The sequence below is a fragment of the Nicotiana tomentosiformis genome, unplaced genomic scaffold, assembly GCF_000390325.3.
Source record: "Nicotiana tomentosiformis unplaced genomic scaffold, ASM39032v3 Un00003, whole genome shotgun sequence".
Taxonomy (NCBI): domain Eukaryota; kingdom Viridiplantae; phylum Streptophyta; class Magnoliopsida; order Solanales; family Solanaceae; genus Nicotiana; species Nicotiana tomentosiformis.
Window position 1 is genome coordinate 436,885 of NW_027174562.1, and position 72,089 is coordinate 508,973.

The window sequence follows — 72,089 nt, forward strand, 5'->3', positions numbered from 1 at the left end:
TGAAATAAGGAGAAAGGTGCATTATTTTGTAAAAGTAATAACCACTTGAATTGAAAAAGAAAAGGAAAAAAGAAAAGTATTTCTATTGTTGTTAAAAATATTCCTTGATAGTGGTAATTTTTGATGTATTGGTGCTTAAAGAAGTTGGGAGTTGATGTATATTGATGTGAAGCTGGAGTTATGGTTGACATATGTGTGGGGTTTTACACGGTTAACTGTATGTATTAAAGTGCTTAGGGAGGTGTAGTCACTCTTATATCCAAGTGTATCCTACCTATCCCGCAGCCTACATTAGAACCAAATAATGTCCTACTTGATCCTTGACTGAGTGAGCTCAATTAGTAGAGTAGTACACTACGGGCAAGCCTATGGTACGTCTTTTGTGGAATATGAATGTTGTTTCTCAGAGTGAGTGAATTCTTTCTATCTTCAGTTCAGAATTGTTCTTAATTTTATTGTGCATGGAACTAGTCTCTATTTTTGTGTGAGGGAACTTGATTCACGAAGGAAAGGTAATGTCATTGACCTATGTTCTAAAGTAAGTGAGCGGGTTGTGAAAAATATGTGGTGCTTTTGAGTCAAATATCGACATGAGGATGTTACGGTATTGTGCTTAATCTGTTTTAAATATTATTGGTGTGATGAGTTAGGAGAGTTGTTTAAAAAGGTCGTGTCTTTAAAAAGTGTAGTTTGATTTCTTGATGGTAGGCTATAATCTCATGTTTTGGTCACTTATTACAATCCAATTTACCCGCACTTTAATTGAGTTTGAGCGTTAATTTCTAGTATTTTGCTATAATTGTATGTTTTATGCTTTGTAGGTGTGTTTTCGAGCTATGAAGATGTTACAGAATGAATTTGGATCTTTGAAGTCTGATTAAAAATTCAAGGGAATAAACCGGGATCGCGTACGGGAGCCGAGAACCATGTTGAGATAGCTAAAAAGCAAGAAAAGTTCGTACTCAGAGAAAGTCCCACAGCCGTGGCGCGTGGGGCTCCGCGGCAGGCCTATTCTCTGTTGTCTGTCAGAAATAAACTCTCTGAACTTAGGCGCGCTTGTGCAAATTTTCCAGAGTTATTTTCCTATTTCACGCGGGTGTTTTTGTCTGGGCACGACCCTACTTACTATAAATACATGTAAAAACGTTATTTTATGGACTTTTGACACATCTTAGACCTAAGTAAGCCAAGGAGGAGGTGGAGAAGCAAAAGCTCAAGGATTTCATCATTCAATCCTCACTCAAGACAAGGGTTTGGATCGTTTTATGTTTTCCTTTAACTTAAACATTGTTATGATGAATTACTCCATATCCATGGACTAGTTCTCTTTAGGGTTTGATGGATTTGGTGTATTGATACTTGTTTATGAGTAATTAACTATAGTTTTATGTATTGAATCGTTTGGATGTTTTAATTATTTCATCTATATTCACTTGTTCATATAATCGAGAGAGGCATAACATGTGATATTGATGCATTATACTTTGTTGGTTGAAGTCAGTAATTCTTCTTAGTAATTGGAAGAGGCTAGTTGAATTGTTGATTAAACTTAGTTAGGAGGATAATCGAGAGTGTTTCTCCTAGAGACCAATCCATTATGAATTCTTGCATATCTTCACATGCTTAAAATTGGTTCATCTTGTAAGGTTGAGACTTAATCGAAAGAGGCATTTTTGCTAATCAATTGAACTAATAACCAAGTGAGTTCAAGAGACTCACTTGAACATTAGAATTGAATTATCTAGAGTTAAATACCAAAAATTTCTCTTGCATCTATCCTATCAACCCTATCTTCTGCCAATTGATATCTTCCTTTGCTTAATACTTGCGCTGATTGTCATTAGTCAATAGTTTAGAATCTTTGTTAATTTAAGTTTAAATCACATAAACATTAGTTGTTGATCATCTTGGATATCAATTTAGCTACGAACTATGATAATACTATTTAAATCCAATCCATGTGGATACGATATTATAAATTACTATATTCGACTAGCGAGCAAATTTTAGTGTGTGCTTTGCGCTCGTCAAAGTGTGGGTTGTTGATTGTAGGTTATAATTATGTGTTTTAGTCTCTTATTGCACTATAATTCATTGTACTTTACTTGTGTCGAGCTTTAATTGGTAGTGTTTTGCAGTTATTGTGTGTTTCAGGCCTTGTAGGGGTGATTCCGAGTTATGTAGATATTGTGCAGCTAATTCGAGCTATTTGGAGCTTTGAAGTCTGAGTAAAATCCCAAGGGAATAAGTCAAGATCGTGTTCGGGGGTAAAGGATCACGTCTGGACATCACAAATCAAGTAAAAAGCAACACTATGAGGAATTTTCACTGTTGCGGTGTGTGGGGCAGCGCGTGCTGTGCCATAGCAGTGTGTTTTGGAAGCTTGATGAAAATTACATGCTCCCTGATAAGTTCCACTAATGCACCGCATGGCACGGCGCCCCATGCGGAACGCTTGTGCAATTTTACAGAGTTTGTTTTCTATCTCGGCTTGGAAAGGGTGATTTCGTCTGGGTCCAACCCTACTTGGTATGAATACATGAAAAAATGTTATTTTCTGATCTTTTGACATACTTTAGACCTAAGGACCCTAATGAGGAGTTGAATAACACCAGTACATGGATTTCATCATTCCTTCCTCACTCAAGACCCGAGTTTGGATCAAATTTATTTTTTCCTATACTATAATTATATGTGCGATGAATTTCTCCATATCTGTGGGGTAGTTCCCCCTAGGGTTTGATGGATTTGGTGTATTTATGATTGTTTGTGCATTATAACTCTAGTTTTATATAGTGAAACATTTTGGAAGATTTAATATTTTCATCTATATTCACTAATTAATATAATCGAGAGAGGCATAACTTGTGATATCTTTGCATTATATTCTTGGTTCAGTTCATAGATTATTCTAAGTAATCGAAAGAGGCTAGTTGAATCACTGACTAAACCTAGTTAGGAGAATAATCAAATGAGGTTTTCCTAAAGATCAATCCACTACACATTCTTGCATATCTTCACGTGCTTAAATTGATTCATCTCGTGAGGTTAAGACTTAATCGAGAGAGCAGTTTTTGATGAACGTTTGAACTAATAATTGAGTGAATTTGAGAGACTCACTTGAACATTAGAAGTGAAATATCTAGAATTAGATCCCGAATAATTATCTTGCACCTATCCTGTCAAAACCATATCTTCTCCTACTGATAACCTTATTTGCTTATCCCTTGTCTTGATAATCACTAGTCAATAACTTTAGATTTTTAGTTACTTTAAGTTATTAATCCTATAAATCTCAATTGTTGATTCTCCTAGATAGAAATCAAACTAGAATTTATGAGAATACTATTTAAATCAAATCTATGTGGATACGATATTATATTATACTATATTTGATTAGCGAGCATAATTTAAGTGTGTGCTTTGCGCTCGTCAAATTTTGGCGCCATTGCCGGGGATTGGCAATCAATATCTGCTTCCACAGTCTAATCAGTTTAGTATGGATGATCTATCGAAGGGTTTTATTATCAAGACAAATGAGAGGCTTGAACTCATAGATCATCTATATGGGAGCATGGAACAGCTATCAAAGAACCGGGCATAGATATTCGGAACCTAGAAAGTTAGGTTGGGCAGCTAGCTACTCTATTGTCTAAGAGGATTCAAGAAACTCTCCATAATGATATGGAAAGAATTCACAAAGAAATATTGAATGCTGTAACTTTGGGAAGTGGGCAAGGGTTGAAAGATCTCACCCAATCAAAAATGATGTGAGATTTGAAAAAGAAAACGGACAGCAGCTGAAAAGTGATTTTGATAAGAAGAAGAAAGACCAGATGAAATCTGAGAAAAATAAGAAGGAAGAAACCTCGAGAAGGGAGGACATGAGGAGAGCGAACATATGCCTGCTCTGCCTTTCCCTAAAAAATAAAGTAAAGGAAAGCTTGACAAACAGTTTTAGAGATTTCTGAATGTGCTGAAATAGGTTCATGTGATCTTACAATTCAAAGAAGTGGTCTCACAGATGCCCGCTTATGCCAAATCCATGAAAGATATCCTTACGAAAAAGTGCAATATAGAGGAGACTTCATTGGTCTCGCTTACAGAGCATTGCAGCGCGATATTTCAAAATAAACTCCCACAAAAGTGTGCACATCCAGGGAGTTTTACTATACCTTGATCTTTAGGAACTATCAATTTTGATAAATGCTTGTGCTATTCTGGTGTCTCAATTAATTTAATGCCTCTATCTATCTACATGAAACTTGAGAAGAAGATTGGAGAGATAAGGTCTGCACCTATATCTTTACAGATGGCAGACCAAACGACAATAATACCCTAGGGGATAGTGAAAAATGAGTTAGTTCGGGTGGATAAGTTCGTATTTCGTGTGGATTTTATAGTGGTAAATATGGAGGAAAGCAAGGAGGTCCCCCTTATTATAGGAAGACCAAGTGCCGAAGGGTAGGTTTATTTCTTACCTTAAGGCCACGAACATGATTAACAAGGGGTGTATCTATCACTTGGTCCGGGTTACGGACACCGATACTGAGGCACCTGCACTCCAGTCTATGCCTGCTGTGAATGAATTTCTAGAGGTCTTTCCTGATGAACTCCCTGGTATTCCGCCAGATAGGGAGATTGATTTTGGGATTGATGTGATGCCAGGAATGCAACCTATATCTATTTCGCCCTACAGGATGGAACCAACAGAATTGAAGAACTAAAGGAGCAATTGAAGGATTTGTTAGAAAAGGGTTTCATCCCACCGAGTGTCTCACCATGGGGTGCACCGGTCCTATTTGTGAGAAATAAAGATGGATGATTTTTTTGATCAGTTATAGGGTGCTAGGTACTTCTCCAAAATTGATTTACGGTCCGGGTATCACCAATTGAAGGTCAGGGAGCAAGATATTCCGAAAACAGCTTTCAAAACCTGGTATGGGCACTTTGAATTTTTGGTAATGTCTTTTGGGATAACAAATGCCCCAGCAGCTTTCATGGATCTTATGAATCGGGTTTTCAAGCCTTTCCTCGACTCCTTTGTGATAGTGTTCATTGACGATATTCCTGTGTATTCACGTGGTCGAGAGGACCATGCAGAATTATCTCAGGGTAGTTTTGCAGACTCTTCATCAGCACCAATTGTATGCGAAGTTTTCAAAGTGTGAATTTTGGCTCGAATCTATCACATTCTTGGGTCATGTTGTCTATAGAGAAGGAATTATGGTTGATCCTCAAAAGATTGCAAAAGTAAAGAATTGGCCAAGACCTACAACGCCAACCGAGATTCAAAGTTTCTTGGGCTTAGCAGGGTATTACAGGAAGTTTATGTAGGGGTTCTCTACTCTTGCCTCTCCTTTGACTAAATTGACTCAGAAAGCGGTTAAGTTCCAATGGTCCGGTGCTTGTGAAAGGAGCTTCCAGGAGTTGAAATCAAGATTGACGGCACCGGTGTTGATCCTGCCAGAGGGTACAGAAGGGTTTGTGGTATATTGTGATGCTTCAAGGATCCGTCTTGGGTGTGTATTAATGCAACACAACAAGGTTATAGCTTATACTTCTAGGTAACTCAAGAATCATGAAAAGAACTATCCAACTTATGACTTAGAACTTGCGGCGGTGGTTTTTGCATTGAAGATTTAGCGCCATTATTTATATGGGGTCCATGTGGATGTATTCACGAATCACAAGAGTCTCCAATATATTTTCAAGAAAAAGGAGATGAATCTGACGCAAAGAAGATGGCTTGAGTTACTCAAGGATTACGACATCGGTATTCTGTATCACCCGGGGAAAGCCAATGTTGTGGATGATGCTCTTAGCTAGAAATCTATGTGTAGTTTGGCTCACTTAGAGGCTTGTCAAAGGCCGTTGGCCAAGGAGGTTCATCAGCTAGCCAGTTTGGGAGTTCGTCTTGCGGACTCTAGTTAAGGAACGGTAATTGTGCAAAATAGGGCTGAATCATCGCTTGTTGTGGAAGTCAAAGAGAAGCAATACAACGATCCATTATTGGTACATCTGAAGGAGGGGATTCATAAACATAAGACTATGGCTTTTGCGCTTGGCATGGATGATGGTACACTAAGGTACCAAGGGCGACTATGTGTTCTGAATATAGATGGTCTCCGGGAAAGAATTATGACCGAGGCTAACACTTCTAGGTATTTCATGCACCCAGGTTCTACAAAGATGTATCACGATCTCAAGGAAGTCTATTGGTTGAATGACATGAAAAGGAATGTGGCGGACTTTGTGGCAAGGTGTCCAAATTGTCAGCAAGTGAAGGCCGAACATCAACGGCCTGTTGGGTTGGCACAAAACAAAGAAATCCTAATGTGGAAATGGGAAATGATTAATATGGACTTTGTGGTAGGGTTACCGCGCACTCCATGCAAGTTTGACTCAATTTGGGTAATCGTGGACCGAATCACGAAATTTGCACACTTCTTGCAAGTTAAATCTACCGACACAGTGGAACAATATACTCAGTTGTATATCAAGGAAATAGTCAGGCTGCATGGCACTCTAGTTTCTATCATCTCCAATTGAGGGGCTCAGTTCACGGTAGAGTTTTGGAAGACATTTCAGCAAGGTTTGGGTACTCAGGTAAATATTAGTATGTCTTTGAATCCACAGACCGACGGTCAAGTAGAGCGGACTATTCAGAAACTTGAGGACATGTTGCATGCTTGTGTTCTTGACTTCAAGGGTAGTTGGGATAATCATTTGCCACTCATAGAGTTTTCTTAAAACAACAACTTTCATGCAAGTATTCGATGGCACCATTTGAGGCATTGTATGGTAGGAGATGTAGATCTCCCATTGGGTGGTTCGAGATTGGGGAAGCTGAGTTGATAGGGCCAAACCTTATGCATCAGGCTATGGAGAAGGTTAAGATCATAAAGGAGCAGTGGAAAACTGCTTAGAGTTGTCAAAAATCTTATTCGGATGTTCGTCGCAGAGACTTAGAGTTCAAATAAGATAATTGGGTATTACTGAAGGTTTCCTCCATGAAAGGTATAATACGGTTCAAAAAGTAAAGTAAATTGAGTTCGAGGTATGTCGTACCGTACAGAATCATTTAGAGGATCGGTTAGCGTACAAGATTGAGCTACCACCTAATATGTCATTAGTGCACCCGGTATTCCATGTGTCCATGTTGAAGAAGGTAGTTGGAGATCCATCCGCTATTGTGCCGATTGAGACCATTGATGTTAATGAAGAATTTTCATATGAAGAAATTCTAGTTGCTATTCTTGATAAACAAGTACGAAAGCTGAGAAATAAAGAAATTGCCTCCGTGAAAGTGTTATGGAAAAACCATCAGGTTGAAAAGGCCACTTAGGAGGTCGAGGAAGACATGAAGAAGAAGTATCCTTACTTGTTTGAATAGTTATGTAATCCTTTTTATGAACTTGCCGAACTTGTCGCCTGTGAATTTTGTATCACTTGTTCAGTTAATGTAAAGGTGTTCCTTTTGATTATATGAGGACACAGTTAGTATTGTTTTGAGTTATGTTACATCGTTCGATTGTGTACATGTTTTTAGGATGTGATTCTAGGGCTCTTTGACAAGTGGATAGGCCAAATACTTGACAACGTGTTGTTTTATCTTTGCATAAAGCATGCTCCACATCATATTCCGCTCGTGCGTAATTAATACCATAGTGGCGCTTGATGAGTGTCCGCGCTCTTCCTAAATCACCCTTTTAATTTTGGGAAGTCTTATTTGCGGTAAATCTAGTCGATCAGCAGTGCAATCGACGGTTCCGTGCCTTCCCCTCTCAAGTTGTCCACTTAAGGGTACCGGTCTAGACTCTTTTAGAAACCCCCAGTCTAATATTAAATGTGCATGCATCATGTCTAAACCTAGTATGGGTTAGAATGCTGTCCACACAATAACTCTCTATGGCAAGCCTTGTCCAAAGCCCGCTGGGATTTCCTTAAATCCCAATGGGTACAATCATGATATGTGCATTATTTGGAGAAAACGTGCCGATATGCTAATCATTAATGTGTAAATAGTCAAATCCGGATGGGGAAAGGGCAAACTTTATTTGTTTAGTAGAAATGAGGCACGAAGTCCCCAGGTTAATTGAGGCTGCCACCATGTTCTGGGATGAGAAGAGGGTCGTCTTCCATTTTGGTGATATAGAAATGACTCCCCTTCTAGAGGAAATAGGAGGCTTCCCTGGGCTCCTATGGGATAGACCTGGCTTGTTGGTACCGGAAAACCGTACTTCTCGAGGTTTCCTAAAAATGATGGGTTTCAGGAAAGATGATGAGTTAGTCTATCTGAAGAAATCTTACATACCATTCGACTTCCATTACGAGCATTATGGTTACAGCAAGTCATATCGTCTTTACCATGATGAATTTGCAATATCTTCTTTGTGTTGGACTCACCGCCGCGTTTTTGTATTCATTGTCTATTTTCTGGGGATGATAATATTCCCTATACAAGGATAAAGGATCCACACTCGCCTAGTTATGGTCACTAAGACCCTAGTGGAAGGAATTGAGGGGCAAACATACACTATTGTCCTAATGATCGTGGTTGACATGTATCGAGCCTTCGACCGTTGCAGAAAGAGATATAGGCATTTCGAGGGTCGCAATTTGTTGCTGCAAATATGGTTGTTGGAACACCTTCAAAGAGGACAATACCGTCAAGAATTTACGCGACGATCATGGAATGACCACATAGCTTATCACCATCCGAAGAGAATAACTTTTATCCCAGACAGGTTTGCACAACCGGGAAACACTGTGAGTTGAGTACATTTCTTTAGCAGTTTGACTGATGACAAGGTACATTGGATGTTCGAGTGGTTCCCTAATAGTGAATTCATCATCAATTTGAGAGATGTTCCTCATCTAGTGCTAATCGGATTAAGGGGAATATATCCTTATGCTCCTATTAGAGTCATGCGGCAAGCTGGGAGAAAACAGGTTATACCACGAGTTTCCAAAATGGTTCATTACAAAGAAGACTTCCAAGGGAATGTCCTTCCATTCAAGTTCGAGGCACAACACATGTGGCATTAAAAGATTATTGTGGAGAAAGATACCATCGAGCTAGACAAGTATCATGCCGGCCATGTGTACTTCTACCCATCACGGTTGGTCGATGACATAGCAGGAGACGTCAAGCCAGGGGTTGATTTGAGAAATAGGGTCACAGACGACGCTGCTGAAGTACAAGTCAAATACAGGAGGTTGCGCAAAAGGGTCTTTGAATCTGAGGCCAGGCATTTGGAATAACATAAAGTGGACATGGAAGCAATCAATGAATGGAGGGGAATCGCTACTAAATAAACAGAAAGGTTGGAGTATTTGGAGCAGGGTTTGATGGAACTTAAGGGAAAGATGAGGAAAAGGGTCTCGGATTGTCAGAACACAGAGGACAATGAAAGAGGACATCTAGCAAGGGCATATCTGCTGTTGGACATGTGCGACCTGGGGAATCAGATTGACGGGGCTAAGAAGGCCAAGCTTGGAGAAGGTCCCTCTACGACCGAGTAGATTAGGAATGATGGTTTCTAGATTCGTTTTTGAATTTGATTGTAATAAGGTAAATGCCACTAGTGACTCTTTATAATTATTGTCGTTTTAGTAGAGATTTGGTCTATTTATCATATCAATGAAATGACGCAGTTATCAGCATTGAGTTTTCTCCAAAGCAATATGTCTCTAGGCCTACCTCAGGCATGATGAGGTCCCCAAATTAGGACAATAATTTATAATTCCGCAATACGTGTTAAAATATCATAAATATCCTTTTATTACTCCTTACTAACTTGTTTACCTTTTTTTTTTACTTCTTTTATTTGTTTATTCCCATCCCCTAAGGTTGGTTCATGCATACTGGCATCATCAACATATCATACCAGATCTAGAGGTCCTCCACCTCCTCCAAGTGATCCTAAGAACAAACTAAAAGCTAAGATGGACGATATGAGTGGTATCAGGAAAGACAAAGCTACACACGCCGAGAATGTCGAAACTTCGGATGGTCGGAGTACTCCGGTGAAGAATGACTTGGTTTTATGGTTAGAATAGAAGATATTGGAGTTAGAAGTGGAACTTGAGTAGGTCCGTAACTTGGCAAACCTTTCCCTTAACTTGAATGTTCCCGATATCAACCAACAAAATGCCCAAAAACCAGCACCTCCTCAAAACACACAAAACCAGCACCTACAAAATCCTCCTGCACCTCATCAATATGCCACACCTCCCCAAAATCCTAATCCTTCACCAGTGCCAACCCCTCCACAACATCACCCTCATCCAACCCAGTATCCACAAACTACCACCTACCACACTCCTCAAAATGCACCACAACCTACACCTGATCCCCAAAACTCAACCAATGATCACCATTATGCCCAAATCCCTTGAGTCCACCAAAGTATCCCCATATACGTGGAAACCTTACCCCACATTTCACAACAAACCCTATATACACCGGAATCTGCCGAGAAGGACCTGTTCATCAAGAACACTGTGGAAGAACTTAAGAAGCTTACAAGTCGAGTCCAAGGTGGTAAAGGCATCGAAGGTTTAAACTATGAGAATTTGTGTATTCAGCCGGACGTAGAACTGCCAGAGGGTTACAAACCTCCTAAGTTTGAAATGTTCAATGGGACAGGTGACGTATTGCGATAAGCTCATAAGGGGGTGGTAAAGACGAAAGAATTTGCATGGAGCTATTCATGAGGAGCCTGATTGGAGATGCCCTATCCTGGTACATCAGTCAAGATCCAAAGAAATGGGTTAATTGGGTAGGCATTGCGTCAGATTTTATGGATCGATTCAGATTCAATACAGAGAATGCACCAGACGTCTTCTATATCTAGAATCTTAAGAAGAAGCTAACAGAAACTTTCCGCGAGTATGCTACTCGGAAGAGATCAGAAGCTACAAAAGTAAGGCCAGCACTGGAAGAAGAGAAAATGAACAAGTTCTTTGTCCGAGCTTAGGATCTGCAGTATTACGAGAGGTTGATGGTTATTGAAAACCATAAGTTTTCCGCCATCATCAAATTGGGAGAAAGAATATAAGAGGGAATTAAAAGTAGAATGGTAACCAATTTCGAGGCACTCAAGGCTACGAACAAAGCCTTGCAGTCGGGCAGTATATCTAAAAAGAAGGAAGTAGGGGTAGTGATAATAGCCCAAGGTCCGAAGTCTCCTCTCACATACCAAACACCCACATATCAGCCTTCACCTCCTAGATATCAACAACCCGCTACCGCCTTCCACACTTACAACACTCAGCCAGTATATTACCACTCACCACCAGCCCACCAAAACTACTAAAAACCCAGGCCAAATTTCGATCGTAGGCCGCCCAGACAGTACACTCTTATTGCCAAACCTATTGACCAATTGTATCAGAGATTGAAAGCTGCCAGTTATGTCACTCCCATTCCCGATGTCGCCATGGAAACTTCCTCTCGATGGGTCAATCCTAACAAGACATGTGCCTACCATTCGGGCATGAATGGTCACATTATTGATGAATGTCGCACTCTGAAGGATAAGATCTAGACGTTGATTGATACCCAAGTTATACATACAAAGGAGACTGCACCTAATGTATGCAACAATCCCCTCCTGAAACACAGGGGCGAGGGGGTAAATGTGATAGAAACTGATGAAGAATGGGATCCGGAAGGGTTAATTGGGCTCATTCGAGAAGGGGATGATCCCAAAATGCCTCCAGTTACTCTCACACCTATTGTGGTACAGATATAGTCACCTATTGAAGTTGTGGTAGCCGCACCGACTACGTTCGAGTTTGAAGTAACAACGCCCTCAGCCATGCCAATTCCGTTCGAAGTAGAAGTGACCACACCATTCACTGTAACGGTAGCACCAACACCATCCTTTAATTCCAATAATGTGCCCCGAGACTATACTGTAGATGCGAGAAGGAATTGAAAGGGGAAAATGGAAGAAGCTAGTGCAGCACAAGGTATGACCAGAACTGGTAGGGTATACAGTCCCGAGCATTTAGGGGGAATAATTAAAGAAGCTGATTCCAGGTAGCCTATCATTGAAACTGGCCCTGATAATCTTTGGAGAAAGGTGAAAGCAAGGGAGTATTATATGGTCGATCATTTGAACAAAACTCCTGCTCAAATATACATTCTATCACTACTGCAGAATTCTGAGGCACACAGGAACGCGTTGATGAAAGTGTTGAATGAGGCTTATGTACCCAACAACATTACCGGTGGAGAGATGGACAACATGGTAGGACAAGTATTGTAAAGCCATAAGATCACTTTCCACGAAGATGAATTGCCACCAGAAGGGTTGAGCCATAATAGGACGTTGCATATCACAATACAGTGCGAAGACAAATTCATTGCCAGGGTCCTGAGAGATGGAGGTTCAAGTGTCAACATCTGCCCGTTGACTACTTTGAATAGGTTAGGTAAAGGTTTGCATGAGATACGAGCAGGAACTATGAACGTAAAAGCGTTTGATTGGTCTCAAAGGGCCACAATCGAAGAAACCAACCTCTGCTTTCAAATGGGTCCAACTTGGTTTGATGTTGAATTCCAAGAGCTCGACATATATGCTTCATACAATATGCTATTGGGACGACCTTGGATACACACCGTTAGGGCTATAGATTCTCTCTGTATCAGGCTATGAAGTTCGAATGAAATCATCTGGAGGTGATCATTCATAGAGACGGGAGTAACCCTATTTACTCCAACCAGACTGTCCCGGTTATGGAGAATATGAGAAAGTTAGGGGGAGAGACTTACCATTGCATTGAGCGTGTTAACACGATCGAGAAGGAAAAATGGTAGAGTAGCAAAATAGAAAGCATATTGGCATGGATAGGGTATGAACCCGACAAGAATCACCAAATTAATACATTTAAAATGTCACGGCACGACCTTTCGACTGGGATATCAATACACCTGGCACGAGTATCAGAATTGGTCACCACCATGGTGTGGTCCTTATTACCCTCTCGAGCAGCTGATACCATATTTGAGCCAATCCTTCCATCAGGCTGATATGATGTGGGGATCCGAAGAAGATGAAGCGCTAGTTGGTTTAAGGAATCTATTCTTGGAAGATGAAGACATGGACTGCAGTGTAATAGTTGAGGAAAAGGAGGAAGAAGGCCTCATCATCCAGACAGTGGAGAAGGGAGCTATTCTCAGGAACTGTATTGCCACACCATCAAGGGCCCGCCGAATTCCGGGGTAGCCTGGATGCTAGTGTCATTTATTTTGAAAACAATTCTTATATTTTGAAACATTTGTTTGAATCATTAAAAATCGCTTTTGTTTGAAAGCTTGATAATTATCAATGGTTTGCTATTTTATTATTCATTACTATTCTCTACCTTTTTCTCTCTACAGCATTACTATTTCTTATCGTGATGAACCAACAACTGTGATATGTAATGAGACAATGCAACACAAGGATAATGACTCGAAATAAATAGAAGAAGAGGATATAATACCTGAGGAAATTGTTAGAGAAGTTGAAGATTTTGAGAACAAGCCTAAGTCCAACCTGGACGAAACTGAGATAGTCAACTTGGGAGATTCCGAAACAGTCAAAGAAACTCGCATAAGCATTCACCTGTCACCATCAGAGAAAGAAGAATACACTTGTTTCCTAAAAGAATATGAAGACATTTTCGCATGGTTTTACGATGATATGACTGGTTTGAGCACGTCCATAGTGGCTCATCAACTACCCACCAACCCAATGTGTAAGCCAGTAAAGCAGAAGCTTAGAAAGTTCAAGCAAGATATGAGTCTAAAAATCAAAGAAGAAGTCACCAAGAAGATCAATGCTAAGGTTCTCAGAGTGGTTGAATATCTAACTTGGTTGGCTAACATCGTGACGGTTCCGAAGAAGGATGGGAAAGTCAGAGTATGCGTCGATTATCGGGACCTAAACAAAGCAAGTCCCAAAGATGATTTCTCGTTACCCAACATACACAGACTGATCGACAACTGCACCATGCATGAACTCTAATCCTTTGTGGATTGCTTCGCGAGATATCATCAGATCTGGATGGATAAAGAGGATGCCAAAAAGACAGATTTTATTACACCGTGGGGGGTATACTGCTATAAAATGATGCCATTTGGTCTGAAGAATGTTGGGTCCACTTATATGAAGGCCATGACAACTATTTTCCACGATGTGATACACAAGGAGATAGAGGTATATGTGGATGATGTCATCATCAAATCGAAGAAGAGTACAGATCACATAGCAGACTTGAGGAAATTCTTTGATCGACTTTGGAGGTACAATTTGAAATTGAATCTCGCAAAATGTGCCTTCGGGGTCCCCACAGGAAAGTTGTTAGGATTCATCGTCAGCCGTCGAAAAATTGAGCTGGATCCATCAAAGGTCAAAGCTATCCAGTATTTTCCACCTCCAAAGAACAAGAAAGACATGATGAGCTTCTTGGGACGTCTTAATTACATCAGTCGCTTTATAGCATAATCAACCGTGATGTGTGAGCCGATCTTCAAAATGTTAAAGAAGGATGCCGCAACCAGTTGGACTGAAGACTGCCAGAAAGCTTTTGACAGAATCAAAGAATATTTGTCCACACCGCCAGTCCTTATCCCGCCAGAACCTGGTAGACCACTGCTACTCTATCTCTCCGTATTAGATGGGGCTTTCGGTTGTTTCTTGGGACAACACGACGAGATGGGAAGGAAAGAATAGGCCATATACTATCTGAGTAAGAAGTTCACACCCTACGAAGCACAGTATTCTAGGCTAGAACACACCTGTTGTGCTTTGACCTGGATAGCCCAGAAACTGAGGCACTACTTCTATGCCTATACCACATATCTCATATCAAGGATGGATCCTCTGAAGTACATATTCCAGAAACCCACGCCTACAGGGAAGCTGGCAAAATGGTAGATATTGTTGAGTGAATTCGACATCCGCTATGTGACTTAGAAGGCGGTTAAGGGACACGCATTAGCGGATCATCTGGCAGAAATTCCTAAAGGAGTAGAATACGAACCACTAAAAATGTATTTTCCTGATGAAGAAGTATCATTGTAGGAGAAGATATTGCTGAAGCCTACGACGGATGGAGAATATTTTTTGATGGAGCCGCAAACTTCAAAGGAGTGGGTATTGGAGTCGTTTTGGTGTCAGAAACAGGTCAACATTATCCGGTATCCGCAAAACTCATATTTCCGTGTACCAATAGTATGGCAGAATATAAGGCTTGCATATTAGGGCTCAATTTGGCCGTTGACATGAATATTTAGGAATTACTGGTAATTGATAATTCAGATCTTCTGGTACATCAGGTGCAGGGAGAATGGGCTACAAAGAATACCAAGATATTACCAAATCTATATCACGTGCAAGAGATGATGAAGAGGTTCACGAAGATAGAGTTTATACATGTCCCGAGAATTCAGAATGAGTTCGCAGATGCATTGGCCACTTTGTCCTCCATGATACAACATCCGTACAAGAATTTCATCGACCCTATTCCGAAAAGGATTCATAATCAGCCAGCTTACTATGCTCATGTTGAAGAAGAAGCAGACGGGAATGCATGGTTCCATGATATCAAGGAGTACTTGGCAAAAGGAGAGTACCCGTAGCATGCAAATCATACTAAAAAATGCACGCTCCGATGATTGTCAAACCATTTCTTCCAAAGTGGAGGAAATCTGAACAGAAGGACTCCAGACCTAGGTTTATTACGGTGTGTTGAAACCAAAGAAGATTCCAAACTTCTCGAAGAGATTCACTCTGGAACTTGCGGACCACACATGAATGGTTTCGTTTTAGCCAAGAAGATACTGAGGGCAGATTATTTTTGGATGACTATGGAAACAGACTATATCAGGTATGTCCAGAAATGTCATCAGTGCCAAATACACGCAGATATGATACGGGTGCCACCAAATGAACTCAATGCAATGAGTGCACCTTGGCCTTTTGCCGCTTGGGGAATGGATGTCATTGGACCAATCGAGCCCGCCTCTTCAAACGGGCACAGGTTCATTTTAGTGGCCATAGTAGGTCAATAACGCATCAAACCGTTTGTCATGTGGATATGTATACAGAAAGCTATGGCCATTTACTGGACCTATGTCACATGCGCGCCTAGATGCACGACCGCGCATATTTAGGAGTTTCTGCCTTGTGTGCACGACCAGATGAACGGCTGTTTGCCCAGGTCCACGGCCGTGCATGTAGGATCCCATTAAATAACCCTAAGGATGGGTAGAGAGATTGGCTAAGTCATTTCTTCAAGATTAGGGCTTTCTCTTCATCACCCATTCGGCCAAGGCTTCCAATACACACCTAAGGTGAGTTTTTAAGTGTGTTTTTATGATGATTTCACTTCTCAATCACTAGTTACAACAAGGTTTTGATTGGATTCCATAGGATTTCCTCAAAATCTCAAGAATACCGCAAAAGTTGTCTTTCAAGATTTGGCCTACAAGAGGTATGTCCACCATCTCTAACTAATCTATGATGATTATTTATGTATGAAATATATGTTATAACTTAGGGTATGGTGATTGGAAGGCATAAGTTCCCAATTTAAATACATAACCATTGTAGAGATTTAAAGGTTATTATTTTATGGAATCTTGTTGGTTGGGTGTGGATGGATGGTCATGTATGTGATGTTGAAAGTTAAGAATTGTTTAGAATGATGGTGGGATAAATTATTGGTAAATGGTAGTAGTTGGATGAACTAATTCTATGGTTAAGAGATGTTGAGATTCATGTCTACTAGGAGTTTGATAAAGTGCCTAAATGGCCTAAATTATGGAATTTGTGGACCCATTGGATGTTGTTATTGTAGATTAAAGTTGCTTAGTGTAGTTGATCGTTGTAGTGTGATTAAGGGACAAATTTGAGGTATGTTGGCTAAACTACTCTTTTAGAAATGAATTCCATGATCTTCCCGTAAGTTTCAAGTATTGTTGGCTCAAGTTCCTAATTCCCATGTTCTGAGTTGTTCCTAATAAATTCGATTATCCCGAGTAAGAAAAGTGTCGAGAATTATGTATTCAAAATGTGTTCTAAATGTTCCTATCACATTATGTTATTCTTCGGAAATATGTTCAAGAATGATATGTGTATTAAAATGTTATGGCTTTGAGTAGTGTTTCAAATGAAAGTTATCATGTCAAATTGTGGTAGAAAAACTCGATGTGCTTGAGACCCTTAATTTCTTATATGTGTACCTAAAGTCTTGATTGGAAATGCCTTGTTATTGATAATGTATAAAGATGCTCGGAAGTGAAAGAATTGAGTTGGTGATATAAATTGTGGCCACCGTGCCAAGAATGAAAGTTATACTTGTGGCCAATGGTTCCAATGAAATGAAATAATGTGAGAAAGGTTATGAAATGAGCCTTGATTCAACTATTCTGAATTGACTTTGAAAATAGATTTGCCTAAAAGCTTATGTACTCAATTCATGCCCAAATGTGGCTATTGTTTGGGTTTAAAAATCCCAAAAATGAAGCCCCAAAATAGGTTAAGCGGCGGCATATGAGACCGTATAATGGTTATGCGGTCCGCATATCGGCCGCATAATTTGGGTGCCAAAACTGGAAAGGAACTGACCGGGTCTGCGATCACTATGCAGCCCGCAGACCTGTTCTGCGGTCGAATAATGCACCGTAGAACCTCCCTCCAAAAAAACTCAAAGCTGGATATGCGACAAGAGTGCGGCCCACGAAATGGTTATGCAGTTGCATAATGGGCCGCGAAAATGACATCAAGGTGACCTAGAAAACTGCCCCACTCTACGACCTTTCTGCGCTCCGGAGAGTGGTTCTGCGGTCGCAGAATGGGCCGCAGAAATGCCTACTTCTGCCCAATATTTTCCATCAACTCCCCAGCACACTGTTCGATCCAAAAAGTCCGAACCACGGCTCGCAAGCACGCCGTGAAGAATTTCTACTATTGTTAACCTCTATGCCTACCCCGTCATCACGGAACCTCGATTTTTAGGAACATTTTCACGGGGCCTTACAACTATGGATTTTGTTGTTGGGTCTCATGGATTCAAAAACTCGTCTCATTCATGATCCAAAAAGGGAATGCGTGACCATTTGTAAAATAGGGGAGAGATCAGTTATATAAGTGTATAAACGTTGCTAGTTCATTTTTATTTTATTTTATGCATTATGCCATAGTTAAATTTCCAAAATATAACTCGGTCCAACGACCACCCCAACATACATACATGACCCACATAAACATCTACGGAGCCTCTAAGGGTACAAAAGTGCAACATGACAATGCCGGCAAGGCCCCGGCTATACCTCAAAATATAAAAACTTATACAAAAGAAGGACTACATGACCCCTAGGTGAAATGGGGCACAACAAAACTGCTGTGAGGAGAGAAAGAAAGCACAACTATCTGCGATCGGCACTATCTGCGATGGAACCACCTACATCCATTCAAAAATGTAGCGCCCCCGGCAAAAGGGACGTTAGTACTGTCGAATAGTAAACACTAATCTTAGTAGAATGAACAATGAAACAAAGAGAAGGCATTCATAATAATCAAAAAGTACTTCATAGAAATACAAAGAAAACACCAAGTAAGGATCACGTAGTTTTCAATTCAATCTTTCAATCTTTTTAGATTAATAATCTTTAGTGCCAAGCCACAAGTCACAATGCCACCGTGTTTTTACACGGAGTCCGGTCTTGGCCCGACCAGCTAAGCCATCTCAAGTGAGACATATCCATATCCACAATGTAATTTAATGATTCCAAGACAAATGCCACCATGTATACAGCATGGCGTCCGATCTCGGCCCGATCGGCTAAGCCATGTCACTTGAGACATAACCTCTTTCAACTATCCACTCAATTCACATTTCTTTCCCATCTTCATTACATGGCACAAACAACCTCATTTATTAAGTACTTCTTGGCACGTGGGCACATTTTACAATTCAAGCCTTTTCCTTTTTATTTTTTCAAATAACATCATCATTCATGTCGATAAGTACCATCACATAAGGCATTTCACACATAAGGGAAGGAGCTTGGAAAATCATAGTCACGTTCTCAAATAGCACGATGACATGGTAAACATCTAAAACAATTAGGAAACATGAATCTTCCAACCCAACACACTAAGGCAAAAAATTCTAGTATGATCAAGTCGGAACTTACACCAAATATTCGGACACAAGGATTTCGATTCTAGGAAGAAGAGAGTTAGCCATACAAACCTCAATTGCGCTTCTTTAGACTCTACAATTATCCGGAACCCTTAGCAACCTCAATCTATTTTAGCAATATACACATTGAACCCAAAATTAGGAAAACATTCATGGTTCTAGTTCCCTTTTCCACACTCTTTTTACCACACATGCATGCAAGATAAAGAACCCTCATACCCATGGACCATCTTATTAATTACTCATTTTCAGTATAAGTTTCAAAAATTTAGGGCTAGGGTATAGATTCTTACCTCTAGGATGGAGGCCTAGATTGCTTTCCTTGATAATCTTTAAAGTTTCAAGCAAGAATTGAAGAATAGATGATGAGGGTTACTTTCTCACTCTAAGGCTCCCTCTCTCACTCTATAGTATCAGAAAATGAGCTCAAAATAGACTAAAGGGGGTGTTTTAACGGAATGGGGGCCGGGTTTTAAATTAAGAAAATGGGTGCCCTGACACAGTTCTGCGGTCGCATATATGACCGCATAACGGTTATGCGGTCCGCAAAGTGACCACAGAAATGGCCCTCAGGGGCCTGAACTTACGGCTCAGGTATAAGTATGCGGTCCGCATACTCATTCTGTGGTCGCATAATGCACTGCATAACTCCCTCCGCAAAAACCCAAGAGGGATTATGCGATCGACATGCGATCCATAGAGAGGTTATGCGATCACATAATCTACCGCAAAGTTGACCTCAAACTAGCCAATGTACTGCTTCACTCTACGGCCATTATGCGGTCCGCAGAGTGATTATGCGGCTGCATAATGGGCCACAGAAACGCGTTCTTCTGCGAAATATTTTCCTCTCAGTCCGTAGGGTACTGTTCAATCCAAAAAGTCCGAATCGCGGTGAGCTTGGCAGGAATCTAATTTGGCACCACGAAACCCTGAGTTTTTGGTTAAAATTTTTACTGGTCCTTACAGCCGTAGTCAAAGCACTCTTGAGCTTCTGAAAGCTCAACTCACACTCGTCTGACTATCCGAATGGAACACCTTTCTGGGTCAGTCTGGTCAATGGGCTTGCTATAGATGAAAACCCCTCCACGAACCGACGATAATAACCTGCCAAACCTAGGAAACTCCGGATCTCCGTAACTGAAGTATGTCTAGGCCAATTCTGAATAGCCTCAATCTTCTTAGGATCCACATTTATGCCTTCTATCGATACAACATGGCCCAAAAAGGCAACTGAGTCTAACCATAATTCACATTTTGAAAAATTGGCATATAACTGATTATTCTTCAAAGTCTGAAGCACAATCCGAGCATGCTGCTCATGATCCTCTCGACTACTGGAGTAAATCAAGATATCATCAATGAATACAACCACAAAAGAATCCAAATAGGGCTTTGACCACCCGATTTATCAAATCCATAAATGTTGCTGGGGCATTTGTCAAACCAAATGACATAACTAGGAATTCGTAATGCCTATACCGAGTCTGAAAAGCTGTCTTAGGGACATCAGATGCCCTAATCTTCAACTGAAGAATTTCTACTATAATAATGCAGGAATCTAACTTGGCACCACGAAACCCCGAGTTTTTGGTTAAATTTTTTACGGGTCCTTACATCCTCCCCCACTTAAGATCATTCATCCTTGAATGAGGATCAAGGTTCACTTAACACAGTTTCAGTCATGCCACACACCATCATCCCCAAATTTGCCTTACTTTCTAACTTTCTAAAACTTTTGCCAGAGTTTCTTTTGTATTTAGGCCTATCCACCTGCCAGAGAGCCCCCGAAACACACCTTAGCAACATATATAGAATTAAATGACACAACAGAACGCAAAATAACACCAAGCAAAGCCTCATGGGGGACATACAACTAGAAAAGTGTGTCTTTATATTAGCCGAACAAGCGATACAGACTTTAGGGGAAACAACTTCATAAAACTATTACATGGCTATTCAAACAAATGAGGGTACGTTTCTTTCATTTCATTCTCGGCTTCCCAAGTAGCTTCTTCGACTTGTTGGTTTTGCCATAACACCTTCACGGATGCAATTTCTTTATTTCTCAATTTCTGGACCTGCCTATCAAGAATAACAACCAGAATTTCTTCATATGACAATTCTTTACTAACCTCGATGGTCTCAACCGGCACAATAGCGGACAGATCTCCAACTACCTTTTTCAACATGGACACATGGAATACCAGGTGTACTAATCACATCTTAGGTGGTAGTTCAAGTTGTACGCCACCTGACCTATCCTTTGAATGATTTTATACGGCCCGACATACCTCGAACTTAATTTCTGTTTCTTTCCAAATCGCATGATCCCCTTCATGGGAGATATCTTCAAGAACACCCAATCATCTTCTTTGAACTCTAAGTCTCTGCGACGAACATCCGAGTAGGAGTTTTGTTGACTCTGAGCAGTTTTCAACCGCTCTTCTATGATCTTAACCTTTTATGTAGCCTGATGCACAAGGTATGGTCCTATTAGTTCAGCTTCTCCAACATCGAACCACCCAATCGGCGATCTATCATACAAGGCCTCAAATGGCGCCATCAGAATACTAGCATGGAAGCTGTTGTTATAAGCAAATTCTATGAGTTGCAAATGATCATCCCAGCTACCCTTGAAGTCAAGCACACACGCACGCAACATGTCCTCAAGCGTCTGAATAGTCCGCTCAGCTTGCCCATCAGTCTATGGATGGAAAGTCGTGCTAATATTTACCTGCATACCCAAACCTTGCTGAAACTTCTTCCAGAAATTAGCTGTGAATTGGGCCCCTCGATCAGAAATGATGGAAACTAGAGTGCCATGAAGCCTGACTATTTCCTTGATATACAACCGAGCATATTGTTCTGCAGTGTCGTGGATTTAACTAGCAAAACGTGAGCTGATTTTGTTAGTCGATCCACGATCACCCAAATTGAGTCAAACCTACGCGGCATGCGTGGTAACCCTAGCACAAAATCCATGTTGATCATTTCCCATTTCCATATTTGAATTTCTATAATCTGAGCTAACCCACCGGGCCTTTGATGCTCGGCCTTCACTTGTTGACAGTTTGAACATTTTGCCACAAAGTCTGCCATACCCCTCTTCATGTCATTCCACCAGTAAACTTCCTTGGGATCATGATACATTTTTATAGAACCTGGGTGCACGAAATATCTAGAAGTATGATCTTCTGCCATGATTCTTTCCCGAAGACCATCTACGTTTGGAACACATAATCGCCCTTGGTACCGTAATGTACCGTTATCCACGCTAAAAGAAAAGGTCGTAGTCTTGTGTTTATGAATCCCCTCCTTCAGCTGTACCAACATTGGATCATTGTATTGCTTCTCCTTGACCTCCGTCACAAGCGATGGTTCTGCCCTATTCCGCACAATCACTCCCCCTTCATTAGAGTCCGCAAGACGAACTCCCAAACTGGCCAACTGGTGAACCTCTCGGGCCAAGGGCCTTTGACATGCCTCCAAGTGAGCCAAACTACCCATAAACTTTCGACTAAGAGCATCCGCCACCACATTAGCTTTCCCCGGTTGATATAAAATGTTGATGTCATAATCTTTGAGAAATTCAAGCCACCTTCTCTGCCTTAAGTTCAATTCCTTCTGTTTGAAGATGTATTGAAGACTCTTGTGGTCCGTGAATACATCTATATGGACTCCATACAAATAATGACGCCAATTTTGTAATGCAAAAACCACCGCCCCAAGCTCTAAGTCATAAGTTGGATAGTTCTTTTCATGATTCTTAAGTTCCCTTGAATCATATGCTATAACCTTATTATGTTGCACTAATACACACCCAATACCAATCCTTGAAGCATCGCAATACACCACAAACCCCTCGGTAACCTCTGGCAGGGTCAATACCGACGCCCAAGTCAATCTGGATTTCAATTTCTGGAAGCTCCTTTCACAAGCATCGGACCACTGGAACTTAACCGCCTTCTGTGTCAATTTATTCAATGGAGAGGCAAGAGTGGAAAACCTCTCCACGAACCTCCTATAATACCCGGCCAAACCCAAGAAACTACCAATCTCTGTTAGAGTTGTAGTTATAGGCCAATCTTTCACCGCTACAATCTTTTGAGGATAAACCTTAATTCTTTCGCCGGAGATGACATGACCCAGGAATGTAACAGATTCAAGCGAAAATTCACATTTCGGGAACTTTGCATACAATTGGTGTTGATGAAGAGTTTGCAGAACTTCCCTGAGGTGATCGGCGTGATCCTCTCGACTTCGTGAATACACAAGGATGTCGTCAATGAATACTATCACAGAGGAGTCGAGGAACGACTTGAACACTCGATTCATAAGATCCATGAAAGCTGCCGGGGAATTTGTTAGCCCGAAAGACATTACCAAAAATTCAAAGTGCCCATACCGAGTTTTGAAAGCTATTTTCGGAATATCCTGCTCCCTTACCTTCAATTGATGGTTCCCGGACCGCAAATCAATTTTTGAGAAGAACTTAGCACCTTGTAATTGATCAAACAAATCATCTATTCTAGGCAATGGGTATTTGTTTTTGATTGTGACTTTGTTGAGGTGTCGGTAATCAATACACATCTGCAGCGATCCATCTTTCTTCCTGATAAAGAGAACTGATGCGCCCCAAGGCGACACACTCGGTTGGATGAAACCATTATCTAGCAAATCCCTTAGTTGTTCCTTTAGCTCTTTTAATTCTGCCGGCGCCATTCAATAAGGTGGAATGGATATAGGCTGCGTGCCCAGCATCACATCAATCCCAAAATCAATCTCCCTTTCTGGAGGAATTCTAGGGAGCTCATCCGGAAATACATTAGGGAATTCATTCACAATTGGTACAGATTCAAGGGTAGGCACCCCAGCAGTGGTGTCCGTAACTCAGACCAAATGGTAAATATACCCCTTCTTGATCATCTTTGTGGCCTTAAGGTAAGAAATAAACCTACCTTTTGGCATAATATTATTCCTATCCCACTCAACAGCTGGATCGTTAGGAAACTCAAGCCTAATGATTCTTGCTCGGCAATCGAGTTTGGCAAAACATGAATCAAGCCAATCCACTCCCATTATTACATCAAAATCAATCATCCCTAGTTCAATAAGATCGGCCATGGTATCGCGAACATGCACCATGACAACACAATCTCTATAAACCCGCGCGACCGTAAAAAACTCGCCAATTGGGGTAGATACAGAGAACGGCTCATAAAGCTGTTCCGGTCCTACCCCGAAGCTCGTAGCAACATAAGGAGTAATATAGGACAAAGAAGATCCGGGATCAATAAGGGCATGCACATCATGATATTGAACGGTCAATATACCTGTGATGACATCTGGGGAAGCCTCCGCACTTTGTCGACCACTCATAGCATAGAATCGGCTAGGTCCTCCCGAACTCTGTGCACCATCCCTAGCTACACCACGCACTGCGGGTGCTGAAGAGGCTCGAGCTGGAGGGTGTGCTGAAGATGTGGCAGCTGTAGGGATAGATGACTGAGTTGTGCCCTGCCTACACCCTGACGGGATGCGTGACACTCCCTCTGAATATGGCCTCTCAGTCTGCATCTGTAACATACTGGCATGTCCAGGTAGCAGACTCCCGAATGTATCCTCCCACACTTAGGGCATGGGGCCCTCTGCTGCTGCTGGAATCTCCATCATGATCGGCCCTGATGGTGGGACCCCCTGCTGCCTTGACCGGGACTAAAGCGTCTCCCCTGCTGACTGTGCCCTGATAGAGGGGCACTAGCTGAAGACGGAGCATAAGACTGGGATGGCCCTGATGATCCTCCCCGAGAAGATGATCTCCCACCTCCAAATGAGTCCCCAAGGTTGCCCGCTGATCGGGCCCTACTACTACTTTCCTGTTCCATCCTGAGCTTTAACTTTCAAGCCTCCGTAGCTTGGGAAAATGCCACCACCCTTCCATAGTTCATGTCAGAATTTAGAGCAGCTGTGGCAGCCTCATTAATAACCAAAGGGCTAAGGCCCTGCACAAATCGACGCAATCTTGCCTTCAGAGTCGACATCATATGAACAACATACTTCGACAGGCGCACGAACTCCATGTGATACTCCCACACATTCCTACTACCCTGTTTAAGGGTCTCAAACTCCACAGCATGATCTGCCTTAGTCTCGGCAGGCAACAAATGGTCTATGAAGGCATCCGCGAACTCACTCCATCTCGCCGGAGGCCTCCCCTCCTCTTGGGAATCTTCCCACATTTTGAACCAGAAATATGCCACCCCTTTTAGACGATAAGAGGCCAACTCTACTCCCTCTACTTCAGTAGCACACATAATTCGGAGAGTCTTATGTATCTCATCAATGAAATCCTGAGGGTCTGCCCCGGGATCGGTACCTGTGAACATTGGAGGGTCTAACTGAAGGAACCTGTTTACCCTAGAACTAGAAGAATCCTCTTGCGAGCTAAATAAGGTGGGTGCAATATTTAACCTCTGGGCCTGAGAAGCTACTAACTGAGTCAGCATCTGAATAGCTCCACTAAGATCCCCATCAGAAATACTAGGACCAGGAGCTGGGGCTGTAGGTGGAACAGGTATATCGGTGGGAGGGATTGTGGCACCCTCCGCGGGTGTAAGAACTGGGGTAGTCTATTCCGGTGTAGATATATCAGGCAGTGTGATAGTAGGGGGATTATCCTCACCCGCATTATCAAGTAGGGGGTCAACAACAACTCCTGGTGTTGCATTGGCTTCTTGGCCAATTCTCGCTCTCTTCTTAGGTGCCATTTACCAAAAGTTAGAACAATGCACGAGTTAGGGGAAAAAACCTTATGTTCCGCTCTATCGCACGATATAGAAGAACAATGAAGGGTATCATTCTTAAATATCCAAGTAGCTCCCTAATTATAGATGTGGTCGACAACATACCGATAAGAAGGGCTCTACTAGACACGGCTCCGAGACATCCTAGGAAACTTTAAAACCTTAAGCTCTGATACCAAGTTTGTCATGCCCCAACCCCGGGGAGCGCAACCGGCGCTCAACCGAGTGAACCCGGTCGAGCAAGCCTAGTAAACATTTTCTACCCGACTCATTCATGATCCAAAAAGGGAATGCGTCACCATTTGTAAAACAGGGGAGAGATCACTTATATAAGTGTATAAACGTTGCTAGTTCATTTTTATTTTCATTTTATGCATTATGCCATAGTTAAATTTCCAAAATTCAACTCGGTCTGACGACCACCCCAACATACATACATGACCCACATAAATGTCTACGGAGCCTCTAAGGGTACAAAACAGCAACATGACAATGCCGGCAATAAGGCCTCGGCTATACCTCAAAATATAAATACTTATACAGAAGAAGGACTACATGACCCCTGGGAGAAATGGGGCTCACCAAAACTGATGTGAGGAGATAAAGAGAGCTCCACTATCTGCGATCGGTACTATCTGCGATGGAATTACCTACATCCATTCAAAGATGTAGCGCCTCCGGCCAAAGGGACGTTAGTACTGTCGAATAGTACTAGTATGTAAGGCAAACACTAATCTTAGTAGACTGAACAGTGAAACAAAGAGAAGGCAGTCATAATAATCAATAAGTACTTCATAGAAATACAAAGAAAACACCAAGTAAGGATCACGTAGTTTCCAATTCAATCTTTCCATCTTTTTAGATTAATAATCTTTAGTGCCAAGCCACAACTCACAATTCCACTGTGTTTTTACACGGAGTCCGGTCTCGGCCCGACCGGCTATGCCATCTCAAGTGAGACATATCCATATCCACACTGTAATTCAATGATTCCAATACAAATATCACCATCTGTACAGCATGGCATCCGATCTCGCCCCGATCGGCTAAGCCATCTCACTTGAGACATAACCTCTTTCAACTGTCCACTCAATTCACATTTCTTTCCCATCTTCATTACATGGCACAAACAACCTCATTTATTAAGTAGTTCTTGGCACTTGTGCACATTTTACAATTCAAGCCTTTCCCTTTTTATTTGTTCAAATAACATCATCATTCATGTCGATAAGTACCATTACATAAGGCATTTCACACATAAGGGAAGGAGCTTGGAAAATTATAGTCACGTTCTCTAATAGCATGGTGACATGGTAAACATCTAAAACAATTAGGAAATATGAATGTACCAACCCAACACACTAAGGCAAACAATTCTAGTATGATCAAGTCGGAACTTACACCAAATATTCAGACATCAGGAGTTCGATTCTAGGAAGAAGAGAGTTAGCCATACATACCTCAATTGTGCTTCTTTAGACTCTACAATTATCTGGAACCCTTAGCAACCTCAATCTTTTTTAGCAATATAAAAATTGAACCCAAAATTAGGAAAACATTCATGGTTCTAGTTCCCTTTTCCACACTCTCTTTACCACACATCCATGCAAGATAAACAACCCTCATACCCATGGACCATCTTATTAATTACTCATTTTCAGTATAAGTTTCAAAAAATTTGGGCTAGGGTATAGATTCTTACCTCTAGGATGGAGGCCTAGATTGCTTTCCTTGATAATCTTCAAAGTTTCAAGCAAGAATGGAAGAATAATTGATAAAGGTTACTTTCTCACTCTAAGGCTCCCTTTCTCACTCTATAGTATCAGAAAATGAGCTCAAAATAGACTAAAGGGGGTGTTTTAACGGAATGGGGGCCGAGTTTTAAATTAAGAAAATGGGTGCCCCAACAGAGGTCTGCGGTCGCATATGCGACCACATAATGGTTATGCAATCCGCAAAGTGACCGCAGAAATGGCCCTCAGGGGCCTTAACTTACGGCTCAGGTATGCGACCAGTATGCGGTCCGCATACTCATTTTGTAGTCGCATAATGCACCGCAGAACTCCCTCCGCAAAAATCCAAGAGGGATTATACGATCGACATGTGGTCCGCATAGTGGTTATGCAGTCGCATAATCGACCACAAAGTTGACCTCAAACTGGCCAACGTACTGCTTCACTCTGCGGCCATTATGCGGTCCGCAGAGTGATTATGCGGGTGCATAATGAGCCGTAGAAACGCGTTCTTCTGCAAAATATTTTCCTCTTAGTCCGTAGGGTACTGTTCAATCCAAAAAGTCTGAACCGTGGTGAGCTTGGTAGTAATCTAACTTGGCACCACGAAACCCCGAGTTTTTGGTTAAAATATTTATGGGTCCTTACAGCCGTAGTCAAAGCACTCTTGAGCTTCTGAAATCTCAACTCACACTCGTCTGACCATCCGAATGGAACACCTTTCTGGGTCATTCTGGTCAATGGGCTTGCTATAGATGAAAACCCCTCCACGAACCGACGATAATAACCTGCCAAATCTAGGAAACTCCGGATCTCTGTAACTGAAGTAGGTCTAGGCCAATTCTGAACAGCCTCAATCTTCTTAGGATCCACCTTTATGCCTTCTATCGATACAATATGGCCTAAAAAGGCAACTGAATCTAACCATAATTCAAATATTGAAAATTTGGCATATAACTAATTATTCTTCAAAGTCTGAAGCACAATTCGAAGATGCTGCTCATATTCCTCTCGATTGCTGGAGTAAATCAAGATATCATCAATGAATACAACCACAAAAGAATCCAAATAGGGCTTTGACCACCCGATTTATCAAATCCATAAATGTTGCTGGGGCATTTGTTAAACCAAAATGACATAACTAGGAATTCGTAATGCCTATACCGAGTCTGAAAAGCTGTCTTAGGGACATCAAATGCCCTAATATTCAACTGATGATAACCAGACGTCAAATCGATCTTCAAAAATTCCTTAGGACCCTGAAGCTGATTAAATAAGTCATCAATTCTTGGCAATGAATATTTGTTTTTGATAGTGGCCTTGTTCAACTGCCGATAATCTATACACATCCGCATAGAGCCATCTTTCTTCTTTAGAAATAGTACTGGTGCACCCCAGGGCGAGACACTGAATCTAGTTAATCCCTGATCAAGTATGTTTTGTAACTGCTCCTTCAATTCTTTCAACTATAGCGGGGCCATACGGTATGGTGGGATAGAAATGGGTTGAGTGCCCGGAGCTAGATCAATACAGAATTCAATATCTCTGTCGGGAGGCATTCCTGGCAGATCTGCCGGAAATACATCTGGAAATTCACGGACAACTGGAACTGAATCCATAGAAGGAACTTCCGCACTGGGATCGCGAATATAAGCCAAATAAGCTAGACACCCCTTCTCGACCATACACTGAGCCTTCATATATGAAATAACCCTGCTGGTAGAATGACCAAGAGTTCCTTTCCACTCTAATTGAGGTAACCGCGGCACGGCTAGGGTCACTGTCTTGGCATGGAAATCCAATATAGCATGATAAGAGGACAGCCAATCCATACCCAAGATGACATCAGAATCTACCATATCAAGAAGTAGAAGATCCACACTAGTCTCAAGACTCCCAATAGTAACCACAGACAAATGATAGACATGATCTACCATGATAGAATCTCCCATCGGAGTGGACACACACAGAGGAGCACTCAAAGAATCACGAGGAATCACCAGATATGAAGCAAAATAAGAGGACACATAGGAATAAGTAGATCCTGGATCAAATAGAACTGAAGCATCTCTATGGAAAACTAGAACAATACCTGTAATCACAACATCAAATGACTCGACCTCAAGCCTAGCTGGAAAAGCATAAAATCGAGGCTGGGCCCCACCACTCTGAACTGCGTCCCTGGGACGACCTCTAACTGGCTGGCCTCCACCTCCAATGGTCTAACCTCCACCTCTAGCTGCCTGACTCCTACCTCTAGCTGGCTGAGTAGGCAGTAAAGCAACTGGTGCTGGAATCATAGCACGAGAACCTTGCTGCTGCATGCTGCCCTGACACCTGGGGCAGAATCTAGTAATGTACCTTGGATCACCACAAGTATAACAGGACCTCGGCTGCTGTGACTGTAGACCCTGAAATTGTCCCTGTCAACCTGAGTAACCACCCTGAAAACTCTAGATCTGAGGTGTACTAATAGGAGCTAGTGGTGGACTATAGGATGCCTGGAGCGCTGAATGAAATGGCCTCTTATCAGACCCCTCCCCTTTTTCCTGTGTAAGAACCATCTCGATCCTCCTAGATACATTAGCAGCCGCCTGAAAAGAAATCTCACTTCCTGTCTCCTTTGCCATCTGAAACCTAATAGGGTGAGTAAGTCTCTCAATAAACCTCCTCACTCTCTCTCCCTCGGTAGGAAGTAAAAGGAGAGCATGATGGTATAGATCCATAAAACGGGACTCATGCTGAGTAATAGTTATACTGCCCTGCTGGAGATGCTCAAACTGCCTGCGGAAATCCCCTCTCAATGTTATAGGGAGGAACTTCTCTAGAAATAGCCGTGACAACTCCTCCCAAGTCAGTGTAGGCGACCTAGCTGACCTGGTCAACATAAAATCTCTCCACCACCTCTTGACGGAACCCGTCATCTGAAATACAGCAAAATCGACCCCATTGGTCTCAACTATACCCATGTTCCGCAGTACCTCATGGCAGCGGTCAAGATAATCTTGTGGGTCCTCAGAAGGTGTACCACTAAAGTGAACTAGAAAGAGCTTAGTAAACTTATCCAGTCTCAATGAGGCCTAAGAAGACATGGCGGGCCTATCATCGGCCTGTGCTGCAACAACTGGCTGAATTACCCCCTTTTGGTGGGGCTACTGGAGCCTGATACTGTGGAGCCATCTGCTCTGGAGTGGGGGTAGTGGGAGTCTGTGCTCCTCCCCCAGCATGTGAGACGGTTGGTGCCACTGGAAATGTACCATTCTGGGCCACACCCTCCATAAGACTTACCAAACGGACTAGAGCGTCTTGAAGCACTGGAGCAGCTATAAATCCTTCCGGTACAGTCTGAACGAGAACCTTTTCCTGAAGATCCACCTGAGGTTCTACAACCTGTGCTGCTGCTCGAGCTCTAGACTGAGCTCTACCTCTACTTCTACCTCAGCCTCTAGTACGACCTCAGCCTCGACCTCTACCGTGGGTCATGGTTACCACCAGGGGATCTGGTCCCTATCCATCGGTAGATGTATTACGTGTTCTCACCATCTGCGAGAGAGTAAGAATAGAATGGTTCAATCATCGATGATAGAATAAAATAGCGCGACAGAATCAGAAAGAAGTGATATTGTTCCTAAACTTCATAGCCTCTGAAAGATAAGTACAGACGTCTCCGTACCGATCCTTCAGACTCTACTAAATTTGCTCGTGACTCGTGAGACCTATGTAACCTTGTGCTCTGATACCAACTGTCACGACCCAAAATTCCCACCTTTGGGACCGTGATGGCGCCTAACATTTCACTTGCTAGGCAAGACAACATTAGAATATAATTAGCCATTTTAACAAAATTTTAAATTTATTAATAACAAGGAAACAAATGCGGAAATAAAGTCTGAATTAAAGTGAATAATCCATAATAATCGCGATACCTGAATACCATCCCAGAACTGGAGTCACAAGTGCACGAGCTTCTAGAATAATACAAACAAAAGTCAGAATAAAATTCAAGTTGTTTGAAATATAATACACAGCTGAGATAAGATAGAAGGGGACTTCAGAACTGCTAACGCTGTGCAGTGATACCTCAAGTCTCCACTGGTAGCTGTGTCCTACAAATCTACTGTATGCGGCTGGGACCAACTCCGAAATCTGCAAAAGAAGTGCATAGTGCAATATCAGTACAACCGACCCCACGTACTGCTAAGTGCCGAGCCTAACCTCGATAAAGTAGTGATGAGTTTATGACAAGACACACGCGTAAACAACAAATACGAAGTGATAATAATACAATAAATAACAATTTATAAATTGGGAGGGAACATGCGAAGAGGAATGATATAATAATTTCAGCACGAGATTTATCACTTAGCAGTCAATTAATTCATCAACAATAAAATAAGCAAATGATAATATAAAGATGGCACGACACCACCCTTTGTGATTTTACTCTCATTTGACACGGCATCACCCTTCGTGCTTTTACACACTTTGAAATTAACACGGCATCACCCTTCTTGATTTTACACTCATAAATAGCACGGCAACACCCTTCGTGCTTTTACACTCAGAAATGGCACGGCAACACCCTTCGTGCTTTTACACTCTTCCTTACCATGACAACAACAACAACAACCCAATAAGGTCCCACAAGTGGGGTCTGGGGAGGGTAGTGTGTATGCAGACCTTACCCCTACCCCGGAGGAGTAGAGAGGCTATTTCAGGTAGACCCTCGGCACAAGAAGGAAAGAGACAGTGTATTAGTAACAGCAACGGAATCCAGAAAGATAACACCAGCAACACAATAACCAGAAAATAGAGAGCAAAGTAGTAACACTAAGCAGTAACAAAGGCACAGTACTATAGATGCAAAGGAATAATATGTACACAAAGGGCCACTAAACATACTATAGCCTAACTTACAACCCTAATGAAGTATTAAGAACACAACTGGAGCCACGAATAGCCTAAAACAAAACACTATCATACTAGCCTCTTATCTCCTAACCTACAACCCTAATGCTCGACCTCCATAACTTCCTATCAAGGGCCATGTCCTCGGAAATCTGCATCCGCATCATGTCCTGCCTAATCACATCTCCCCAATATTTCTTAGGTTTCCCTCTACCTCTTCACATACCCGTCAAGGCCAACCGTTCATACCTCCTTACCAGTGCATCCAGGCTTCTCCTCTTCACGTGCCCGAACCATCTAAGCCTAGATTCCCGCATCTTGTCTTCCATGGGAGCCACGCCCACCTTCAGCCGAATAACTTAATTCCTAATCTTATCTAGCTTAGTGTGTCCGCACATCCATCTCAGCATCCTCATCTCTGCAACTTTCATCTTCTGGGTATGAGAATTTTTGACTGGCCAACACTCTTCCCCATACATCATGGCCGGCCTAACCACCGCTCTATAGAACTTTTCTTTTAGTTCTGGAGGCACCTACCTGTCATATAGGACACCAGACGCTAGCCTCCATTTCATCAACCCCACTCCTATACGGTGCATGACATCCTCGTCAATATCCCCATCCCCCTGCATAATTGACCCCAGGTACTTGAAGCTCCCTTTCTGGGGGATGACTTGAGAGTCAAGCCTCACTTCTATGTCCGCTTCACCCGGCACACCGCTAAACTTGAACTCCACGTATTCAATCTTAGTCCTGCTCAGCTTGAATCCTTTAGACTCAAGGGTCCGTCTCCAAGCCTCCAACCCCTCGTTAACACCGCCCCGCATCTCATCAATTAGAACTATATCATCGGCGAATAACATACACCATGGCACCTCCCCTTGAATATGGTATGTCAGTGCGTCCATCGTCAAAGCAAATAAGAACGGGATGAGTTGCCCCCCACTATACTAACCCGGGAAATGCTCTGAGTTGCCCCCCCACTATACTAACCCGAGTCTTAGCTCCATCATACATATCCTTAATCACCCTAATATAAGCCACCAGAACACCTTTTACCTCCAGGAATCTCCAAAGAACTTCCTTAGGTACCGTGTCATAAGCTTTTTCTAGGTCAATAAACACCATATGTAAATCCTTCCTCATATCCATGTACAGTTCCACCAACCTCCGAATAAGATGGATCGCTTCCGTAGTGGAACAACCAGGCATGAACCCAAACTAGTTATCGGATATCGTCACCAGCCTCCTCACCCTCTCTTCCACTACCCCCTCCCACACTTTCATGGTATGACGCAGTAGCTTGATGCCCCTATAGTTGTTACAGTTCTGCATATCGCCTTTGTTCTTGTATAGCGGAATCATAGTACTCCACCTCAATTCCTCTGGCATCTCCTTCGCCTTGGAAATAACATTAAATAGCCCAGTTAGCCACTCCAATCCTGCTCTACCCACATACCTCCGAAATTCCACTGGAATTTCATCTGGCCCTGTCACTCTGCCCCTGTTCATCTTACGCATAGCCCCAACAACCTCCTCGACTCTAATGCGCCTACAGTAGCTGAAATCTCGGTGACACTCGGAGTGCTCCAATTCCTTACCATGACAATGATATTATAATTAATAAAAATGGCACGACATCACCCTTCGTGCTTTTACACTCTTCCTTACCATGAAAATAATAATATAAATTTGGAAGAGTATTTAAATGCGGGGATATACACTTATCAATCAATTCCATACCAAAATACTGACTTTACCTTCCAAAATATTGAACAATAATTAAATGAATAATAATATCACGAATAATGATCAAATAATCAATAATAAACTTAAGCAAGAGTATCTTAATTAAATAAACAATTATTCACAATAAACAAATTCCACCCGCATGCTTTGACTTAACTATAATGCATAAGTACTCGTCACCTCACATATACGATGTACCCGCATATTAAATCATGTAGCAAATAGACAATTAAGTCCTACTCCCTCAAGTCAAGATTAACCACGACACTTACCTCGCTTTGCAACCAAATTCAAGAACCCAATAAACTTTTTCCTCACAAATTCATGTCGAGAATCCTCAAATCTAGTCATAAACAATTCAATATACTCAATAGAAATCATAGGAAGTAATTCCATATGAATTTGATAATTTTTCGGATTAAAATTTGAAAATCATATAAAACATGACAGTGGGGCTCACGTCTCGAATCTCGAAAAAACTTACGAAATCTGAACACCCGTTCCGAGACGAGTCCAACCATACAAAATTTAACAAATTCCGATGTCAAATGGACCTTCAAATCTTAATTTTTCATTTTACGAAAATTTTACAAAACACCAATTTCTTCCATCTAAATCTGAAATAAATGATGTATATAGACATGTATTTATGAAATATAATCACTCTTAGTTATAGAACACTTACCCAATTCAAAAGTCATGAAAAATCTCCTCGGAATCGCCTAAATCCGAGATTCAAAACTCAAAAATGAGTAAAAATGGCTAACTTCCGATTTTATGTGTTCTGTCCAGGCCTTTCCGCATTTGCGGACGCTTGACCGCATATGCGGTTTCCGCTTTTGCAGAAAAGGGGCCTCTTTTGCAGGATGGGGCGCTTCTGCAGACAAGAAGCCGCTTCTATTGCTTCGCAGATGTGGCAAACATTCCGCACCTGCGCACAATGCCCAACCCCTTCCCTTCCCTTTCGCATCCGCGGTCTAAAATCTGCAGGTGTGATTAGACCAGAAGGCCAAAATTTCAGATTTTTCCTTAAGTCCAAATTTTGATGCGCTGACCATCTGGAATTCACCCGACGCCCCCGAGACCTCAACAAAATATACCAACAAGTTCTAAAACATAACACGGACTTACTCGGGGTATCAAATCACATCAAACAACATCGAAATTGCAATTCACACCTCGATTCGAACTTTTGAGTTTCAAACTTTTCAATTTACAAAACTTGTGCCGAAACATGTTAAATGAATCCGGAATGATTTCACATTTGGCACATAAGTCATAAATGACATAACAGAGCTATTCCAATTTTCGGAATCGGATTCTGACCCCGATATCAAAAAGTCAAATACGTGGTCAAACTTTAGAAATCTTTAGCCTTTAAATTATTAATTTCCGTTAAATGGTCATAACATGAGCTAGGGACCTCCAAATAAAATTCCGGGCATACGCCCAAGTCCCAAATAATGATACGAACCTACCAAAACTGTCAAAATACTGATCTGGATCCGTTTGCTAAAAATGTTGACCAAAGTCAACCTAATTAAGTTTTAATGCTCTATTTCACATTTTAATCCATTTTTCACGTAAAAACCTTCCGAAAAAATTATACGGACTGTGCACGCAAGTCGAGGAATAATAAATAATGCTTCTCGGGGTTTAGATCATAGAATTAATAATTAAATTTAAAAATGACCTTTTGGGTCATCACAATTTGGCTCCTGACCAAAAGCCAACTGTAATGGGGGGACTTCATGATAACTGGTTGGCCTTATGCGCACAAGTGTTGCTGCATGTAAAATAGCATGGCCCTACACTGAAAGGGGAAGTTTTGTCCTCATTAGCAATGGTCTAGCTATTAATTGGAGGCGTTTAATCAATGATTCTGCTAGACCATTTTGAGTATAAACATGAGCAACTGGATGCTCAATGCTTATTCCAATGGCCATACAATAATCTGTAAAGGCCCGAGATGTAAATTCACTAGCATTATCAAGACGAATTGTCTTAATTGCATAATCTAGAAATTATGCTCTTAACCTTATTATTTGGGCCAACAATCTCGCAAATGCCATATTACGAGTGGACAATAAGCACACATGTGACCATCTTGTAGATGCATCTATCCAGACCATAAAATACTTGAATGATCCATATGCAGGATGTATAGGCCCACATATATCACCCTGTATACGTTCCAGAAATACAGGAGATTCAATCCCAACTTTAGCTGCTGATGGTTTAATAACCAATTTTCCTTGAGAACAAGCAGCACAAGAGAATTCCTTAAATTGAAGAATCTTCTTGTTCTTCAATGTGTGCCCATTTGAATTCTCTATTATTATGCGCATCATGTTAGAACCGGGATGGCCCAACCGGTCATGCCAAATGATAAAATCATTAGAAGTAGTAAACCTTTTATTTACTATGGCATGTGATTCAACCACACCAATGTTTGTGTGGTACAATCCAGAAGAAAATGCGGGTACATTTTTTGAGAACACATTTTTCCCTGCTTTTATTGTAGTAATATAAAGGTATTCAATCTTTCCTTTGTTAGAGGTCTCAACATCGTAGCCATTTTGGCGAATAGCTTTGAAACTCAACAAGTTTCCTTGAGACTTACTACAATACAATGCATTATTAATAGTTAATATCGTTTCTCCAGGTAGTAATAAGGGCGCTCTTCCAGAGCCCTCAATTAACTTTGTACTACCAGATATTGTATTAACATAGGCCTTTTTCATAACCAAATAATAGAAAAATTTCTTTTCTCTTAATATTGTGTAAGTTTGCTGAGGGTCTTTCGGAAACAGCCTCTCTACTCCTTCAGGGTAGGGGTAAGGTCTGCATACACACTACCCTCCCTATACCCCATTAGTGGGATTTTACTGGGTTGTTGTTGTTGTTGTTGTTAATATTGTGTGAGTCATAGCACTATCCAAAAAGTCATAAATCTTAATTACTCGTCTTGGATCCAATTGAAGACTGAGGAATTTTATTTTTTTCATAAAAAAATAAAAGTACACCATGAGAAATACATAAAAAATAACAACACCAACAACAACATAAGATAACTTAAGTACTACTTGAAAACAAAAACAACTTTAGAACGTGACAAAAAAACACTGAAATAAAAATAACAACATAATTGCATTCCCCAGTAAAATGATCAAACTTTAGTTTTGATCTCCGAAGAAGTCTTCAACTTCCAAACGATTAAGATCATCGAGGCCTTCAAAATCATCATCGTTCAAAGAAAGATTTGCCTCGGTATTGTCATCATTTTTGTTTGAAGGTCGTGCCTCAAAATCATTTTTAAAGGTCAAGTGAGATTCCACTGGGGCATCAGTGGAAGATGCTCCAACACTATTTGCCTTCTTTTGATGGATTTTTGATAAATCCTGACAAAATGCCTAGATGCACGACATTCAATTTTCTAATGACCTTTCATTCCACAGCGGTGGCAGTTACCTTTTTCCTCTTGAAGGATTGGTTTGAGAACCCATATTGTTCTCTCATTTTCCCTGACCACCACGATGATGATTATTATATCGTCTCTTGCCATTGCCATGCCCACGTACTTTCATATGGCCATGATAATTATTCTGTCTTTTTACAGACTTATCATGTCTCGCTACCATATTTGCTTCAGGAAGCGGAGTTAAATTTGTGGGACGGGCTTCATGATTGTTCAGCAAAAGGGTATTATGTTACTCAGCTACCAGAAGGAATGAGATCAATTCAGAATACTTTTTAAAATCCCTTTCATGGTATTGCTGTTGTAATACCATATTTGAGGCATGAAAAGTTGTAAGAGTCTTTTCCAACAAATCCTCACCATTCATAACATCCCCACATAATTTCAATTGGGAAGTTATTCAAAATAGAGCAGAGTTATACTCACTTAAGGTCTTAAAATCTTGCAACCGTAAGTGCATCCACTCATATTGACTTGCGTGCGTGGTTTAATTCAGCTACAGGATGATTCAGAGTCAAATCAGAAGAAGGAAGCAAGTTTTGGAAGCTTAAGCGGTAAGAGTTAACTAGAATTTTGACTTTTGTGTAAACGGCTCTGTAATGGGTTTTGGATGATTGCAACATCTTCATATGGTGATTTTGGACTTAGGAGTGTGTTCGGACTGTGAATCTGTGGTCTGCAGCTGATTTAGGCTTGAAATGGCGAAAGTTGAATTTTGGGAGATTTTGACCGGAAGTGAACTTTTTGATATCGATCTGTTTTGGTAAGTATCCTGCCTAACTTTGTGTGGGGGAAACTACTCCTTAGGATTTGAGTCTTCTATGCTAATTGTAGTCCGTTTACGCGAGGTGACGAGTACGTGCTCAGATTTATTTGTGGAAAATTAGCCTTTTAGGGTTCTTAGCCCCTTGTATTCACTGAATATGTTGTTGTTCTTGTTATGATTACATTTCTTAATTACTAGTTTCACTTCTACCTGCTTTTATTAGAATTTATTGCTTCATGATCCACTCTTGTTGTTCACTTGATTTATATGTGCCTTAACTGAAATTGTTATCTCTTATATTACCATGTTGTCTTTTCTCTAACTGCTTATCTTTATTTGAAGTTATAATTATCTCTTCTGTAATTGTTAATCCTTAATTGAAGCTATGATTATCTTTCTGCTGCTTATCCCAAATTGAATTTGTTGTATCTCTTTCTTAATTGCCCAACCTTAAAAGAAGTTAGATATCTTATATTTTAGTTGACTTGTCCTTATTTGGACTTATTCGCCTTGTGTTAGCTCCCTCGTTGTTGAACTATACATTGTGGAACGTTGTTACATAATATTTCCTTTCTTGTTGAGTTGTTCTTATTATGACTAGCATTCTCTATTGTGGCTACTCCTTGTGAATTAATTCCTCCGTTCCTTTGAGTTCTGGAATTTCTGAGTTGACTTATTTGTCGTACCCTTGTATTACTTATACCTGTGGCGGCGTGCCACCCGATCCACACATACTAATCTAAAGAAAACACACATCGAGCTGTAATGCCTATACTCACGAAATGCTCGAATATCAACCATAAGCACGCCAAGTGCATAATACAAATCTTGGGGAGACGGGTAACGTCATATGCTATAAAACTCAAGAACAACTAAGGTGCGATATATGATCTGCATTCCGAGAGCCATCTTGCTCACATAATACCACAAACTATACAGGATCTAAAAACAAGTGTGAATAATCAAGCTGTCTCACAACCCACATGGCACAATAGAGTATTACATGAAATAGCTGACGACAAAAATAGCATCCAAGGCCCGAAGCCCCCTCCGAAAACAACGCTATGTTTAGATGAACACATCTGGCCTGATATAGAGCCCACATTCACATTTAGATCCATCCACGGACCACAAACCGATTCTGATCATACTATGCTTGGCTAAATAGCCTCTCAAGGACCCACAATGACCTATTCATGACACATAAGAATAGTTGTCAAATACGAAACAAACGCACATGGTCCACAGCCCAAGGAATAGAATGCCTCTCAGGCAAAAACTCTTGCACTTGCGATATTACCATGACCTCTATATTCGATCACAATCTTTAACATCAAGTGACTGACATGTCACACTTATACAAATCTCCCCATGGGGTATGATCCCATGACCATTCCGCTCAGGTAGCAAGGTCCACACATCCATACCACCAACCATTCTAATTCTATAGAGTGAGTCAAAAATCTGCAAGTCAACACATAAGGCCTCTTCCACATGACACTGATCACAGGTGACGCTAAAGACAATATGTCAAATACAAAACGAACTCACATGGTCCACAGCCCAAGGAATAGAATGCCTCTCAGGCATAAACTCTTGCACTTGCGATATTATCATGACCTCCATATTCGATCTCAATCTTTAACAATCAAGTGACTGACATATCACACTTATACAAATCTCCCCATAGGGCATGCTCCCACGACCATTCCGCTCACGTAGCAAGGTCCGCACATCCATACCACCAACCGTTCTAATTCTGTAGAGTGAGTCAAAAATCTGCAAGTCAACACATAAGGCCTCTTCCACATGACACCGATCTCAGGTGACGCTAAAGACAATACCAGCTTACTCTAAATAGCTGAATTCTCCCCTGCTCATCCGAGCTCTTGACATTCTTGTCAACACCAAACCGCAACCTTGATGCTCAGCTTCCAATTTCTCATGCCGTTCACTGCACCTAACATGCCAATACGCGAGAGTACCAGAATTCAATAAGAACCCCTGATCCACTAATAGAATAAATACTTCATCATATAGAAAACCTTTACTTAGCTCAGTTCAGAAGAACCAATGCAACACCCAACTAAATTCTAAAACCACTGGAAAATACAAACCTCGAGTAGTGGTCTAAACCACCATAATTCTTTCGGGTTCCATGTACACATAACAGGCCATAATACTCGAATGCCACCAAATAAAATCAATTACGGCGGACGTCAAGCCTCGCACGTACCTCCACAAATCACATGTATAACTCACCATGCTAAAGGAACTGATCATTGCCACCATCATCCCAGTTCAACCATTGCTAAGCGAACCGACTTCCCCTAATTTACTCGGAACTCGCCTTAGAAATAATAATAGATCCATTCAAAATATCATGAACCCAATTACGCACTCATCCTGAGTGACCTTATTTTAGGAGACCACATTGTCTCCAAAACCCACGAACCATCACATACTTTACTTGTGTTCATATTCGCATCTTCAACGGGTACACCCATTCTGATAATTCTTCCATGAACCCGAAGTAATTTTCTCCAATTCCTCCAATGTCATGCCGCAGACCAAAGATAACGTAGAATACTCCAAGCCACTTTTTCATAATCCACTGCCAAAGCTCGATACTTAACCATACCACGGACTCGAAATCCTTAGGCACCGCACTTTAATTTTGAACTTGCTAGGACCATTGTTGAGAGTCACCCACTCTGACTTGTCCTCGAGTATAATAAAAAAAAGGCCCTGCTAGAACATGAACACCCTCTCAAAGAAGCAACTGGAGGAATTCCTCTCCTTATACATCATACCCACACGAAGCATAGACTCTGAGTCTTCCCAAAATGTGAAGATGAACCGATAAGGCCAAATATAGAATACATTCCTCAAATCCTTTGCTCAATTTACCACTGATATTTTCTTTCCTTAGTCGTAATAACCCACCAATACACCGATAACCATAATCCGCATAAGTTGACAACTACGCAATCCAATCATAGACGGTGGGGCTCTCCCACTTAGCTTGAAGCTATAATTACATAACCTTGGGACCTACCAAGGTTCTTTCTTCCCCATTGACATCAGCTAAAAGTTCCAACAACGCATTCCAAACTCGAAGTCGTGTTGCATGCTCAACGCATTCCAAACTCAAAGTCGTGTTGCATCCAAATAAAATCCAAGATCTAAGCTTCCGCCAAGGAGTGTTGCTATCCTACCACAGAACCCATATGCTACTCTACCACTTTGGTCAAACCCTCTCTTTTAAGCAACTCCTCGACTTCTACTTTTCACACTTGACCTCCTAACAATTCAACCACTGCAAGACACCTCCCACATGTCCTTCCTCGTCTTTTGCTACCCAATTGTTGCTCCAAACCCGAATCCATTTCTGTAACATCCGATCACATAAGTCGCCACCAACTCTAAACCTCTTCGAAGATCATCTTTCTCAAGCCATCAATACTAGAAGTACCAATTCGATCCTGAACCACAACACACTGCAACATCTGACAGCCGCTTCCCCGGCACCATTCACAATACTCTGCCCCAAAGGCGATTTGAAGAAGGCCATAACACCGGCAAACTTAACACATTCAGTCGAGGACGACGACACCACATCTTGTATGAAGATTCCACCACACTTGAAAATACCAAGTCTCGTTACTCCATCAATCCAACCTGAACATTCTTAGTCCGATTTCCTTTCCCTCCACTGGAAATTAAACACTGAACCTCTGAATTACGCATTGAGAAAAACCTCCTTTCAATTCATTCACCGCCCCTACACGTAGACAAGTATCCTACAATTACTTTAATACTGTGCGATAACAACTCATGAACATCATAGCGATTGGTGCATTGCCCCAAAACCATAAGAAATACAGCTACTAAGCTGAGATGACAAAATATCTGTTACACCCCATGTTTTCGTACGTTAATGTTTCGTCGTAAGTTAATCGATGTAAGTTCGGGAATGAGATTATTTTGAGATTATAAGCCTTATGCTATTTCAAACAAGTGATGAGCAAATTCGTGAAGGTGAGAAGGTAAGCAAATTAAAAATAATAATAATAAAAATAAATTTTCGTCGAAGTTTGTAATGTTGGGATAAAATACGGCCCGAGCTAAAATACCCGGTATGTATGGACTAGTGCCATACAAGGTACCATATGACCATGGTAATAAGGTGTATGAAATGTGTTAAAAGTGAGTAGTATTTTAAGTAATTTGACATAATCATTTATTATGTAAATTATTGGATAATGGAGAAATTAACTAATTAATCAAGTGACTAGTGGTTAATTAATCCAATTATTTGGATAACAATTACATCTAAAAACGGTCAGCACATCAATGAAAATTGGTGACTCTTAAATCATAATGCAAGGTGGCCAAATTGTATGAATTTTGGTGGCAAAGCCTTCAAAGTGGAGCCACCTAAAAATTTAATATACTATTCCTAGTCCAAGATTCACTTTCTAATTCTAATTTCTTAGAAACATTACTATCCAAAATCACAAAAGAATTTCAACCAAGCACATAAGAAACATTGTCCAAATCACTTTCGGCCAAGATTTTCTTGGATGGAAACGTTATCCAAGAAACGTTATCCAAGAGTTTCTTATCCAAATCATATAAGAAACGTCATTTTGGGGATGGAAAGGTTTCGGTCAAGATCTTCTTTGAGCAACGTGATTGCGTTGAGCTTTTCATACGACTTGTTTCATATTTTGTCGCAATTAACGTGTGTTAGAGGAATTGTCAAGAGAATCGGCTCAGGTATATTAAGTCTAAGTCCTTTCTTTATTTTGGCATGATCTCGTAATTACATGAGTTTGATAACGAGGCATAAAGAAAAATTCATATCCCGAAATTTACGTATATTTTCCTAGTCTTGTAAGTTACAATATTCTTCTTATCGGGACTTCATATTCAATTGAGTATTTTCTTTTTTTTCAGTCATGAGAGGAGAGAATCTATATATACAGTATTACAGTATTTTCATTACCATCGAGCTATAATCGATGGGCAGGCCTCTATTAGGCAATCTCTGATCAGATGGTAAGTTATATACCGAGCCTACTGTGGCCGAGCGCCTATGAGCGAGCCCAGTTGGCCGAGATACAGAGCCTAGTATGGCCGAGCGCCTATGAGCGAGCCTACTACGGCAGAGCAGTTACATATATACCGAGTCTTATAAGGCCGGACAACTATTTTACTTACTATATTGAGAGAGTTGAGTCAGTATCAGCAGGTAAGCATATCTTCAGATTATCATTGACTTCCAGTTGTTTTCAGTTTTTATATTATCAGTTCAGTTTCAGCTTTCAGTATAGTGCCGTACATACTCGGTACATTATTTCGTACTGACATCCCTTTTCTGGGGGCGCTGCATTTCATGCGTGCAGGTTCAGGCCGACAGACGGGTATACCTCCTCATTAAGTGTTGCCCGAGTTCAGCTTGATCGGTAAGCTCCATGCCTTTCGGAGTTGCCGGGTCTAGAGCTTTATGTACATATTGTGTATAAATGTATATATGTTATGAGTAGGTCGGGAAGCTGTTCCGATCACAGTATATCCACCAGTAGAGGCTTGTAGATATATCCTGTTAGTTAGTGCAACATGTTAGGCTTGTAGGCCTTGTATGTATATTTGGTTGGTTTGTCAGCTGTAGTAATTATGACGACCTTGTCGGCCCAGTTTTATATTGATATTTATTCAGCATTCGCAGTTGTCTTGCAATGTGGCCCATGTCCAAAGTATGATATCATATGTTCAGAGTCCCTTAGTCGCAAGTTGGTACGCAAGGATAGGTGAGGCACCGAGTACCGGTCTCGCCCCCTGGTTCGGGGCGTGACAAAAGTGGTATCAGAGCAGTTCTGTCCTAGGGAGTCTACAAGTCGTGTCTAGTAGAGTCTTGTTTATGGGTGTGTCGTGCACCGCACTTATAAGCAGGAGGCTACAGGGCATTTAAGACTATCACTCTTTCTTCTTACTCTAGATCGTGTGGTAGAGCTCCGTTGTAAGAAGTCAATTTCCTAAACTCTATCTTAGTCATAATACGACGATACCTACATCCAGAAAGATAGTTGGTAGAGATATAGCTGTGGAAGAGTTGAGTTAGAGAAACTCAAGTTTGCATTATTCCTATGATGGATAAATGTGAGGTCTTCAGCAGAATATTTGTGTACCTTACGTGTAAGCTTCTTGATAAGGAGCCTTAAGGCAAGAATATCTATCCACCTCTATGGTGAAAGGCAATGAGAGGTTCAGAAGATAGATACAAGCTTCAACAAGTAAAAGGAGCAAGATGAGAAGGGTATGAGGTACCCAGTTAATGAAGATTACCGGTATTTTCAACTTTGGCAGAAAGGTATAAGCATTGTGACTTACCTTCAACAGTAACAGACATATATAGAATTGGCCACACCCATCTCAGTTATACCTTATTGGGGGTTAACATGTGTAGTTTAAGAAAAGGACATGATATTAGGATCCGACTAGGGTTAGAGTAACCCAAAATGGTAAATGGATTGTTTGTGTTAGTTGGCATTTCATAAGGATATTACAAAGGTGCTAATAGATCTCCTTGTGAGGCACCCAGACAGTGCACTCTAGAATATTACAATTAGATTTGAATAATGCATGGAAGGGATAAATATTACCTTAGTGTGGCTCGCGTCCCTAGTAGAGCGAGAACGTTAAGCAACCCCAAGAGCCACTGGATGGAGCAAGGGGAGCTAAAAGCAAAAGAATGTCTTGTTCGAGTTTTTAGAATAAAGTGATAGACATGAATGTTAGCGCAAAACAAGAAAAGAGTTAATGAAGTATTATGAGTAAGATATGATACATGGATGACAACGGTGGATCAAAAAGATGACAGTATTACAAAGTCTATAGTCAATTGAAGGAAAAGACAAGAGGTGTCAGGCCTTGAGACAGCAAAAGAGTATAAGCCATAAAGTCATATCCTCATTTCAAGAAATAAATTCGTAACTCCAATGCGACTACCGGAAGGAAAAGTTAAACTCCAGAACAATAGAAATCGGTATGGGCTGGTGAACAAGATAGACTAAACATGAATTAGGGACTGAGTGATTGGATAATAGTCAGCATCAAGAGAATTTCAGATTTCGTTCCGGCGATAATAGAGTGGACAACAGAAGAAGATTCATGAGAAATTTAGAGAATGGTCATTCAGGAAGACGCTTCCCTAAAGCAAGCAAGGTGAGTAAAGTTAAGCTTAAGGGACTGGATGTGCTAGTTACACTAAGTGTCACCCTCGCGACTGAGGAATTTCGTTATCCTTGGTACTGAATGATTACCGTGAGGCAAGTAAGGATCATCGATGATGTGAAAAGATGCCAAAGATGAGAGGGTAAAACATCTATACGTAGATCATCGTAGCACTAAATCTTAGTGCTCCCCTAAAGGGGGAATATGGTGTAATGTGGCATTAGGTCAGAATTAAGTGGTTCTAGTAATTATGAAAATGGTAAAGGAAGAATGTCATAATAATGAGAAAGAGATAAGATTGCACTTATTCAAGTCATGCAGATACGCTACAATTCCAGAACATTATGCAAACACGACGTCAAGGAAAGGAGGTAAGGGTTCCTGCCTGAGATATTATTGATAGATAAGGAGTTAGTGCGGAACATAAGTTAAGATAAAAGGAAATGACCCATGAAAGATTACGCAGAATATTGATATGAGAATGAGCCAATGAGTAGTTAGTAGTTGCTTCAGGAAGAGCCTAGTTATGGCTAGACAAGAGGATACATACAAATCAATATATCGTGCAAGATAAATGGAGTGAACCCAACATGGGGAATTCAGTCTCGCAGATATGACCTCAGAACCCTTGAGAAATATTCAGATAGAAGTTGGGGTAGTTAAAGGTGGCGTATAAGTGTTACAGAAATAAAAGAGGATGCCACTGGAAACAGTCAAAACAATTTAGTTCAAAAGCAACCCTACAAGAACAAGGACGTGGAGATAACTAACTACGGATAATTATAGGCGAGAAAGGATTCAAGATCATATGGGTTGTATGGATTTCCAATATGTGTGGGCACTAAGATAAACCAAGTATTCATGCAAAAAGTAGCAGAAAGACCGGGAAAGGTAATAACTTACGTTTAAAGAAAGCTGAGAAGGAATGAAAGGACTTATTCGATCAATGATCCAGAGTTGGTTACGTTATGAATGCACTTAAGCGTTCAGAGTATTTTCCATGCAGCATATATGTCGACAATCATACAGCCGTAGAAGATTCTGGTTTAAGTTAAATGAAAGAATTGAGCCCATGTCATAGACAAAGGATTGAGTTATTAAAAGATTGTATCATGGATATTCCATAGCACCCACGAAAGGCTAAAAGAATAATAACTAACACCATGAGCCGCAGATCGGAAGATAGCTTAAGCCTACATAAAGGTTGATCAGAGGAAAGAGGAAACTAAAGAATTACATCACCCAAGTAAATCAAGAGTTTGATTATTGGACCCAGAAAATTATGGACATCGTGATTAAGAACATTACAGAATCACTCTTAATATCAGAGGTGCAAGAGAGATAATACAACAACCATATTCTATAATGGCCATACGATAGAGCCGGTTAAAAAAAGTATCAACCTCATAAGAAGTCATTATGAAGCGCTCACCGGATTATGTATACACCAGAGGTGCAAGTATTATAATAAAGCCTCAAGTTATGGATGTGAATTATACCTATGTGAAAGGAAGATCATGAAAGATATACAAGACGTGATGCAAGATTTTAAGGTAAGTAAGGTAAAGGTGAACAATGTACGCGATACTCAAATGTAGGAGGTTGTGAATAGTCCATACTTGGGATAGAAGGATAAAAGCGCAGGGATTCAGTATCCAAGAATGGTAGTGGCTTCCAGCCTATGATTTCCAGGTATCAATGAGGCTAATTAAGAAAGTAAAGATGAGTTAGAGATGATGTGATATCACGCTTGATGTTCCAGAATGACACAAGGAAATCTATGACGCAAGCAAGTTGAAGGAAGGTTGCGAGTAGTATAAATAGATATACGTAGGATGCAAGCTAAAGTATGGTAAAGCAACAAGGTTTTAGAAAGACAGGAATAAGGACAAGAAAAGGAGAATGAGGAGGTGACGAGAAACAGGTAAGTTCTTGGGATTAAGCCCGTGAAAACAAAAGAGCTAATGATCTCTCTAAATTATAGCAAGTTCAGTATAGCCTGAATAAACTCAAGGGAGTCTAAGACTAATAGCATTTGACAGAGATGGAATGTTGCCATGATAGTACAATGAGGGTGTAATTGTGATGGATAAAGGATGACGTTTAGGCCTTCGAGTGAGTAAAGATTTGAAGAGGATTTCATGGATTGTACTAGATTAAAATACCCACGTAAGTGAATTACATTGGGATGCTATAAAATACTGTCATTGAAGTACAGTATCACCCCTAAGTGGATCAGGAAAATCACTTCAAATATTCCTCGATGAAACGTAAGCCCTAGTGGAAAGATATGATGTAAGAAGTTTCAAGTTATCAGTGGTATATTGTAAATGAATATTGAAGTGAATTAACAATGGATGGACAAAAGTCACAAAGTATGAGATGAGATTAGGCCACCATTCTTAAGATGAATAATAATGAGGAAGCATTAAATGACTTAGATTTATACATATGGGATAAGCAACGAAAGTAACCTGGAGTTCGGTAGCATCCCTCAGTAATGATAAATAGAGGTTAGGATTATGGCATAGTATGACCTACTTAGGTGCAGTAAAGTCATACGGATGGATAAACGAAATAAGGTATAGCAATATTCGTGAGTTGAACAAAGTACCGAATGAAGAATTTCTGTGTACCCATAGATGCCCAGAGGGACATCTTATCAAGCTCTGTATATGTTTACAGAGTGAAGCCTAGATATTGGGTAAACATTGTTGGAAAAAAAAAAAAAGTCGCATAGACGTACTTACAAGGAAAAAGTCGTACAAGCTACATGACAGAACGTAGCAAGAGTTACGAGATTGGAAGAATCCCGACCACAGGCCGTGGTGTAAGAAAGAGACCTACAGGTGGGAATACCCTAGACTTTGGATTTATTCACAGAACAACTGCCTAAGATGGCAAGGAGAGTACTAAAATATTCACAAGGACTATAGGCTATGATAATGATAAGTGCATCAGTCAATATTCGAGGACGAATGTTCCAAAGGGGGGAATGATGTTACACCCCATATTTTCGTACGTTAAAGTTTCGTCGTAAGTTAATTGACGTAAGTTCGGGAATGAGATTATTTTGAGATTATAAGCCTTATGCTATTTCAAACAAGTGATGAGCAAATTCATGAAGGCGAGAAGGTAAGCAAAATGAAAAAAAAAAATAATAATAAAAATAAATTTTCGTCGAAGTTTGTAATGTTGGGATAAAATACGGCCCGAGCTAAAATACTCGGTATTTATGGACTAGTGCCATACAAGGTACCATATGACCATGGTAGTAAGGTGTATGAAATGTGTTAAAAGTGAGTAGTATTTTAAGTAATTTGACATAATCATTTATTATGTAAATTATTGGATAATGGAGAAATTAACTAATTAATCAAGTGACTAGTGGTTAATTAATCCAATTATTTGGATAACAATTACATCTAAAAACGGTCAGCACATCAATGAAAATTGGTGACTCTTAAATCATAATGCAAGGTGGCCAAATTGTATGAATTTTGGTGGCAAAGCCTTCAAAGTGGAGCCACCTAAAAATTTAATATACTATTCCTAGTCCAAGATTCACTTTCTAATTCTAATTTCTTAGAAACATTACTATCCAAAATCACAAAAGAATTTCAACCAAGCACATAAGAAACATTGTCCAAATCACTTTCGGCCAAGATTTTCTTGGATGGAAACGTTATCCAAGAAACGTTATCCAAGAGTTTCTTATCCAAATCATATAAGAAACGTCATTTTGGGGATGGAAAGGTTTCGGTCAAGATCTTCTTTGAGCAACGTGATTGCGTTGAGCTTTTCATACGACTTGTTTCATATTTTGTCGCAATTAACGTGTGTTAGAGGAATTGTCAAGAGAATCGGCTCAGGTATATTAAGTCTAAGTCCTTTCTTCATTTTGGCATGATCTCGTAATTACATGAGTTTGATAACGAGGCATAAAGAAAAATTCATATCCCGGAATTTACGTATATTTTTCTAGTCTTGTAAGTTACAATATTCTTCTTATCGGGACTTCATATTCAATTGAGTATTTTCTTTTTTTCCAGTCATGAGAGGAGAGAATCTATATATACAGTATTACAGTATTTTCATTACCATCGAGCTATAATCGATGGGCAGGCCTCTATTAGGCAATCTCTGATCAGATGGTAAGTTATATACCGAGCCTACTGTGGCCGAGCGCCTATGAGCGAGCCCAGTTGGCCGAGATACAGAGCCTAGTATGGCCAAGCGCCTATGAGCGAGCCTACTACGGCAGAGCAGTTACATATATACCGAGTCTTATAAGGCCGGACAACTATTTTACTTATTATATTGAGAGAGTTGAGTCAGTATCAGCAGGTAAGCATATCTTCAGATTATCATTGACTTCCAGTTGTTTTCAGTTTTTATATTATCAGTTCAGTTTCAGCTTTCAGTATAGTGCCTTACATACTCGGTACATTATTTCGTACTGACGTCCCTTTTCTGGGGGCGCTGCATTTCATGCGTGCAGGTTCAGACAGACAGACGGTATACCTCCTCATTAAGTGTTGCCCGAGTTCAGCTTGATCGGTAAGCTCCATGCCTTTCGGAGTTGCCGGGTCTAGAGCTTTATGTACATATTGTGTATAAATGTATATATGTTATGAGTAGGTCGGAAAGCTGTTCCGATCACAGTATATCCACCAGTAGAGGCTTGTAGACATATCCTGTTAGTTAGTGCAACATGTTAGGCTTGTAGGCCTTGTATGTATATTTGGTTGGTTTGTCAGCTGTAGTAATTATGACGACCTTGTCGGCCCAGTTTTATATTGATATTTATTCAGCATTCGCAGTTGTCTTGCAATGTGGCCCATGGCCAAAGTATGACATCATATGTTCAGAGTCCCTTAGTCGCAAGTTGGTACGTAAGGATAGGTGAGGCACCGAGTACCGGTCTCGCCCCCTGGTTCGGGGCGTGACAACATCCTTCCACAAGGCGACGACATTAGCCCAATCAAATACGTAGGGAGAAACATCCTGCTCTACATCAGTAGTTCCCTTAAAATTCCTCGATTCCAAAACATGTGCTTCACGTCGCATAAGATTTAATAGGAAGGGAATGAAGGCATAAGCCTCAAAGGAATCAAATCTCACGATAAGGAATCAAGAAGGGAAGTGCTCCTAACAATCCTGTAGCCTCTCGAAGATAAGTACAAACGTCTCTGTATCGATCTGCAAGACTCTACAAGACTCGCTCATGACTCGTGAGACCTAAGTGAACCTAGTTCTTTGGTACCATATTGTCACGGCCCAAAATCCATTAAAGGTCGTGATGGCGCCGAACACTACTGTCAGGCAAGCAAAAAATAAATACTTAATTTGGTTCTCATTTGTTTTATATATTTGAAATCATATTTCCTTCAATAAAATAGTGAAAGATGGAATTTACACAGTAAATAATAATATTTTTTAACAATTTCAATACAGGACAACCCCTAATCACACCATAACCCGGTGTCACATGTGCATGAGCATCAACTAGGAATGTAAAATAAAATACAGCATCTATCTGGAATACGAATTTTGATAGGAGAAATATAAATACTCTGAAGGAGACTCTGCCGGCTGCGGGTCGTAATGTGGAATGCAGCTCACGTAAGTCCCGGCAGGCATACACGCCTCTGCTCTCACAAGGCCACTAGTCACATATGTACCTGCACAAAAATATGCAGCAAGTGTAGCATGAGTACGTAATCAACGTGTACCCAGTAAGTATCTAGCCTAACCCCGGAGGAGTAGTGATGAGGGGTCGACATAGATACTCACTAGTGGTCCAATAACATCAGGTACAGTAAAGAGATAAGTAAATTTGAGGCATAATAAATAAATGAGGTAAACAAGTATAAATCACGTGGTACAAATCCCCCCTCTCTACGAGGAACTCAAGCTCTCCATTAGAAATTCCCTCCTTAACCGGAGCATATATATAGATATAGTGGATCTCATCAGAAAGATTTTCATAACTCAAATCGGGAAAAACTCACAGATACACTGGCTTCTTGCCAAATATTACGCACAATTCCATGAGGATATGATATAGGAAATGCCGAGGCATATGGCCCGATCTAACATAAATAATTAAAATGTGCACTGTTGAGGGTCTAACGGCCCGAACCATAAATACATCTATTAAACTGCCGAGGTGAACAACCCGCTCCCATGAGAGTGTGGTACATAAATCCTGCCGAGGCGAACGACCCGATCCCGTAAGAGTGTGGTACATAAATTCTACCGAGGCGAATGGCTCGGTCCTTGACCCCCCTCACGAATAAACGTGTGAGTTATAATTTCTTTAACAAAAACCTTTCGATGAAACATATATATCATGGAAACATGCCGTAAAAGGAGTTAAATTATTCGGTGACTAATCATGAACTCGTGAAGTCTCTACAATAGAAAGTCTAGTATCAAGTAGTAATGTAAAATAGAGGAATTTAATAGGCGAGAGACTGCTCTGATAGTACAGCTATAACATGATGTGAACCTAAGCCTACCCGGACAATAACATGAATGTAGCTACGAACGGGCACTCGTCACCTCGCGCGTACGTAGCCCCCACAACAAGTAGCACACATCAGCATACAACACCTAGGGGTAATTTCCCTCTCACAGATTTAGACAGGAGACTTACCTCGCTCCGAAATTTCATAACCTGCTCCAAAGCCTCTCTAACACCTCAAACCGATGCACATCGCTCCAAAACTAGTCAAATAAGATGCAACCCAATCAGAATATACTCTAATACTCATAATTAATCAATTTATAACAATTTCGACTCCGCTCGAAAAATCGATCAAGCAACCCTCGGGCCCACATGCCTGGATTCCGATAATGTTTGAAGACAACCACTACCCATAGCACTACGAACTCAAATATATAATTCATTCTCAATTTCATGCCCAAATTCGTGATCAAAATCCAAGAATATCAATTTCTAGGTTTTTCTTCAAAATCCCACATTTCTACAAATCTTCATGCTTGAATCCATGTATAAATCTGATATTTAACTCACAATACGCGGGAATCACTTACCTCGACATACATGATGAAAATCCCTTCTTGAAGCTCTCCAAAAGCGCCCTAACCAAGTGAAAAATGAGTGAAAAAGAGCCAAATCCCGCTCTTAAAAGAGCACACTACCCAACGACCTCTCGCACTTGCGGTGCCTTGGCTGCGTCTGCGGTCCCGAACTTGCGGCAAAATCCTCGCAGGTGCGCATTTCCCTTACCGGGCAAAGGTTCGCATCTGCGGACAAAAGGGACCGCTTATGCGAGCCAATCTGCTTCTGCGACCACTGCTCTCGCACCTGCGGTCATGTAGGTGCGCCAAAACTTCTGCACATTTGATGGCTGGGCAACCCTCACTCTTTTGCTTCTACAGCTCGTAGCTCGCACCTACGGCTGGCCAAGCACAAGTGCGATTATGACAGCAACTGGGAGCTTCAGCTGTTGCTCCCAATTTTCAACTTGGCCCGAGCCTTGTCCGGTTGCCACTCGGGGCACCCTGGGCCCCACCCGAACATACCAACAAGTTTGGAATCATAAAACAGACTCGCTCGAACACTTGGAACGCCCGAAACAACATTAGAACTTCTACATTCAATGCCAAAACCTTTCAAATCACGTCCGATTGACCTCAAATTTTGCACATAAGTCACATTCGACATTACGTACCTACTCCATCTTCCGGAATCAGAATCCAACCCCGATATCACAAATTCCACTTCCGGCCAAACATCTTAGAAACCTTCGAATTTCTAACTTTCGCCAAATGATCCGGAAATGACCTACGGACCTCCAAATCCACTTCCGGACGCACTCCCTATACCAGAATCACCATACAGAGCTATTCTCAGGCTCGAAATTCCAAACGGACATTGATAACGTTGAAATGCACTTCAACTCAAACTTATGAAATTCCTCTAAAATGCCAACTTCCATAATAGGTGCCGAAACACTTCCGAGTCATCCAAAACCTTATCCGGATATACGCCCAAGTCCAAAATCATAATACAAACCTGTTGGAACATTCCAATCCCGATTCTGTGGTCGTTTACTCAAAAATTAAACCTTAGTCAAATTCTTGCATCTTAAAGTTTCAGAAATGAGAGTTTTCTTTCCAAATCATCTCCGAACATTCCGAAATTCAATTCCGATTGCCAAACAACGTGCTAGGACTCGAAGCGACCGGTCGGGTCGTTACAAAAAATGTCTTATAATTTTAACACAATTTCAAATGTCAAACAATATAAAACAAGTATTCTTCTTTCAATCAATTCTATTAACACAAAAATTAGCAACTTTCACTAACAATCATGCAAATAACTTAAAATAAAGAAACGTAAAATTCTTTATTTTTACACATATATAGAGATGTGAGAAATTATAAAACTGCATATTAAAGACACTAATCATGAAATAAAAATATACAACGAAGAAAACAATAGGAACAAATATACCTGAACAACGAAAAAGCTCAACTTCGTGCTGATAACGTTTTAAGAAATATAGCTCAAAGTAACAATATAAAACAAGAAGATAAGTAGAATAAGAGAAGAAGAGATAAGTTTCTTATTTCATCAAGTGTTCAAGTGTATTCCATATCACATTTTATGCCTCTATTTATACTATTACATAGAAGGTTATAAATGGATTGTCTTAAACATAACATCCTTTGAGATCATGGGGGAAGATCATGGGAGGGGTTATGGAGATGTGGGAGTTACAATCATAATAGTGATGAGTAGTGAGAGGTTATATACATCATAGATGAAACTAGTTGGAGTAGTGGACATCCACAATTACTATAGGTTTTACAACATCCCTCAATTTGATATAGTTGTACATTCTTTTTGAGTTCGTTCCATCTTCCAAAGTAAGTTTAATACACTCTATATCATAAAAAAGTATGGGGGTCTTTCTTTTTACTCTTCCTAGCACTAAATTCTCTCCAGCTAGTATATATTCTAGAACACAAAACTCAACATATTACTCCACATGTTCCTCTAATAAATACTCACACTTCAAACTTTTTTAAGAAAATAATTGTGACTAATAAAACTTGAACTATTATAATGCTAGTGCGGGAATAAATTTAATTGTTCTTAATTTGAATTATTTCTCCAAACACATACTATGTCCAATCATTAGTACATAATAAGTTTTCAGCCAAACATATATGCTACTTTGGTAGTATATCTTAGATTCTTAAGGTTCCAGTAATCCAGTTGAGTGGTTATACAATATAATTTAGAGGTAATATAGAAAAAAGGAAATAAAAAATGATATGGCAATTACTCAATTCATGCATCGAGATACTATTATTGTGTGAATTGAAGAGGAGTGCATCCGTGCATTAATTCTTACGTGGCATGATCTCTTAAACCTACCTTACTGGTTTCAAAGGTCCTGTATTAATTCTTGATTTCAAGCTTTGGGTATCGAGTTGCTTGTGTTTGTGAGCACTTTACTCACCTCTTCCCAATGTGCGATTTCCATGCATGAATTCAAATTTAAATGGGCCCTCAATATGGGTATTAGACACTGAGGGTGTGTTTGGTATGAACTATAAAATATTTTCCTGAAAAATGAGTGATTTTATCACTTATTTTCCCTTTGTTTGGTTAGAGAGTAAAAAATATTTTTTTACGAAAATATTTTTTGATGCTACTCTCCTCACCCTCCCCCCCCCCTCCCCAAGTCTCTAAAAATTTACACAAATCCAAAGGAATTAATGTGCTGCTTTACTTTTTTTACACAAAAGTAACATTGAAATTTGTGCTCCATAACTAAAAAAAAATACTCTTTTTTGGCTAAAAAAGAAAGTAATCTTTCTAAAACATGAAAATAAAGTATTCATTTTATTGAAATAAAAGAAAATATTTTTTCTACATCATGAAAAGAAAATACTTATTTTGTTGAATGAAAAAAATAATTACATCATGAAAAAAAATACTTATTTGTTGAAATGAAAAAAAAAACTATCTATAACATGAAAAGAAAGTACTATTAATAATATTTTTATTTAGGGTGGGGGTAGGGTGGAGGAGGTGGGGTGGAGCGGGGGTTGGGTGGGATTGCATAGGTGAGGGTGGGTTGGTGGGAAATGGGAATAGGACGGGGAAGGTTGAGAAAGAGTTTTGAAAAATATTTTCTCTTCTCTTGATAGGTAAAACATTTTCCTCAAATTGGAGGAAATTGAGTTTATGAGGAAAATATTTTCCAAAATATTTAGGCCAACAAAACATGGGAAACTAGAAAAATATTTTTCGGAACATAACTTCCATCATACCAAACACACCCTGAGTAGGAAACCAAAAGAAAATAAACAAAGGCCCTACCTTCCCATTCCCAATTATCCAAGCTTATACCCCTGACAAAATATAACTAAATAAATAACAACAAAAAACAAGAATTCAATATGCAATTTTTTTATTATATATATAATTGATAATAGAGAACTATAACCAACTTTTTGACATTTAGAGTTCTATGAAAATATCCCATTTATCTATTCAATTATACACAGAATTCGTAGTTGTAGATTTTGAAGCATTAGACAGCCATAAACCAGTCTAGAATTTTACAGTATTAATTATTACTTTTATCATTTAAATAATTATTCGTGAAACATTTCCAAATAATTCTGACATAAAAATATCGAAAAGACATGAAAATCGCAAAATAAATCTTGTATAGAAAACGAGTAGCTAAGATAAAATTTCCAGCAAATTGAAATGAAAGATCAAATTGTAGCTTTCATTATCTTGTTGCTCGGTTCTTATATCAAGTTGAAACTTCTCCTGATTCAAGGGTGATCGAATTCGAGGGCCAAGTCTATTCAATTCGTTTAGTTTGCATTTGTCACGACCCAATTCCGTATCAGGCCATGATGGCATCCAGCACCGTTGCTGGACAAGCCGACAGTGATCAAATTGATGATTTCCCATGTAGTAATTTTTCCTTAATTTAAAAGATTTAATGAGAAACTGATTTAAGTTAATAAATGAAAGTAGCTAGAAGTATTTATAACCATAGGAACGAAACAAAAATCACAAGTCTACTAATGTGTGCCAAGATCTAGTGTCACAAGTATGCGGACAACTAGTACAATATACAAATGATGTCTACTCTACTGTCTGAAATAGAATAGACATAAACAAAATAAAAGACAGACTTCGACCTGCTGCTGAACGACTCGGAAGGCCAGCTCACTATTAACCCTCGAACTAGGATCAAGTACGCGCGCCCGACAGATAACCAAGTGCACCTGCCTCAGACTCTGCACATCAAGTGTAGAAGTGTAGCGTTAGTACATAACCAACATGTACCCAGTAAGTATCCAACCTAACCTCGAAGAAGTAGTGATGAGGTGTCGACTTTGACACTTACTATGGGCTAACAATAATATGTCCAAATATTAATTAAGCATGCATTACATGAAGAATACAGAAACCCAACAACAGGAAACAATAAATAATCCCTTCACTAATATTATGTCCCAAATTTATTCTTTTCATCATTTAACAGTTTATATCTCGAGCCAGATAAGCAATATCAATTATAAATTGGTTCCAAAGATTTATCATGCGTAAGTTATGCCGAGGTCGTACGACCCGATCCAACATAATATTTAAACTGTGTACTGTCGAGGGTCGATCGGCACGAACCATAGATGCATCTATCTACCACCGAGGTGTTTGGCCCGCATCACAAAAGAGAAATACATTTACAACAACCAATTTCAGATTCATTAAGGGGAAATTATTCAAGAGAATACCAAATTCTCATTAACGGACAAGAAAATGAAGTTTAACCTTTTACAACTTCCTTTATCTATTTTCAATGTGATTTAAGCACTTAAATTATCAAATAGGGTACAAGCATTTGTAAGCATAGTATGATTTGGGTCCTAGACTACCAAACAATAGCATAATTAGTAGCTACGTACGGACTCTCGTCACCTTGTGTGTATGTAGCCCCCACAAATAGAAGCACATTCTTAATTTCATTCACCTATGGGGTTAATTCCCTCTTACAAGGTTATAAAAGAGACTTACATCGCCTCAAGCCTACTTCCCGGTTCAAGAATGTGCTCACACCCTCAAGTCGGTGCCGAATCAATCCCAAACTAATCAAATAGTATATAAACTAATCAATACATGCTAAAAAATTTGTATTCCAACTATTAAAGAGGTTACCCAACCCTAAAAACAAGATTCTAAAAATTCACCCCCGGGCCCACGTGCCCGGATTTCAGAAATATTTGAAGAAAGTTGTTACCCATAACCTTAGGAACATAAATATATGATTTTCACTAAGTCCCATAACCATTTTCGTGGTAAAATTTCATTTTTATTAAACCCTAGGTTTTTCATCTAAACCCATGATTTCTATCGATTTTCATGTTACAATCTACCCATAATCTATGTATTAAACTCACATTAAGTAGAAAGTACTTACCTCACTAAGCTAGGTCAAAATCCCCTCCTTAAAAGCTCTCAAATCGCCCCAAGAGTGGAAGAAAATGAGATAAAAATGGCCTAAGTCTCGTATTAAATGAACCCTCACTGTCCAGCGACTTTTGCACCTGCGGTAAATGTCTCCTAGGTGTGCCTATCCCTCACCTGGCAAGGCTCCGCATATGTAGACAAGGAGGGCCGCTTCTGTGAGCCTAGCCGCACCTGCGACCATGGCTCTCGCACCTGCGCTCACGCAGGTGAGACCAATCTTCTGCATCTGCGGATTCAGGACTTCCCTCCATTTCTCGCTTCTGCGGCTCGTGGTTCGCACCTGCGACTCGCCAAGTGCAGGTGCGATTATGACAGATTTGGGAGCTTCAGCTGTTGTTCCAAGCTCCCAACTTGGTCCGAGCCTCGTCCGATTGACACTCGGGGCCCCCAGGGCCGTACCCGAACATACCAACAAGTTTAGAATCATAAAACGAACTCACTCAAACTTTCGGAACGCCTGAAACAACATTAAAACTAATAATAGCACCCCAAAACCAATTGAACCAAACTTATGAACTTCAAGTTCCTCTATTCACTCAAAATGCGCCGAAACGTACTTAGGCTACTCGGATTGACACCAAATTTTGCGTGCAAGTCTTAAATAACATTACGAAACTATTCCCGATCTCGAAATTCCATTTGGACCTCGATAACACAAAAACTCGCTCCAAGCCAAATTTAAAAAACTTCAAAATTCTTCAAGAACCAACCTTAGATATTATGCGCCGAAATGCTCCCGGGTCATCCAAAACCCGAACCGAGCATACGCCCAAGTTTGAATCATCATACGAACCTATTGGAATCGTCAAATCCCAATCCCGAGGTCGTTTGTTCAATATATTGACCGAAGTCAAACTTAGCCTTTTAGGCCAACTTAAGGAACCAATTGTTCCGACTTCAACCTGAATCCTCCAAAATCTCAAACTAACCATCCCCGCAAGTCATAAGATATTAAAAGCATATACGGGGAGTCTTATTTAGGGGAACGGGGTCCTAGAAAGTAAAACGACCGGTCGTGTCATTACATTCTCTACCTCTTAAACAAACGTTCATCCTCGAACGGGTCTAGAATCATACCTAGAGTGCTGAACAAGTGAGGATAGCTGCTCCGCATGTCTTCCTCGGACTCCCAAGTCGCCTCCTCAACTGTTTGACCCCTCCACTGGACCTTCATCGCGGAAGTCCTCTTCTATCTCAACTGGCGATCCTGCCTATCAACAATGGCAACTGGCTCCTCTTCATAACCCAGACTCTCATCAAACTTAATCGTGCTAAAGTCTAACACATGTGACAAGTCGGGATGATACCTCTGGAGCATAGACACGCGGAAAACTAGATAAACTCCCAATAGACTGGGAGGCAAAGCAAGCTCATAAGCAAACTTGCCTCAACACCTAAAATGGGCTTATACACCTTGGGCTCAACTTGCCCTTCTTCCTAAACTTCATGATTCCTTTCATCGGTACCAAACCTTTTCCAAGGCATCCTTCACCAAATCAGTACCATACAACCTAGCCTCGCCGGGGTCAAACCACCCAATGGGAGAACCACATCGCCGACAATATAAAGCCTCGAACGAAGCCATCTCGATGTTGGACTGGTAACTGTTATTGTAAGCAAACTCGACCAAAGGCAAGAATCGATCCCACTGCCATCCAAAGTCAATCACACATGATCTGAGCATGTCCTCCAATATCTGAACTGTCCGCTCTGACTAACCGTCGGTCTACGGATTAAATGTTGTGCTTAGCCCTACGCGGGTCCCCATATGAAGTAAATTGAGGACCTCTATCTGAAATGATGGAAATGGGCACACCATGCAGCCAAACTATCTCCTGGATATAAATATGGGCCAATCTCTATGAAGTATATGTAGTCATCACAGGAATAAATTGTGCTGACTTGGTCAATCTATCTACAATGACCAAAACTCCATCAAACTTCTGCAAAGTCCGCGGCAACCCAACTACGAAGTCCATAGTGATGCGCTCCCACTTCCACTCAGGTACGGTCATTTGCTGGAGTAGGCCTCCTAGCCTCTGGTGCTCATTCTTAACCTGCTAGCGATTTAGGCATCTAGGGACATACTCAACTATGTCCTTCTTCATCCGCCGCCCCCAATAATGCTACTTCAGGTCATGGTACATCTTCGTAGCACCTAGGTGAATCGAATATCGAGAACTATGCGCCTCCTCTAGGATCCTCTCCCTCAGGCCATCGACATTAGGAATACATAGACAACCCTGGAGTCGCAGAACACCATCCTCGTGAACAGAAACCTTTTTGGCACTACCCTGCACTATCGTCTCTCTGAGAACCAACAGGTGCGGATCATCAAACTGTCGAGGCTTGATCTGCTCCAAGAGTGAGGATTGGGCAATGACCCAAGCAAGAATTCGGCTGGGCTCTGAAATATCCAACCTCACAAGTCTGTTAGCCAAGGACTAAATATCCAAGGCTAGTGGACTCTCCTCTGCTAAAATTTATGCCAAGCTACCAATACTCTCTACCTTCCTGCTCAAGGCAGTGCCACTACATTCGCCTTTCCCGGATGATAAAGAATGGTGATGTCATAATCCTTCAGTAACTCAAGCCATCTACGTTGTCTCAAATTGAGATCCCTTTGCTTGAACAAATGCTACAAGCTGCGATTTTGTCACGACCCATTTCCGTATGAGGCCATGATGGCATCCAGCACCGTTGCTGGACAAGCCGATAGTGATCAATCTGATAATTTCCAACTTTTAACTAGTTTCCCATGTAGCAATTTTTCCTTAATTTAAAAGATTTAATAAGAAACAGATTTAAGTTAATAAATGAAAGTAGCTAGAAGTATTTATAACCATAGGAATGAAACCAAAATCACAAGTCTACTAATGTGTGCCAAGATCTAGTGTCACAAGTATGTGGGCAACTAGTACAATATATAAAAGATGTCTACTCTACTCTCTGAAATACAATAGACAGAAACAAAATGAAAGAGAGACTCCAGCCTACTGCTGAACGACTCGGAAGGGCAGCTAACTGTGAACTCTCGAACCAGGATCAAGTACGCGCGCCGGACAGATAACCAGGTGCACCTGCCTCAGACCCTGCACATCAAGTGCAGAAATGTTGCGTTAGTACATAACCAACATGTACCCAGTAAGTATCCAGCCTAACCTCGAAGAAGCAGTGACGAGGGGTCGACTTTGACACTTACTATGGGCTAACAATAATATGTCAAAATATTAATTAAGCATGGATTACATGAAGAATACAAAAACCCAATAACAGGAAACAGTAAATAATCCCTTCACTAATATTAAGTCCCAAATTTATTCTTTTCGTCATTTAACAATTTATATCTCGAGCCAAAAAATAAATATCAATTACAAATTGGTTCCAAAGATTTATCATGCGCAAGTTATGCCGAGGTCGTATGGCCCGATCCAACATAATATTTAAACTATGCACTGCCGAGGTCGAATGGCACGAACAATAGATGCATCTATCTGCTATCGAGGTGTTCGACCCGGTCCACAAACGAGAAAATACATTTACAACAACGAATTTCAGATTTATTAAGGGGAAATTATTCAACAGAATACCAAATTCTCATTAACGGTCAAGAAAATGAAGTTTAACATTTTACAACTTTCTTTATCAAGTTTCAATGTGATTTAAGCACTTAAATTATCAAATATGGTACAAGCATTTGTAAGCATAGCATGATATGGGTCCTAGACTACCCGTACAATAGCATAATTAGTAACTACGTACGGACTCTCGTCACCTTGTGTGTACGTAGCCCCCACAAATAGAAGCACATTCTTAATTCCATTAACCTATGAGGTTAATTCCCTCTTACAAGGTTAGAAAAAAGACTTACCTTGCCTCAAGCCTACTTCCCGGTTCAAGAATGCTCACACCCTCAAGTCGGTGCCGAATCAATCCCAATCTAATCAAATAGTATATAAACTAATCAATACATGCTCAAAAATTCATATTCCACCTATTAAAGAGGTTACCCAACACTAAAATCAAGATTCTAAAAATTCACCCACATGCCCGGATTCCAAATATTTTCGAAGAAAGTTGTTACCTATAACCTTAGGAATATAAATATATGATTTACACTAAGTCCCATAACCATTTTGCTTGGTAAAATCCCATTTTTATTAAACCCTAGTTTTTTTTTTTATCTAAACACATGATTTATACAAATTTATATGTTAAAATCTACCCATAATCTATGTATTAAACTCACATTAAGTAGAAATTACTTACCTCACAAAGCTAGGTCGAAATCCCCTCCTTAAAAGCTCTCAAATCGCCCAAGAGTGGAAGAAAATGTGATAAAAATGGCCTAATTCCCGTATTAAATGAACCCTCACTACCCAGCGACTTTCGCACCTACAGTTCTTTGGGCCGCATCTGCGACAAATGCCTCGCAGGTGCGCCTTTCCTTCACCTGGCTAGGCTCCGCATCTGTTGACAAGGAGGGCCGCTTCTGCGAGCCTAGCCACACCTGCGACCATGGCTCTTGCACCTGCGGTCACGCAGGTGCGACAAATCTTCCGCATCTGCAGATTCTGGGCTGCCCTCCATTTCTTGCTTCTGCACTTATGGCTCGCACCTGCGATCCCGCACCTGCGACTGGCTAATCACAGGTGTGATTATGACAGATCTGGGAGCTTCAGTTGTTGCTCCAAGCTCCCAACTTGGTCTGAGCCTCGTCCGATTGACACTCGGGGCCCCCGGGGCCCCGCCCGAACATACCAACAAGTTTAGAATCATAAAACAGGCTCGCTCGAACTCTCGGAACGCCCGAAACAACATTAAAACTAAGAATCGCACCCCAAAACCATTTGAATCAAACTTATGAACTTTAAGTTCCTCTATTCACTCAAAATGCGTCGAAATGTACTTAGACTACTAGGATTGACACCAAATTTTGCGTGCAAGTATTAAATGACATTACGGAACTATTCCCTTTCTCGGAATTCCATTTGGACCTCGATAACACCAAAAACCGCTCCAAGACAAATTTAAAGAACTTCAAAATTCTTCAAGAACCAACTTTTGATATTCGGCGCCAAAACGCTCTCAGGTCATCCAAAACCCGAACTGAGCATACACCCAAGTCCAAAATCATCATACGAACCTATTGGAACTGTCAAATCCAAATCCTGAGGTCGTTTATTCAATATGTTCACCGAAGTCAAACTTAGCCTTTTAGGCCAACTTAAGGAACCAATTATTCAAATTTCAACCCGAACCCTGCCAAATCTCAAACTAACCATCCCCACAAGTCATAAAACAGTAAAAGAACATACGGGGAGTCTTATTTAGGGTAACAGGGTCCTAGAAAGCAAAATGACCGGTCGGGTCGTTACAACATTTATTTCTTTTATCGTCAAATTCAATATTAATATATTCTCTTAATTTGTGCCAAGTTATATCACGTATCCTTAAAACCACGTATAAGTTCAATTGTGGCGCCCACCGTGGGGATAAGGATAATAGTGATTGTCTGGTACTAAATTTCGTAACACACACTATTTTTCACTTGTTCTTGTGAGTATCTTTGATTCCAGGATCAAAATGTCGAACTCTAAGGCAACACCCGTACAGGTGGACAATAACTTTGGTCACCATGACGAAATTGACAACATAGCACTAGGGAAAGACGTACTTCCAATTGGCCTCGATGGAGTTCCAGCTATAAATCAAATCGTTGTCAGCTCGCATGTAGCCGTTAATGCAAATTTGGCCATCGATCCTGGGAGTAGTGTCCGCATGGATGTTCGATCAGCCACTCAGAGCGCACAAGGCGGCGAAGAGGGCGGAATCAGCCTTCGGGTGATCTTCGAGATATTGCATGCTCAACAAGCTGTGATAGCCTAGCTCCAAAACCAGAATCATGCACCAAGAAGGATCGAGGCCGAGCCATCCCAGGAAGTTGTTCACATGTTCGAATCGGTGGCAAGGAAATCAAACGGGAATGAATCGGGGGCCGATCCTGCAATCATAAAGATGCTCAAAGAACTAATAAAAGGAGTTGAGTCGGGGGAAAAGAAGATCGAAGCAAACGATAAGAAGGTGGAAACTTATAATGTCACAACCCAAAATCCCACCACAGGCATCGTGATGTCACTTAGTCTCTAAGACTATGTAAGCCAATTATAATTACAATTCAAGCCATTTTTAATAGAAACTAATACCGAAAATAATTTACAAACAATCTCCCAAGACTGGTAATACTGAGTCACAAACTCTAACTGAATACATGAAATGATCTCAAGGATCGAATACTCAATACTGTTTGATTAATAATTAATAGTACAACAAAAATGAAAGACTCCAAGGGACTACGACGACGAAGCAGCTCTACCTTGAATCCTTGCGATCACACTCTAACTCTGTCTGTGTCCGATATCTCCAATATCTAGCTCTGCACAAAATTGTGCAGAAGTGTAGTATGAGTACACCACAGTCGGTACCCAGTAAGTATCAAGACTAACCTCAGTGGAGTAGTGACGAGGTACAGTCAAGACACTCACTAGTCTAATAACCGGTGCAATATAGTATACAAAAATAATAGAAAATAAATAACAATGATGGTAACAATAATAAACCAGTGATATACACAGCAGGGCAACAAGAACACCATAAATATTGCTCATCAAATAATGAATACAAGTACAACCAATTAATCAAGTCCTCCTGATATAAATCTTCCGCCTATATGTTTTTCAAGTAATAATCTTTAGGATATAATACTTTCCAATAAATATATTTCGAATATACTCCTTTCAAATAAATATCTTTCAAATATAATTTTTTAAAATAAATATTTTTCAAATAAAAGTCACCCTGTGACACTTCATTTCATAATCATAAAATACAGGTCTCAGCCCACTTTCATATTTCCACGTTACCTCGTGCCAATATCTCTATCATAACCGCACGGACAACTCACGTGCCAATATCATTGTCATTTACTCACGACACCTCGTGCCACATTTCATATGACAACGTCACGGACAATTCACATTCCAATATCATCATTATTTACTAACGGCACCTCGTGCCCACATTTCATTTCATAATCTACCTGGCAATAACCGCAGGATCCCAATTGCAACATAGATCAGACTATTATCGAGTTTACCGAAACAACAAGATAAATTGCACAAGATATAAAAATAAACACAAGGAAAATCACAGCATCATTTGAAAATTACCAACGCAATAACCCCACATTATCACATAAAACTTACCAACACAATAAGTCCACATCATCACATATCATCCCCTACAATAGCCACCCTTATCTCTCCTATAGCCACCCTTATCACTCCTATAATAGCCTCCCTTATCCCTCCGCCCTGACAATATCAATAGCCACCCTTATCGCTCCTATAGCCACCTTTATCGCTCCGTATAATAGCCACCCTTATCGCTCTGTATTATAGCCACCCTTATCACTCCGCTCAGACAATATCCCAACACACTTAACCACAATGAAATTCCACCCTTATATCCTCATAATAATAACTCAAATCACACAACAATTTACACGGAATATTATCACGACAACACAACACAATCAATTCCTATCACAATTTGCCCAATGACCACAACCAACTCCAATGATATAGTAAAATCAATAAATTTCTCAAAAATAGCCCAAGGCTCCATACAACGGATATAAAACCTCAAAACAACCAACAGAGATGGAAAACACTCAGTATATGGCAACGCCATCATTAATCCAAATTCATGATAATTATAGGAACGCCTTAGTTTAAAATTATTTCATTAATTATTTGCTGATAAAAAATCCATAATATAATTATTTCCAGGAAATATCAAATAAACAAACTGACGGAATTCACATAAATATTCAAGAAACAATCACATCAAATTGTCATATAAAAATAAATTCGACAAACAAGGATTGAGGCATGGCAAATTGAGGATTTAATAAATGCCAACAATTATCCCATTTACTATACAATAATGCCTAAGACTTTAACCCAATAATCTTTTGCGCATATAAGCCCGAGTACGTGCTCATCACCTCATGTACACAGCTTTTCACATTTCACATATGGCACATAAGACTCGATGCCTAAGGGGTAATTCCCCCACTCAGGTGTGGCGACCCAAAACCTAACCTATCATGATGGCGCCTATCGTGATACTAGGCAAGCCAACATTTCCAAAACACTTTCAACATTTAACAGAAATAAATTAAAACATTAAAGAATAACCGGAGTTTTTCATAAAAATGGGGCAAAACCCAAAGCATAAGTGCGGAAAAATAGCCCGACATCGGGGTGTCACTGAGTACATGAGCATCTACAACAAGAGCAGTCTAATACAACATCTAAGGAATAAGAATTGAAATGGGAATAAGATAAGGAAGGAGAACCAAGGCCTGCGAACGCCATGCAACTACCTCGATAGTCTCCGGAATCAGCTGCTCAAATATCAATACCCGCTATGACCGGGAACACCTGGATCTGCACACGAAGTGCAGGGTGTAGCATAAGTATAACAAACTTAGTAAGTATCAGAAATAAATAAGGAACTGAGAAGGTAGTGACGATCTATAAAAATACAGTTCATTTCCAATAATTTCAGCAAAGAATAGACATGCTTTCAAATCCGGTAGTTTGAGTCAAATCAGTTTTATACAGTTCAAGTTCAGGTAATTCGGATATAGAATCTTTCAGAAATTTGACAACAATGGCAGATAGTAACTAAGTGCATCAACAAATGAAAAGCAAGTACAACCTTTTAGGGCAACAGTCACCTAACTCGTCACAACAGCTCAATCACTATGCTCTCATCCCTCGGTACTCACACTTAATAGGTACCTGCGCTCGCTGGGGGTGCACAGACTCCGGAGGGGTTCCTTTCAGCCCAAGCGCTATATCATTGCGGCGTATAGCCCGACCCAATCATATAAGTAGCCACAAGGCTCATTGCAGCATGCAACCTAATCCACAATCCATACGTAGACATAAAGCTTGTTGCGGCATGCAACCCGATCCATATACCTCACATAGCCCACAGCTCGGCACTCAGGCACTATCCCAGTCACTAACCTTTCCAGCCTCTCGGGCTCTTAGAAATGATAAAATTCAGTCCAAAAGAGATAATAACAAGTATGAACAAGGAAACAAGAGGAAACAGAGATATGACACGCAAGTAAAACTGTGGCTGAGTTCAAGACAGCAAATAGCAGTTAATTCAACAGGCATCCGACCACTGCGGGTCCCAACAGTGATATCATATGGTATAAGCATGGTTTCTAACATGAATAGCAGTTAAATTTCTAGAAGACAGAGGGAACATGTAATTAACAATAAGCTATTCGACTTTACAGTCTCACGGGACGGACGAAGTCACAATCCCCCATGGTGCACGCCCACACGCCCGTCACCTAGCATGTGCGTCACCTCCGAAACAATAACATCATACCAAAATTCGGGGTTTCATACCCTCAGGACCAGATTTCAAACTGTTACTTACCTCAAACCGCGCAAAACTCCTACTCCGAAGTGTCTTTGCCCCTCGAATCAATCTCCAAATGTTCTGAATCTAGCCACAAACAGTACAATACAATTAATATAGGCTAAAAGAATCAATTCCACAAGAAAAACATGAAATTAAGAGCAAGATTCCGAAATAGGCTCAAACAGGGCCCCGGGCCCACGTCTCAAAATTCGACAAAAGTCACAAAATGTGAACACCCATCCACTCACGAGTCCAACCATACAATAATTACTCAAATCCAACCTCAAATCACCTTCCAAAACTCAAAATTTTAGCCTATGAAGTTTATTTTCCCCAAACTTACAACTCAAATCCCTAATTAGATGATGAAAATAGCAATAGGTTCATGAAATATAGTCCAATCCGAATTAGAATCACTTACTCCAACAATCCTCTTGAAGAAACCTCGAAATATTGCCTCACACCAAGATCCCAAAGTCCCAAAATCGAAATGGAAATCAAACCCTCAAAATCCCATTTTCTGCCCAGTTCTTCTGCATCTGCGGACCCATTGTCGCACCTACGACGCCGCACCCGCAAAATTTCTCTTGCAGGTGCGAAAATGACTTATGGGACTGGGTCCGCATCTATGAGCAATTGGTCGCACCTGCGTGTGCGCACTTGCGGACAAAGGTCCACTTCTGCGATCTTCCCCTCCATCTCGCTCTCCGCATCTGCGGGCTTGCAGATGCGGAAATGCCCTCGCACCTGCGACCCCTGGCCATCTCCTCAACTCCTGCTTCTGTACTCCTTCATCCGCACGTGCAAGTACGTAGCTGCGGTCTCCCCATCGCAGGTGCGAAACCACCAGATATCAGAAGGGTTCAGCTATTTGCCTAAGTCCAAATACAAACCGTTAAGCGACCGAAACACACCCGAGGCCCCCGGGACCTCAACCAAATATACCAACAAGTCCTAAAACACCATACGAACTTAGTCGAGCCCTAAAAACACGTCAAACAACAACAAAAACACGAATTACCCTCCAATCCAAACATAATGAACTTCGAAATTTCCAAATTCTACAAACGATGCCGAATCATAACAAACCACGTCTGGTTGACCTCAAATTTTGCACAGAAGTCATATTCAACATTACGGACCTAGTATAACTCGATCAAACTTCCAAAAATTCGACTTTCGGCATTTCAAGCCTAAATTAGCCGCAGACCTCAAATTTACAGTCCGGACACGCTCCTAAGTCCAAAATCACACAAAGGAGCTAATGGAACCAACGGAACTCCATTCTGGAGTCGTCTTCACATAGTTCCGACTACGGTCAAAATCTTGAGACTTAAGCTTCTGTTTTAGGGACTAAGTGTCCCAAAACACTCTGAAGCCAAAAACAAGACCTCCCGGCAAGCCACATAAGCAAAAAAGGGTATGGGGAAAGCAGTAAATAGGGGATCGGGGCTAATACACTCAAAACTACCGACCGGGTCGTTACATCCTCCCCCTCTTAAAGCAATCGTTCGTCTTCGCACGAGCATAGAGACATACCTGAAGTTGTAAAAAGATGAGTATAACGGTTGCGGATATCATGCTCGGTCTCCCAAGTCGCCTCCTCGACCGGCTAACCCCTCCACTGAACCTTCACGAAAGTAATGTTCTTTGACATTAGCTTTCTGACTTGCTTATCCAATATCGCCATCAGCTCCTCAACATAAGATAAATCCTTGTCCAACTAGACTGAGCTGAAATCCAACACGTGAGACGGATCGCCATGATACTTCCGGAGCATAGAAACATAGAATACTGGGTGAACTCCTGCTAGACTGGGAGGCATGGCAAGCTTATAAGCAACTCCCCAACATGTCACAACATCTCAAATGGGCCGATAAACCTTGGGCTCAGCTTGCCCTTGTTTTCGAACCTCATAACACCCTTCATGGGTAACACCCGGAGCAAGACCCGCTCTCCAACAATGAATGAAACATCGCGAACCTTCCAATCCGCATAACTCTCCTTTCTGGACTAGGTTGTGCGTAGTCTATCCTGAATAACCTTAACCTTTTTTCCAGAGAATCCTGAACCAAGTCTGTACCCAATAATCTAGCCTCACCCGGCTCAAACCAACCCACCTGAGACCTACACCGCCTACCATATAGAGCCTCATACGGTGCCATCTGGATGCTCGACTGAAAACTGTTGTTGTAGGCAAACTCCTCTAGTGGCAAGAACTGATCCCGAGAGACCCCAAAATCAATGACACAAGCGCGCAACATATCCTCTAACATCTGTTTAATGCGCTCGGACTGTCCGTCCGTCTGAGGGTGAAATGTTGTACTCAACTGAACCTGTGTACCTAATCCTCACTGCACTGCTCTATAAAACTACGATGTAAACTGCGTGCCAAGAGTTGTTCCTAAACCTTCGAATCACTATTCCACCTTACCACGCACATACCTAGGGTGATTCCATGTCACCCTATTCCAAATAGGGCTGACAACACGACATAATTGATGATCATTACTTTAACCTTAGTCCCTAAAACATAGAACCCAAATTTCCAACATCCAGAATATTCTTACAAGACTTAAGTCTAACATCTACACATTGTATGAGTTTGAACAAGCTGTGACAAGCCGCAACCATAACCCAAGATATAATCGCATGATATAACATATAACACAGATAGTCGTAGCTATAATTTCTAATCACAGTAGCTGCTCAAAACATCCCCATGTCGGTAATAAACCTCATATCAAACAAGACTCAATTCTGAAAAATTCGTACACTACCGATGATGAAATAAACACGCAGAAACTCATAACCATTCATCAGATCCACCAGTCATGGAGCTCCCTGTCCTTCAACAAGTACCATAGCAAATTTATAAAATGACTCTCAATATTATCCTTCTAACCATGCTGTAATCAATTCTGATGGTATCCATTCCAGGTCCAATGACCTCATATCATCCAACACGACCACTCTAGTGACATGACACAACCATACAATCTAAAGACATAACCTGTGCAATCCGTGCACCAATAAGCAATATTCCAAATGTACTCAATCATTGAAAAATGACTCATACGAGAGAATCGTCCCGCAAACTCAATGGGTACCACCACAATGCAATGCAAATAAAAACCTATCACACACTGTAGAACCAAAACACACGAATCTAACACAAGGGACCATATCTCAACATAACTCCACTGCAATGCGCGACCCCATCCAACACTGGTCCATATGAAATACCTCAGCCACCATGCTCAAAATCAATAACCACATGCAATTCGACATCAAGTACTCAAAGTACATTACCATAACCATGGAGAAGCAGATGACATAATGCCACACAAAACCCAAAAGAACATAGCACATACGCCATTAACCATGCAATACCCAATTACTCATCTCGCTCAAATTCCGCTATAAAGCCCAAATAGAACCGCACCAGGTGTGTTTATAACCAACGAATCACAACTCCTCGTAGCATAGAAGAGTAACTCATAGATCATTTCAGAACATGAACACGCCCAACAACAACCGAATGGCACATCCCTCAACAATAGCAGTATGGAGCCAACCGGTCCTGCTCGGTGTAGAATACCCATCCTATTGGGCCTATCAATGGACCCCCAAATCAACTCTGGTCACCCATAAATAGATAAATAATCCTCCGAAAGTCAACAATGACTGAATCATAACACATACTATCATCTGGATAGCTTTGGCCACAACCTCACCATCCATAACCATGAAACAATCTGCTCCTAAGAACTCCCAGACTCCAAATCCATAGAACACACGAATCACTATATCTGATCCCAACATCACTGCCTGAATGTCTAACCCATCTCACATACACGATCATCCCACGAGGAATAATTCTAAAATTCTTTCGTGGCACATAGCAAAATTTGAATATCAGCAGTCGATCAACCAGGGGAGTGCCGCAATACCAATGAAGTATCTATAAATCAAAACACATTGCCCCTTCTGAAATGTATACTCTCATCAGGCCATTCCTATTAGTAATATCATTTACCTAGTTATCTGAAACCGTCCATGCTGCCTACGAATTTATGTCCTTCCCTTCAAAACTGAATTGTGACCTTGCACATGCAAATCTCAATCCCACACAACACACCGCGTC

General features: G+C 40.7%; 2 protein-coding genes across 2 annotated transcripts; both read right to left on the reverse strand.

Annotated features, from left to right (window-relative positions):
* Positions 1–30,201: 30,201 nt before the first annotated feature.
* LOC138903796 (uncharacterized) lies at positions 30,202–30,672 on the reverse strand. The gene has a single exon (XM_070192363.1). The coding sequence runs from the start codon at positions 30,670–30,672 to the stop codon at positions 30,202–30,204; it is 471 nt and encodes a 156-aa protein (XP_070048464.1).
* A 2,517-nt stretch (positions 30,673–33,189) lies between these two features.
* Positions 33,190–33,564, reverse strand: LOC138903797 (uncharacterized). Its single transcript, XM_070192364.1, has one exon. The coding sequence runs from the start codon at positions 33,562–33,564 to the stop codon at positions 33,190–33,192; it is 375 nt and encodes a 124-aa protein (XP_070048465.1).
* Between the last annotated feature and the right edge of the window lie 38,525 nt (positions 33,565–72,089).

Excerpts from the sequence above, each read along its gene's own strand:
- LOC138903796 (XM_070192363.1), bottom strand. The coding sequence starts at position 30,672 with ATGACGGGTTCCGTCAAGAGGTGGTGGAGAGATTTTATGTTGACCAGG.
- LOC138903797 (XM_070192364.1), bottom strand. The coding sequence starts at position 33,564 with ATGGACGCACTGACATACCATATTCAAGGGGAGGTGCCATGGTGTATG.